At 51.0% G+C, this 70,767-nt stretch overlaps 1 protein-coding gene across 1 annotated transcript; it reads left to right on the top strand.

Moving 5' to 3' along the window:
- Positions 1-26,191: 26,191 nt before the first annotated feature.
- Positions 26,192-66,886, top strand: TBX5 (T-box transcription factor 5). The gene is made up of 8 exons (XM_081288184.1): positions 26,192-26,362; positions 28,135-28,229; positions 30,333-30,452; positions 31,231-31,378; positions 34,695-34,847; positions 42,007-42,098; positions 56,392-56,618; positions 66,003-66,886. The coding sequence occupies exons 1-8, from the start codon at positions 26,216-26,218 to the stop codon at positions 66,575-66,577; spliced, it is 1,557 nt and encodes a 518-aa protein (XP_081144310.1). The 5' UTR covers positions 26,192-26,215; the 3' UTR covers positions 66,578-66,886.
- Positions 66,887-70,767: the final 3,881 nt, after the last annotated feature.

The raw sequence follows: 70,767 nt of genomic DNA, 5'->3' as shown, positions 1-70,767 counted from the left end.
ATGCGGGGCCAAGATTCCTGTGAGGAGTCCTTAAACGTAGACGCTGGGATGGGTACCACATTTCCTCTTATCTGGGGGTTTTGCTTCTGCAGGTGAAGCCTTCAAACTTCAAATGCATTCCTTTGCTACTAGAGCAACCACACAGGAAGCTCTAGGAATCTTGTCTTTTGGGCGGGTGGGGCTAAGTCACACGAAGTCAGCAGATGCCTTGTGAACACCTAGGACGGCTCCTTGTCCAAATGGCCACAACGTGCACGCATCTGCATCCTAAATATCAGCTTCAAGTTCTCCTTCGAGAAGCTGTACACCGAAAACCCATCTCCATCCCGACCCCTTCCCCCAGTCCTCCGGTTTCCTCCTTCCAAGGCAGTTTCAGGTGTGGACCCTTTCAGGTGTATTTTTCTGGATCTGACTCTTATCCATGGTCAATTCCATCTTCTTTGACTTTCCAGATCTCAGACTCCATCTATAGCCACGGCCTAGTGGGTAAGAGCCCGGCTTCCTGGATGCACATACTGGTCTATGACTTTTGACTCTGTGACCTTGAAGTCAAGTGCCCCAAATCTCTGCCTTGCTGTTCTCATCTGTCAAACGGGAATGATCCTTGTATGTGCCTTAGATAGGACCTACCACAGTTAAATGGGTCAAAACATGCAAAAGCATCTAGAGTTCTACTGGGCACAGAGAAAACACTAAAGGAGTCTTAGCTGATATTATTGGAACAGAGAGTCATGCCCCAGCTCTTTTATGCAGCTGGCTCATTCTTCCTGATGCTGTGTAGGTGCTAGTATCTTAGACCCATTGCTAGAAAAATCACTGAAGAGCCAAGTTCCATCAGCAGGTTTATCTGACAGCTTTAAATACTTGGAAAAAGAGAAAAGATGTTGAAATTCTCTAATCTTACCTTCTACCAGATAGATTAGAGGTGGAACTCTATAACATAGAACTGGAATTTCTGTTACCATGTGTGTGTGTGCGCACGCGCTCGCGCTTACTTTCTTGCATGGTGTGTTATGTTAGCACTTGAACAAATGCCTGGACCCCAGGACCTGGCCACTTGTGTGTGGGTAGACCTCAGGAAATCTGCATTAAAGTTGAAAAAGTTTGTGGTCATGCTAAAAAGTTGGATTCCATTTACAAATTTAAGGTTCTGCACCAACTATAATCTATTGGCTTTTGAAATGCATTCTTCTGGATAAATAGGCACTCCCTTTTAGAAGTGTGTCCAAGCATGATTTCCTTAAATTAAATCTTTACCATGTTTAAAATATCCGTGAGGCCACAGGAAGAGGAGATTCCCCTGTGTCCTCTCACGGCCTCCCGGGTATTGGTGCACTCTCTGACTCGAACAATCGGGCATGGTGGAAGGTCTGTGGATCTTAGAGACATGCCACAAATGCTCAGCTCCTGCCTGGAAATGTTTTTAAGAAAAATGTCTTCATAGCTCCTTGCAAAAAAAAGAAAAAAAAATCATTGTACAGTTGGATGGTCAATGATGCTTTTATTTTTTTTTTGGCCATTAGCACATAAAATCTATCCCTCCTCGGTACCAGGAAAGAAGCCAAAAAATTTAGGAGAACAGCGAGATCACAAATATGCCGCGAGTGAGCTCCTCATAGCAACATAAACAAACTTTGTGGGTTTTTTTCTTTCTACTTGGAAAAAAAAATTGTTTAAATATGGAAAAGTACACAGATTAATATGTCAAATACCTACGTACTCACACCCAGAAAAAAAAAAACACATATTAACATGTGGTCACACTTCAGATCTTTTTTTTTTTTTAATAACAGAAACAGAATATGATCAAGTCGGGGGTGTGTTTCCCTCTTTCTGATACCATCCTTTATCTCTATCCCTTTTTAGAGGAAACAGCACTCATGATATTGGTAAATTACCTGCAATTGATTTTCTTTATATTTTATAAACTATCCTTTTCTCCATAAGCAATCAATCCAAAAGTTTCTCTGATGATGGCTTCTTAGATTATGACCTTTTAAAACAACCACTACTAATAATGACACACAGAACATCTAATTTCTTCATATAGGCCAGTTATTATTCTGTGCACAGGAATCTCTTTTGAGCAGAGACTCGAATATAGAATTACCAAGACCTGGAGCATGCACGCGACTGACCTTTCCCAAGAATCTTCAGTTTTTGTGTGTGATCTCGGACACCTTTCACCTTAAGTCAGCCTCAGTTTACCTCCTGGAAATATGTGAACCAGATCATAGGGGTTGAGGTAGAGAGGAAAAGATCCCACGTGGCAAACACACCATAACTAGTAGCCATGCTGTGGGATCCTGAGAATATCACTGTGGCAATATTAGCCAGACCCTCTTATCAAGGATATAAAAAAATGACTCCAGAGTTGAGAAAATGGTCTTTAGGACTGAATCGAACAATTCTTCATTGTTGTCTCATTCCCTAGGCCTGAAAATCAGCAGCAGGAACTTCAGTTAAATTTTTATATCAAATCAAAAGAGGAGGCAAAACAGGTGAAGTCTGGAAATATAGACCTGGGCTCCTGTGGCTCAGCTGAGGATCCTTGACCCCACACAGATCCCCTTAGGCTGCCTGATGTCTCATGCTGGAGGCCTCAAGGCAAAATAATCTTTTGCTTTGTGAGATTGGGCTGTTTGGAAGAAACATAGATGGGGACTGGTTCTTTATAAATTATTGAAAATACAAGATGAACCTGGGTGCCCGTGGCACACACCTATAATCCCAGCTACTTGGGAGGCTGAGGCTGGAGGATCGAAGTTGGAGGCCAGCCGTGACAACTTAGCAAGACCTTATCTTGAAATACAAATAAAAATAAAAAGCACTGGGGGATGTAGCTCAGTGGAACAGCACTTTGTTTAGAATGTGTGACACTCAGGGCTCAATCCCCAGCACTTCAGGGGAAAAAAACAAGATAAGACCAGGAGCTGGGGGTGTAGCTCAGTGGGTAGAGCCCATTGTTAGCGGGCACAAGTCCCTGAGTTCTACCCCCTGGCACCAAAAACCAATCAGTACACAAATTAATCAAATGAAATTAACAAACGAAAGACCTAAAGTAGATATAAAGATGCTATTGTTTATACCTTAAATTTGGCTGGACATCAGTAACGATTTCTGTGTTGCACATGTACCCAAAACATTTCAGAGAATTTCATCTTGACTTTTGAAATTAGTTTACTTTAGGAGAGGAAGGGAACGGACTCTATCAGTGTGTTGATGGGATTTTATCCCTTGCTCTGCCTACTTTGGAATAGAGGAAGGCTTTGTCCCTACATGAACGGATCTAGGGTGGGGTAAGAGGAAAACAGAGGCCACGCAGTCAGACATTTGTTTTGCAAACAGTTGGTGGCTTGCTGGGGTCCGATTAGTTGTTTTCCAAAATCACTTAGTGCCTGACCAAGTTCGGTGTGTTTCCTTTGTCTAGGCTCCTCCACAGCCAAGATATTCAAACCCCAATGAGAGCTGTGTCTAAAATTTCTTTAATCAGTTATCAGCTAAATTCAGCTTCTTTTTAAGTCAAAAATAGCTCTCTGGTAGCTCTAGCTCAGCCAACTGGCTTCTCTTCAAGCCAGATCGTCTGAGGCTGGGCTCCACAGGAAGCGCTGGGGTCCTGCTCCTCGCAGAGACCCCATTGATGTCAGCTGGACCTGGGCCATTTTCATTTGCTAATAAAGCCCCAGAATCCATGGTGAGGACCTGATGAAAGATGCTGGCTCCCGTTGGTGGCGGGGAGACAATGGAACACATGCGGGTGGGGTGGGGGGAGAATGAAACCCAAGTCGCAGTTCCAACCTGCTCCCAAAGCCAAGTCCTAATGGTGTAATGGGTGGTTCACGTCCCCCAAGCCGGTGGTGCAGGAATAATGGGGCTGGAAAGGTGGTAGTGGGTGGGGTGGGGACTGAAGGGGAGGTGGATGACAAAATAGGTGTTTTCTATTTGTATAAATCAGCTACAAGAACAGGCACGATTCAAAGAGCCGGCCATCTGGTGCGGGGAGAGGTTGACGTGTGTCTGTCACTGTTGGTGGTGGTATGTGTCACGCCAGGCAGAACCATGACCGTGTTACTGTCTTCAGTTGATGGTTAAAATAGTTTGAGGAGTTGCATGTGGGTGTCGGGGTGACCAAGAATGGACCGTGGTGGCTTCATACTGCATTGGCCTGGGTCAGCGTATTGCAGAAGTCATGGGTTCTCGAAACTCTGTCTGCGGTGACCTTGCTCCGTGATTTTGGCCACAGCCAAGCACCACCAGTCATGCTGTTTTCTTTATTGTTCACTTTTCCAAACCTAAGCATCCCTTGACCTTCATCGGAAGCCTCAGTGAGTTTGCTCGTTAGTCTTTATATACCTGTCTATATGCACGTTAAGGAATATGTGAAGGCTAACACTGTCTCCTGGAATTTGGTTCCAAATCAAACCATCTTGAGTATGGGTAGCGTTATGGCTAAGGACATAGGGTTAGGTATTCATCAGACTTACTCGAGCCTCACTGCTCACAGTTAGCTGCAGTTTAATTGTATCAAGTTATTTACCTGCTTTGAGCATCAGTGAATGGGGGTGATAATGCTAACCCTTCCTGCCTCCCTTCTTCTCTCTTCCCCCTCCTTTCTTTCCTTCCCTCCTTCCCTTCACCTCCCTCCCTCCCTCCCTCCCTTCCTTCCTTCCTTGTGGGACTAGGGATTGAACCCAGGGCCTCAGGTAAGTGCTCTACCACTGAGCTAACTCCCCAGCTCTGCCGTCATATTTTAATGTGACTAAAAATGTTCCAAAGAGCTCTGGGCCCAAGTGCATGGTGCAAGATGCCCATTAACGTCGACAGGTGTTTCCAAGGGCTGATCAGGCCTGAGAAATGAACACGCATCTAGGAATCTGTCCTCAGCTGCTCTCTTTCTTGGAAAATGTTGTTAACCTCTCCATCCGGCTGCCCCGTGCCCACCCACACCTTCCACCCAGAAACCAACTGGGTTATTTATAAGGCTTGGTGAATCCCAAACACATTCCTATAATATCGCCTCCATTCTCTGTGCGCTTTATTTCCCCCAAAGCTATGGATGCGGTTGGCTGGCCTGTGCGTCTCCTCCTTCGACTCTGGAGACACGGTCGAGGGGACTGGGCCTTGCTGGTCTCTGCACACCTGTTGCCTGACACAGTGCCTGCAGTCCAGGGGTCACTCACCAGGACATGACAGCACCTGGCGATGCTCTCGAGGCTCTCAACTGACTCCGTCAACAGAGACACAGCTCTAACCAGCATAAGGGGAAAAAAAAAATTGAAGGAGAGCATTTTATAGGCTCATGAAACCGAGAAGTGGAAGGGGATGTTGGTTTCAGGCGTGTTGGGATCAAAGGACTCCGAGGAGGCCGCCTCATCCTTTAGCCATTACCATCTCTGCTGGATCCATCATCAGACCCGAGCCCCTCCCCCTCCTCTCCATATATAAAAAAAAATATATATATATTTTTTTTACAAACCGTCAAAGGTAAAGATGTTACTCCTTTTTAAATTTTCTCTAAACACATCAGGAAGCATTTACAAAGACCAAAGATGTTACCTTAGGTCACCGCAGCGCAATGACCCGAGTCAGAACATCCGCTGTGGATGCAGCTCACAGCCCATGGCCATCCACTGCCCAGCCGCAGGCTCGCTGGCCTCCGGCCGCCTCCACCCGGCCATCCGGAATCACGCGCTGTGCTGCATTGGCGTGTTCTTCTTCTCTAATCTGGAAGCCCTTCTTTTCTGTTTCTGGACCTTGATGTGTTTTTTTGAAGAGTCCAGACCAGTTGTTTTGGAAAATGTTCCCTTATTGGAGTCCGTGTGATGTTTCCACGTGCATTTTTGTGGAGGAAATATAGAATCCTTAAAGGTGACAGCTTTGTCACCAGACACCTGAGATGGGACGGCTTGCAGCCCCGGGTCTCCATGCGTCCCATGGGTCCTTGGAGGAGACTTCCCCAGTTTCCAGGGCTCTCAGGCTCATGGTTTCTGGGCTTCGCTGGCCAAGTCTTGATGATTGCTGGGTTTTCAAGGTCATGTCACTTTTGGAGTGACCTCAAGACCGTGGTCCGTTCAGGTCACCTTTAGCAAGATGTGATTCCATAGATCTGCTTAAGGATTTCTGTCGCCCAGCCTTCCTGCAGCAAGACCAGCTGTCTGTCACCTGAATGTTTACACTGTCACCATTCCTAGCCCTCCCCATACCAGCTTACCTGGGGGTGCTTCATGCCCTCTAATCATTCTGGTAATCAAGGTTTTATTCATGAGGTACATTTATCCACACCAAATGTGGTAGAGTTTTTAAAAAATATATTAAATTAAGAATCGAGTCTCTTTTATTCTGTTTTTTTTTCCCCCAGTGGGGCGTGGGGGGACCAAGTATTGAACTCAGGGACACTCGACCACTGAGCCCCATCCCCAGCCCGATTTTGTTCTTTATTTAGAGACAGGGTCTCACTGAGTTGCTTAGGGCCTCGATTGGCTGAGGCTGGCTTCGAACTTGCGATCCTCCTGCCTCAGCCTCCCGAACCACTGGGATGACAGGTGTGTGCCATTGCATCTTGCAAATCTCTTTTATTCTCTGAGCTTTAAGTGTTCCTATTGGTAAACAGATGATAACCATAGTACCTATCTCCTAGGCCTGTGGTGAGGTTTAGATTTGAGTTAAGCTCAGCATCTAGTTGAATGCCTGATACAGTGTCTATGTTCAGCTCTGTCTCTTGAGCTGTGTGTTTGTAGACATGCATCTCCAGTTCTCAATAAAGGCAGATTGTGGTCTTTGCTTTGCAAACAAAGATCTGCAGAGAAAAACTGAGCATGGTGCAGTTGTTGCAGAGTTGTGCAGGCCTCATTGGCTGGTGGTTGGTCAGCACGAGGTTCCTATTTTCACGTGGGTGATGCTGAGGGTTGAACGCAGCGTCTAGGACCTGCCAGTCAAGGGCTCTACCACTGAGCTGCTCCCCCCGCCCCTAGAATATGAGCTTCTTGAGGGCCCAGGTGTTTGTTTGCTTGGGTCAATGCTGTAACTTCAGCACCAAGAATAGTTCCAGAGAACCGGGGATGGGGCTCAGTGGGGAACCATGGCCCAGCATGCCCCAGACTTTCTCTTTAGTTCTGAGCATTGGGAAAAAAAAAAGTCTGGCATACAGTAGACAGTCAATATTTATCCAAATTATGAGCCACTGCTTGGTAGCCCTGGAGGTTGATTTTGGAAAAAGATGGGGTTCCAGCACTAAATGAATTCCAGGTATAGGTCAGATCTCTGTCTGCTGAATGTCTTTCAGCTGGTCCCCAAAACGTGTGGAAAAGATGCTCTCACCATGGACCAGTGGGGCATCGAGTCAGTGCCAAGAGTCGAGTCAAAGGAGGACGTCAAAGGATCTCAGGGCACTGAAGCTGGGCATGTTCTGTCCCATGGGCTCCTTGGTGTGAGTCCCCAGTCCTGATGTGGTTCTACACGGTGCTCAGTAGTTGGACTTCTCCTCCAGGGCAGGGGACGGGGGGCGGGGGACGGGGGGCAGGGGGCGCAGGTTTTCTGAAAAATCACAATTTTGCCTTTTCTGATAAATTGGCAGTGACAGAGACACAAACCATTTGGGATTGGCTTCTCTCCCCCTTAAACGTCCTGAAGACTCTGTGGTGTGTGTGTGTGTGTGTATAATTTTCTTATTCTACACATGGACCACATAAAAGAAGAAGAGCAATTTTACCACATCTGGTGACCTTCTGTCCGGGGTACATTAAGTGTTAGCCGTGAGCATCTTATTTAATCCTCTCAATAATCCTAGGAGGCAGGTACTGTTATGTCTGTTGTGCAGAAGAAGAAACCAGGACCAGAGAGGTTTCATAATTTACCCACAATTTGGTGATTGTCTTGGCTCTGTGCTGAGCCATGGCCTAATCAAGGTCTGCACAAAACTCCATTCTACATGCACTCTCGTGTTGGGGACCCTCTTTGCCACCACTCCTTCCCCAAGCCCCCAGAAGACCAAGAGCCATCAGGCTGCTGCTGTTTCGGTGCTGTGGCTACAGTCAGATGTAGACGAGGCTCGGCAAGGGCCCCGGAGGCACCAGTTGACCACGCGCCCTCCCAGCCACTAACTCTCCCGACTTCTGAGATGCACAGGCTGAGCTGTGCTGGGGACAGGGATGGCCCAGCTGGGCCCAGGTCCACACAGATGGTGATGACTTGGAGCTCGAAGGTCAACACCAAGGTGAAAGGCCTGTGTTCAGATTCCCACCTCTTGGGCTCAGGCCAGTTTTTGAACTCCCTTCCTAATCCAGAGGAGGAGGAGCTGTAGGTCAGCTCTGAGCAGGACTGACCTCCCCGAGGGCACACTGCATCTTGGGCTGTTGGGTTATCTTTTTAGGGGTGCGAGAGGGGAAAATGAGGCTCTGGAATAAATGGGGGGGGAAGAGGATGTTGTCCTGGGGTTGGTGTGGGCTGAGTCTTTGAGCAGAATGTAGGCTGTTCCAGGTAAATGGCCGAGCGCTCCTAGGACATGGGTCAAATCGTGTTTGTCCCTTGTTTCTTCGAACACATGGCAACGTGACTGCTTTAGGAGCCGTGGGGTGACAGGTTACCCTGCTGAATTTCCCAGAGACCCCAGAGACCCGAGTTCTCTGCAGCAGGAACCTCGGGTCCAGTTCAACCAGCCTCAGCTCTGGGGACCACACCACAGTGTGTCCCTGTTTTTCTACTCTTTAAACTCAGGATGGCAGACACAAAGCAGGCCTTCCTGTCTTTTAGCTATCTCCCTGACAGATGAGAGTCATATAATTATCTTCATTTTAGATATAAGGAAACCCAGGCTCAGAGAGCTGATTAACCTGCTAGCTGTCACAGCCAGGACTTGAACCCAGATCTCTGGACTCTTCAAGCCACCCTACTGTTTGTGACTTCGTGCTAGGGACCCTCATTTCCGCCACAGGACTTTAAGCACATTTCTTCTTCCATCCAGCCTGTGTTACAGTGGAGGAGGCTCACGCTCAGAAAGAGTAGGGTCCATCATGAGGGAAAGATCCAGGTGGGAGCGTCCGCCCCTGGTGGTTTTCTTCCACCATCTGTTTCAAAAGCCCTGACAACCGGGCATGGCCACCGTGAGGCCCCTCTGGTCCATGGCTGTGGGTTTCAGTGATCAGGACGCTGGCAAAGTGCCACGTGTCTGGACACGCTCCGTGGGCCAGCCCAGACGGCAAGGATCTTGTCTCCTCCCAAATTCATCTGCTGCAGTCCCGACTCCCCTGAGGATTTCAGAATGTGACCTCATTTGGAAATAAGGACTTTATAGAGGTAATTAAGCTGAAATGAAGTCATTAGGATAGGCTCTAATCCAATATGACTTGTACCCCTATAAAAAGGGAAAATGTGGACATAGACAGGCACCCAGGGAGAAAGCCCTGTCCAGATGGAGGCAGAGACTGGAGCCAGGCACCAAGGAATGCCAAGGAGTCCAGCACCCGCCGGGAGAGGGGAGAGGAGGAGCAGGTGCTCGTCCTAACTCTCAGTAGGAACCAACCCTGCCAACGCCCAGACTCTGGACTTTGGCCCCCATAAGTGTGAGACAATAAATTTCTCTTGTTTAAACCACTCTATTATGACAGCCCTGGGATACAGCTCTTGGCAGGGCAAGAGGGTGCCCCGAGGGTCCTGAGGGTGCCCCTCATTGTAGACAATCACTCCTACGGTGGCGACGTCGGCGGCTTTGGTGACCAGGTGTCCAGGGAGACTTGGGGGTGGCCTGTTTCAAGCTTGCCCCTACTCAGGAAGTCAGAGAGCAAACCTGATTAGGGTCAGAGCTCTCTCTGCTCAGAGGACCACTTGACTTTTATCTGTGCATCTGGAAGCATGTGCCATGTTTTCCAGCACCCAGGGGAAAACAGAAAGCATCTCTCTCTCTCTCTCTCTCTCTCTCTCTCACACACACACACACACACACACACACACGATTGTTTTTAGTTGCAAGTTCAATATCAGATACTGATCTAGATCAACCGTTGCACCAAGTTTATTACAATAGCCAACATTTATACCTCCCTTGCCTGATACTTTTTCATTTATTTTCTCATTTGAACCTTCACAACCATAAGGAGATACAATTATTATCTTCCTTTGGCAGATGAAAAAGCAAAGGCTGTCAGGCCACCTGGTCACCAGAGATAACAAGATAATGACCAGTAGTGCTAAGATTTCCATCCTTGCTGGGCACAGTGGCACACGCCTGTAATCCCAGTGGCTCGGGAGGCTGAGGCAGGAGGATAACGAGTTCAAAAAGGATAACGAGTTCAAAGCCAGACACAGCAAAAGCGAGGCCCTAAGCAACTCAGTGAGACTCTGTCTCCAAATAAAATATAGAATAGGACTGGGGAGGTGGCTCAGTGGTCAAGTGGCCCTGAGTTCAGCTGCTGGTATAAAAAAAAAATGTTTTTCATCCTTAACATTCTAAACCCAATAGAGAGAGAGAGACAGAGACCTTCTCTTCCCAGTATTTTTGGCCAAAGTCCTACAGCAACCTCTGATTGGACAGACTTTGGACACATGCCTACGGTTGGACCAATCAGGGTAGCTGGGGGATGGAATATGCTAATTAGATACCCGCTGAATAATGAGAGGGAGCTGCGGCCAGAGACGGAAATCAGAAGCACCAACCTATTTCCGACGTTTTAATAATTAGCCCTTGAAATTAAATCCAGGGCCTGGAATTTTGCAACCAAAACCTTGAAACTCCTTTCCTTAGCAAAAACCAGAATGTGGAGCTCGTCCCCAGCTTAGGGCCCTCTATGGGTCATCTATGGCTGCAATCATGCCCCCTGACGCACACCCGCAGCCTTACAGCAATAAGTATTTATTTATGCTTAAGAGTCTGTGGGTAGCAGGATGGGTGAGCCAGCCGGGGTTGGGGTGTTTATGGTCAGCTGTGGCTCAGCTGCAGTGGACCAAGGGGCTTTGTTGACTTGGCTGGACTGGGTAGACTCAGCCACAGGCTTCCTCCTCCTCCTCCTCCTCCTTCACAGGCCAGCCCACCGGGGCAAAGTGGAGGGATGGCAGGCAGAGACGCAAGGTGTCCAGTTTGTTACCATCCTATTAGCAAAGCAAGTCACCAAGGCCACTTCCAGCCTCCATCCCCCTCAGCCTTTCAGCCATTCACTTGATGAGCATTTCTTACTGGTCTGGGGCTGGGAGACCACAATCACACCGTCTTGCCCAGAAAGGGGTGTCTCCCGGGTGGACCTAGGCCTGGGAGGCAGTGGTTACAACTTGGGTTGTTAAGTGCTGAGCAGAGATTAGGGCCACAGAGCTGCAGGGGCCCAGGCAGGGCCCTGCCCCATGATAACAAGCTTATGAAGGAGCAGCTGCTCCCCTCCTCTCCTCCCACCCCAAAACCGGGGCCAGGGCTGCCTGGGCCCTTTGGACCAGGCCATGAGTGTTTCTGGCCTCCTCCTCTGTTCTCCCACTACCTCTCTTTTTCCCAGAAACCTTGGCCAGCTACTCCTTGCAGATACTAGGAAGTTGGTAGTAGAGAGACTAGTTTAGAAAAGAAATGTGTTTCGGACAGCCCAGAAAATAGCCCTCTTGGTTTTTTAAATCTCCCCTCCCAGCAGGAACCCGGTTCTTCTTCCTGTCCACCCAGGGAAACCAGGAGGTCAGGGCGTGGGACACGAGCCAGGACCATCAGCTAGAAATGGTTCTTTCTTTTTTGCCTGCGACGGGTGCGCACCCTGGATGCATAAATCCTTTATTTTACTTTTATTATTATTATAGCTCAGGGTCCAGTATGGGCCATAAACGGATTTAAGAGGCTGCTAGAGTATAGAATTTAATACAGTTGGCATCATTAAATAGTGCCACAGCTTGCCACCACTCCTCTCCCGTCCCCTCTCACCTCCCTCCCGACTCCACGACTCCTGGTGGAGAGTCCCTGGGGCAGCCCTCCCCAGGGGAAAGGGCAGAGGGGGAGCCGAGCAGAGCTAAGAGGCCAGGGGGGACGGCTGGAGTCACCTTTCCCAGGATGTCCGTAACCCTTGTGGAGAGGGCACTGGGCAAATGACCAATTAGGGACACTTGGGGAGATGGGACAGTGCTTTCTAGATAAGCAGAGGGTTATCAGCCTATAAAAATACCACTTTCACTTATCTGCTGGTTTCTTTTGCGGGCTCCTGGGAAGATAGAGAAGGGTGCACAAAAACAGAGGCTGAGGACCAGGGAGAGATGCACAGGGACCCCGGGCACTTAGGGCAGGGAGAGGGGAGGCAGCTCTGGAACAAGGGCCAGGAAACCCCAGCTCCACTGCCAGGGGTTTATTTTCCCCTCTAAACTTATCACCATTCAGACTTGCATTCTTGCTTTTATTGCAGGGAGTGGGGAGGATCCTACAGTCCCGTGCGTTTTATTGATTCCTCCTCTCTGTTTTGTACATTCCCCCCATCCTTGGGTCCTCCTGTGACTCCACCATATGTTTGATTTAGCACGATTTATCTAGTGTCGATTATGTAAAAGGCACAGTAAATAAATAAACAACCATGTAACAAAAACGATAGCTAATGCGTCTGGCTTAGCAGATGCTGGGTGCTCCAGGCCTTTACTGGATGGAGTGATTCACTTAATCCTCACAAAAGCCCTTTGGGATAATTACTGTTAGATCCCTTTTATGGATGAGGAAACAAACAAATAACAGAGCAAAAGAATTTCTACTAGTGGCTACCAGTGCTATGAGGAAAATAAAGTAGGGAGATGGGGCCAGCGGTGATTGAGAGTAGACAGCGAAGCTGTCCTCCTGGAGGAGAGCTGGGAGCAGAAGGAATGGTACATGCAAAGGCCCTGAGGTCAGAATAAATGCTGGTGTAAATGAGGGTCAAAGGAGTAGGTGGGTGGAATGGAGAGGCAGGCAGTGGTCAGGGTAGGAGGCGGGTGGGACTGGCAGGAGCCAGCACCTGCAGGGCCTTAATGACTTGGGGGGTTGGGATATTATTTTGACTTTTCAGATGCACTTTGCAGGGTGGTGAGTAGGAATAGGACCTTATCTGTGCCTTTTGTGCTCCATACTAGGTGGCTCGGGTGTCCTTGGAGCCTGGGTGAGAGGGTGAGATGCCAGTGTTGGTGGTGAGGCTGGGGCTCCTGTCCTCCATTAGAGTCTCTGCAATGTTTGTGGCACTGAGGACAGAAGGTGAGGTGCCTGGAGAACTTTAGCAACTCCCTCAGATTGTGAGATCTTTCATCTCTAAAATTAAAGGGTGGACGGGTGATCATCAGGGGCCTGCGTGGCTCCCAGTCTCTGGGGCCGGAGTCTCTCAAAGCTCCCCGCCTCCTGACAGGTGGCTTGGGAGGGGCTGGCCTGAGGCTTAAGGGAGCAGCTGGAGATGGGCTTTTCCTGGCCTGACCCACACCCCTCCTTCCTTCCTCCTCCTGCTGGGAGGCTCCTCCAGGTGGGGCCTGCTGAGTGAAGGGGATCCCGCCATGCTCTCAGGAATGACCCACGATTTGCCCACCCAGTTATTCCTGCCAGGCTGGGAAGGGGCCAGGAATGCCCAGTGGAGCCCTGTGGAGCCATGTGAGAGAGGCAGGCTCCAGGCTGTGATGCCAAAGGCCAGGCACGTGGCTGCGGAGCGTGTCGTGAGCAGGACTGTGACCCTGTGCACGCATCCATGTACGTGGCTGAGGCCCTGTGGCTGTTGGGACAGCACACACAAGCAGTCGCACACACCACGATGCGTGAGTGTGCGTGTGACTTGGTTGTGCCGTGTGTGTCTGACGGCGAAGAGTGTGTCCCACGGTGTGGCTGACAGTGTGTGATGGTGGGCAAGTGATATGTGCACACTCACAGGTCTGAGCCTGGGGGTAGCTGTGCATGGTCATCATTGTGGGTCTCCATGGGTGACTGAGTCTGTGAGCATGGGACTGGCGGGTGTGTGTGGGTACTGAGGGGCCTGGGAGTGTGCATGTGTGTGTGTTCGCGCACGTGTGGCTGAAGCAGTGTTTTTCTATGGCGTTCATGATGACAGCAGTGGCCACATACTTGTGATCGGGCCACGGCGTGTATGTGTGGCCGTGTGTGACTTTGTTACAAGAACGTGCATGTGACTCACATGTGTAGCATGTATGAGCACACGCGTGTGAACGTATTTGAACATTTCCTGGGTGTGTGTGTGTGCCATGCTCTGAAGGGCACAGTGCTTGTTTTGAACAGGAAAACTGCCGTCTGTCTCCCAGGAAGAGGTGGTCAAGGACAGAAGTGCTGCAGCCACTTCCAACCCAGGACAGGTTGGGGGATGGGAGGAGCAGCCGGGGAAGGACTCCTCAGCCTTGGGAAAGGCTCCTCTAGGTGACTCTTGCCCTGGCATCCAGAGAGCAGCAGAGAAGACACCTTCTGCAGAGCTCCCAGGTCCGCACACCTGTGGGACAAGGTCAAAGGCTGCCTGGGGTGAGCACTTGGGGGCAACCAGGCTGATGCATCCGATTTCTTGGAACCAACTCCCAGGAGGGGCATGTGGCCAGGCTTCAGAGTGGAGGGGCGGCCTAGGGGTTGCAGGCAGGTGTGTGCGAACAGGGCAGCGGTGTTGGTTTGAGGCAGGAGGCCGCGACCCTGTCCGCGCCACCCACACCCCCAGCTTGCGTGTCTGCCTGTGGGGATGCCCTTTAGATCCTGCACCCCATACTTACAACCTGCCAGCAGCGAGGGCTTTCCCCAAGCCCCGGGGGACAAGAACAGGGCTGCACTGACAACACTGTCCCCTCCACTCCCAGGCACCTTTCGCCCAGTTCCCAGGAGGTGGCTGTGGAATCTGTGTCCAAATATAGACTCTGGTGGCCCCGCTCCTGCCGACAGCCTCTTGGCCTCCAGAGCTGCGGGACAGCCCAGAGGCCCCAGCCACCAGGGCTCTGCATGGAGCTGCTGGAGGAAATAATAAGCACCCAGGGGCTAATGAACCTGGAGGGGAGCCGAGTGCCAGGTTAGGGGCCCAGGGCACGTGTGGGGTGGAAGGTGCACCTCTGGGACAATGCCTTCTGCACACACACCCAGCATCTGCCGCCAAGACACAGACCCTCGCAAACTCACCCCTGGGGCCCTTATGCCGGGAGCTCACCAGGACTTTCACAAAAGGAAGTTCACAGGAAAAAGTCATGGAGATACATATGGAAATGCCCCCTCTCGTGGAAGCAGGTGCCCCACAACACACACCAACACAAGGGACAGGGGCACATCAAGACCCTCCCCAATGACTCACAGTCATAGGCAAAGAACCATGTCAGACTCAGTGACATGGAATGCCTACAGGAGGGACCCCTCTCAGGGGGCGCATGGAACCTGGGGCCAGGCTGCAGGTAGAGCCCGGGAAGGGCAGGAGTGAGGCAGGGTGGGCTTTGCTCCCGGGGTGCTGGCTCCTGTGTCCTGGGCGTTCAAAGGACTCGGAGCCAGGGACCAGGTATATTGGGCCTGGGGGGAGGGGGCTGTTGGTGGTGAGGAGCTGGGCAGTGAGAGAAACCCGGAGACACCCCCTAAACACTGAGCCTGGCATCTGCCTTCTCGCCTGGGGAGTGGCCTCGGATTTGGGGGATGCGGCAGCCCCAGAGGGACAACTGTCCACTCCCAGGTCAGGAAAGGACACCAATGGAGGAACCGAAGGAGGATGAGACACAGAGAGCCAGGGCACCTCTGCACCTCCCTCTGAGGTGCTGCTCCCCGGATTGGACTCAGAGCCCCCGGTCTTCTAAAGAAGGTCTTCCAAACCTGACTCAGCAGCTCTGCGGCCAGAGCAGCCTCTGCCCAGGACAACCTCAGCAGGAAGAAGGTGCAAAACCGGGAAATCAAGGGCGTGGCTAGGGAGGCTCTAGAACTGGCATGAGCAGTAATGGGTCCCTCTAGGGAGGCCTGGGGTTCTCCCGGGACCCCCTACTGGGGCCTTGAGGTAGCTCAGCTCCAGAAAGCCAGCAGAGCACAGACAGAAGGGCCAGCCAGGAGCAGCCTTTCCACCCCAAGGGCACCAGCTTGGCCAGGCGGCCCACCCCACGGAGCTCCATGTCTCCCAGGGCCACCCGAGCAGGCTGCAGCAGGCTAGAGCTCAGCTCCTGCAGGTGCTTAGGAAGCATCTCTGGTTGCCTTCCAGACTCTGCAAAAGGGCTCCAAAAAGAACCTCAGGAGAACATGAAGAGCTGGTGCATTTCCAGTAGGGGCTGTGTGACCTTGGGCAAGTCTTCCTCCCTTAGCCTAATTATTTACTTTAAAAAAAAAAATGAAGTCAAGCACATTTTCTCCTCTCTGCTCTCCATCTCAGCCACCCATCCTGTCTCCCTCCCTCCTTCCTGGGGACACTGTGTATTGGCTTAGAGGCTGGGAGGAATATAGGCCAGGACTTGGGGACAGAATGCCAAGGTTTGGAAAGGAGAACGTCTTCCATTCTTAAAATCTCATCCTGCTAAATGGCCACCAGCCTGGGCTCTCCACCCCCGGCCCTCTTCTGGGTTCTTCTGCTGCCTCGGTGGCTATGGAGCGAAGTGGTTCAGACCGAGGGGATCAGAACCTTTCACCCAGGACACAAGGAGCAACTAACTGTCTTCCACTTTGGACCAAAGAGAAAAAAAGTGTCCTTTGCCCTCACTCAACCCACAGACCTCTCTCCCTGCTCCCTTTCCTGGCTAGTAGAGGAGCCCTGTCTTGTGGAGGTGCCCCCAGCTCCAGAGTCGGATGGCCTGGGTTCAAATCCCACCAGACTAGGGGTGGCAAGAGCCCCAGAAGTCTCTCCAGTGAAGTTGGGGGCGGGGGTGGAAGCCCCTCCTCACAGAGCTATTTAGAGCTAAATGACTGAGTGAGATCAGTGCTCCAACAGCTCTTGCTGGCCTGCTATAAACCTGAACTCCAACGGCCCTTCCAGGTCTAACAGATTCAGGAGCCTACAGAATCCCATGTCCTTGGGCAAACAAAGCAGGATTCTTCTGGAAACATTAATGGGAAATGCTGGGGAAGAAAGAAGACTGGGGTCCTGGGTTAGGGACAAGGACCAGTGCAGGCTGCCTCCAGGATGGAACAGAGTGGGCTGGGGGCACTACCAAGCCAGCTGGGGGCTTGGGCGACATTAGATGTCTTTTCCAATCAGTTCTGAGAGGCAGGGGGCCACAGCAGAATGGAATGAGGCTGGGGGTACCTGGCAGAGGCGGTGCTCCCATTCCTTGGCCAAAGGACTTTGCCGGCACCATGGCCTGGGGGCCCTGGGCCCTGGGTCCCTTCTCCCTTCTGCCCGGCTCTTCCTTTTCCTTAATCCCTGCCAAGTCCGGGCCAGTCAGAGCTGGGCAGCACCCTGGTTCTCACGGCCTCCGAAGGGGACACAGCAGATTTGGCCTGTATTGTCTTCTGTCCCCTCACAAAAGAAAGCAAGCCACTTTCCCCTCCCTCCCTGGTAGATTCGAGAAGGAATGCAACCAAATATATTATTTTAATGTATTTCTATTACATCCACAATGGAAAGTCTTCTCTCCAAAAGGAAAAGGAGTGGCATTTACTATTTCCCTGAGATCCTGCAAGCCGTGCCGACACCATTCCTAGTTAAATTTCTCCAAGGAGCATTAAGAGTGACTTGGGAGGATATGGGGAGTCCACAGCAAGAGGGTGGTGGTGGTGGTGCAGAGAGCCTCGCCGCGACTCCTGAAGTCCCAGGTCCCTGGCTGAGGGTCCCGGCCTCGGGTTCCCGATAAGGTATCCCAGCTCCCAGCGCCGGTCCCCCAGGTCATCACTCTTAACTCAAGGGCGGCTTTTGCTCAAGATCTGAACCTAAGGGGCGCTAAGCTTGGATTTTCTCTCCTCCGGAAAAAAAGATGAGTTTAAGCCGGTTTTGTGCACCCACCGAAGCTGCAGCTCCGGAAAGGCAAGAGCAGCCGGCGGAAGCGCCCTCAAGCCCCAGGACGCACTGCGGAGTGCGCGATTGTGCTCCGCAGTCCCATTGTTGTGACTCCGGGGTTGCCATGGTGACCAGGAAACCCAGTGCCCTTGCGGAAACAATCACCAGGAACTTGTCCACCGGGAACCTCGGTCACTTGCACCCCGCGGCGAGCCTGTGGGCTTCACCCCAGTGTTTCCCGGGTGGGACTTGGGAGAAATGAGGCCTCTCGGGTTCCCGCTTCCAGATCCTTCTATCCGGGATGCTCTCAAAGGCCAGAAACCCGGCACCAGGAAGCCAGAGAGGACCAGCTGGGGCGTTGGAGGCAGGGGCTGATGGGGAAGAAAAATTAGAGGTCTCGACCGATCAATTCCTTCGGTGACGGATCCTTCCACTTTGGGGTTTGGCCGCCCTCGTCACCCGCACCCCCACCCACCTCCCTTCACCTCCTCGAGGTCATTACTAGAGTTTTCACTCGCAGCTCTAGCCAGGGTGGCCGTCTCCACCTCTCTGGCGGGTCAGCGCCCCTCTGCCCCTCTGGCAGCGCGGCCAGAACCCTCCTGTTTGGCACATTTCTCCCAGAGAAAGAGCAACAAGGGCCACCAAGATGAGCCGTGCAGATTGGGTGGGCTAGGCCAGGGCCAATGAGGCAGTGTTTGGGGTTCTCTTGACCTGAGTAGGCTCAAATCCTAAAACCTAATCAGACTTTTCGGGAATGTTCGAAATCATCGCCTGTGCCTTCGAATCACTGGGTGGAGTTGGGAGATATGAGGCTGAGCTTTCCTAAAGGGGTGATTATTCCATGATTGCTATCTCCTTTGTTTTCTTTGTCCCCTATACGTTGTGGACCTCTTCAGGACGGACTCAGAGAGGGATCCACACCCCTTCACCCCTTAAATACAGTATTTTATGAAAACTTGGGATGGAATTCTCTCCAGTGGGGACATTGTGCTCTTTGGGGCCAGGCTGGCTGGAAAGAGGCCCGTAGGTGGCCAGCATTGGAGCATCAAGCTTCGTCTCTGGTTTTGAATCCAGCCCTTTGAGCAAGCTTAACACGTGTGGATTTAATTTCCCTTTCTTTCTTGCTTTCTTTCTTCCCCTCCCTCCTCCCACCCTGTAAGGGAACAAGAAAAATAGTCTGCCGTGTCGACAGCGCGACACTGTTCCGTTTGCCAAAGAAAATTTGTCTTTCCAGAGCCCCAGAGAACAGTGGGCTCCCAAGTTTCCATCCCACCCTTCAGTTGAGGGAGAAGGTATCCAGACAGACCCCTGCCCCCCGCCGGCACCCCAGAACACGATGTATTAGCCTCAGTCTCCATCTTACAAACTCAGAGCCTTGGAATTCAGTGTGTTTTCTCCCACACTTTTGGGGTTGCTCATGGTGAAGACAAGATACCTCCACCCAGAGGACTTTTAGCGGGTTCTGGCTGCAGAGATGGTTGGGAGTTTTCTGGCTCATTGCAGCCCACAGATGTTCTGGATTCTCTCAGCTTAGATCCTAAGTCTTCTCCCCTGGTGATCCCCCAAATTGAATGGGGCAAGAACAAGGGGATCCATCACTATCAAGCACCACTTACCACTGCCTTCTTGGCTCTTGGGGAGCGTGCAAATCCCCAGCATTTGTGTTCTCTCAGCTGGGTCTCTACAATGAATTCCTGCTTCCATTTTTTTATTTTGTTACACCTTAGCAGGGAGGAGAAACCCTCCCAACTTGGGGAGCAGGGAGGAATATTTCTTAAGCACACAAATATGGAGAACGGCAACAGTATTTCTTGGTGGCAATATTGGATGGGGATATTGCATGTTAATATATAATAATAACTGTCAGTGGTACTCTTCCCACCAATTTCAGGTCAAAACAGAGGAAAGTAAAAGCTGAATGAAATATTGGAAAGGAAGAGATTGTGGTCCTGGAAAAAAACAGAATAGAGCCAGATTTCAGTAGGGGAGAGGGAAATGACCTTCGGAGGAAAGAGAATTTCCCATCCTCAGCCTGACCCTTTCCTTGCAAAATGAGTTGGTCAAAGTTGAGTTTTGTTCTCGTTTCTATTATAATTTTCCCAGTCCCGGACGCACTTCTTTCTACTTTAGAGACCCCTGTGAGGCTGAGACAGGGACACCATGGGGACAGAAAGGGAAGGGACTGTATGCTTAAGTGTATTTTCTTTGGGGAAGAAAAACAATGCGGTAGTTTTGAATGCGACTTTCTTAAAAATGGAGGGGAAAAATGGAAAAGATCTATAGCAATCGCTCTGTGTGTGTGTGTTTTTTTTTTAATTTAAAAATAGGATCATAGGCTTTCCCATCCATGCAGTGTTAAAATCAGGGCAGGACTTTTGCAAAAAGGAGGGCAGACAGCACACTTCTGAAAGGAAGATGGGGCAGGTCTGGGGAGGGCGGTGTGTTGCGGCGGGATGGAGGGAGAGTGCACTGCTCAAGTGGCCAGGGAAAGAAAGGAGGCGAAAAATCTCCTTGAAGTCTTTCCTTGGCTCTCCCTGCGGTGGGGGCTCCGGGGCTGTGATGCTGGCATTGTAGAGAGAGAGACCTTTTCGTACTGATCCAGGTGTTTGTGTCCGAAATAAAAGGGAAGCTCGCTCCCCGCCGGAGGTGGCCTTCCCCTTCCCGGCCCTGCGGGGCCTAGGCCTCGGCTTCTGGCCCATCTCTGCCCAGACGTCGACTGGGAGCTCATCAGAATGGGGCTTGGGCTGAGGCTTTCGGGTCCCATTCTTGGGATCCGGGAGAAAACGTTACACATACCAGGCCTCGGATTGGGGGAAAGTTACTAATTTGGGAAACGAAAGCGAAGCTCCGCGAAGCCACTGCAGCCTGGCCGCGAGGAGGGCCTCGGATCGGGCTCGCTGGAAGCAGCCCAGGTCTGCGGCCCGGTCGGCCCGGGCGCCCGCAGAAGCCACTGCCCACTCTCCCCGAGGGCCTGACCTTGGCCCGGGCCACTGCTCTGCCGACTGCGTCCTCCACATTTCGCAGCCGCTGCCATCCCGGGTAGACCGGGCCTGCAGCCAGCTCATGCTTCCGAAAACCCCAGGGGTTGGGGGCGCGCAAAACCCAGGATAGAGCCCCGAAGCTAAGGACGAGTCGAAATTCAGACGTCCGGCTCCCTCGGGGCCCCTGGGCGGGAACTTACCCTTGCGGAAGGCCTGGAGATCGCTGGCTCGGCCGGGCAGGCCTAAGCTCCTTGCTGGGCGCCGCCAGGGGCGTCTACGCGGTGCGTTTCGCAACCCAACGCAGAGAGTTTCCAATTGCGTGCAAAAGCTTGCGGACATACACGCGTCTTAGCCATGAGGCCCATTGCTCACATTAGAAATAATTGTTATTACACAACAAAATAGGGTGTCTCGTCCCTCCGCGGGACCTGGCGCGATTATTTTTTCTCTGCAGAAATCACCCCTGTCCACCCCACCCCCACCCCACCACCCACTCGCACCCCGCCCCCGCCGGGCCACGCCGGGCCAAATTGCATCCCCAGACCTGGTTAAAGGAGCTTTCGCAGAATGGCCTTTCCCCGCCACATTGCGGGCGAACCCCTTTCTGCCTGGGAACTTCTCTGTCTGGTTCCCCCTTGGTGAGAGCCCAGTCCTGACTGCCATGCAGGTCGGCAATTGGGCGCTCAGGTCTCGCGTACCAAACACGACCAGCTAGAGGGGCGCCTGGACATTCATTTGACAACTGCTCTTCCTCTGGAAAAAAAAAAAAAAGTACATTTTAAATACTAAGAATCCCTTGTCTCCTGCAAGAGTCCTCAGTTCCCCCCGAAACAACTCGATTTCTGTCCAGTGGGTGCCGAGGCGGACTCCCAGCCCACTTTGTTATCCCCTCCTCTCCCCCTCTCTGAGAAAATCGATCTTGGCTCTATTCGTGTCTTATGGTCACCACCCCCATTGCCCCGGAGAGCACGGGATTTGTTTATTTCTTTATTTATTCCCCGGGGCCGAGGCGCCTGGGACTGGTGGCCGCAAAGATCCAGGACTGAGAGATGAAGATGGAGAGAAATTAACCTCCCGCCGCTGCCCCCCAGTCAAACGTGACAGTGCGCGGGCCGGTTGCGTGACTCATGACGTCTCTGAGTCCTATAGGTGCAGCGGCTGGTGAGATAGTCCGTATCGCCTGGTTGCCTCTTTATTTTATTGGGGTATGCCTGGTAATAAACAGTAATATTTAATTTGTCGGAGACCACAAACCAACTACGAGCTAGGAGGTGCCGTGTTCCTCTTGACAGAACCTAGAAGAAGGCCTGACCTTAAAAGATTTCTTTTTTCGGGGTGCTTTCAAAGTTCTTCACCTGAGCCCCTGCCTCAGGGAGGCGTCCCTGCTGCCTTCTGGAAAGAAGAGGTGGGATTTTTGGAGGTGAGTGTGGACCTGGCGACTTGGGATGGGGGGATAGATTTCTCTCCTAATTTCCTCTGCTGGCGGATCTCTGCTTCCCACCCCATTTCTGTCTTGTTGGGTGCCCCCACCCAGCTCTGCTGCTGTTCCCGAGCAAGATAGGAAGGCCACCCTCTTGCATTTTGCCTCGGTGTGTCACCTGGCAAGAATGGATTTCCCCCCGCCAGGTTTAAAAATCCGATTTTGCCCAGTGGCGGGAAGCAAGCATATAGCTAAGCTCCAGGAACGAAGTGAATCTGGCTGGGCTATTACTTGGGGGAGTCCAGATTTTTTCCCTCTTGGGAAGGGCCTACAGATTATTTATGGGAATTAATTTCATCCGCAAATCTCTACGAATTTAAAGGGATTGGAGAGATCTTTCTGGATTTCCCCTTCCTTCCAACAGAGATGTGGAAATTCAGGCTCATTCTGATAGCATTGCTGGTGTCCACCCTTGGCCAGAGGTTGCCTCCTTAGCCTCTGAGCTGACATTCTGGGAGAGTGAAGGTGTTTGCACAAATAAACAAATTGCCTTAGCCAAGGTCTATTTGAAAACAAACCCGGAAGGTGGAGAGTTGCTTTACTCCCAAGTTGCCCCACATCTAGGGTTGGACAGTCCACTTTGGAATTTTGCAGTGGTGACCTGACCTGGGAAATTGGCAGAGCAGTCACAGAGGGCCACACTACTGCTGGTCTCTGGGTCATTTCTGCTCCCTACATCCTTCTCTCCAGATCTGGATTTTCTGGACCTGAGTCCCTAATTAGAGCCCCAAACAAGAACAGGGGCACACTATGGGAAAACAGAGGAACTGCTGACATTTCTTCCAAGCACCCAGACTTGGTGCCCCAATCTGGGTCTGCTCACACGGAGACCTCTTGTGTTGATGCTTCTATTGGCCTCTTCAACTGAACCTCAAAATACTACATTTTAGAGAGGGGCAGGGAGAGGAGCGCACGGAGATGCAGACCCAGCCAGTTTCCAATGACGGCTTGATTATGTTAATAAAACCGGGCACTGCCTTGTGTACATGTCCAGCCAGGGCAGCCTTCTGACCCTGGCAGAAGTGGGGGGGGGTGGAGGCTGGGGACTGATGGCGATTTCTTGGCATCTGTGATCTTGGCCCCCATCCCAGTGCACCTTCACTCTGCCTCACCCACAGTCATTTAGAGTGGGGGTGAGGAGTGGGGGGTGGGGAAGAGATGTCAGGGCAGCCACCCTGGCCCTGTCCAGCTAGGTGGGGGTCACACAGTTCTCCCTCTGAGACCAACTCTGGAGACAGGATGCAGGCTTCAGAGGCCCATCCATGGTGTGTGTGTGTGTGTGTGTGTGTGTGCATGCATGCGCGCACACTCCTGGTGTGTTCAGACTCAGTCCTGTGCACGGCCAGTCGCTGAAATTACTGTACTTCCCGGATAGAAGCGGGGCTGGGTTTACCAGGATTTGTGAAGGCTTTTTTCTTTTCTTTCTTTTCTTGTGCAGCCACTGCTGGTCTAGAGCAACTGAGATGGATGAAGGTTGGGGAGGGGGCAAAGAGGAGGGGACCATTGCCAGGTCTGAGGTTGAGAGTCCAGTTGTGATTTGAATGTTCGGGAAATCTAGTGGAAAAGTGGAAAAGGTGGTGGAGGAGGGTGGAGGGTGGGGGGAGAGGGAGAGAGAGAAGGGGCAGGCAGTGTGCGGTGGGAGCTAGTTGGATAGGCAATTTCAGTACTTTGTAAGCATCAAGGCAATTCAACGTCACTGAACTCAGCAAAGTTGGCTTGTATTTCTGAGAGAGAGAGAGAGAGAGAGAGAGAGAGAGAGAGAGACTGACTCTGACTCTCTGAGACTCTTACCTCAAATTCCGGAACTTTAACCCTGAAAGCGGTGCTCAGAGAAGGACTTGGACAATTCCCTGCGGCTTTCTCTTGTCTCCCAACTTTCCCTCCCTAGGGGTGCAAGGAAGGACTTGGCGCTGAGGTTCTAAGGTTGCTGGCACTCCCAGAGCTGCTGTTTTGTATTTTTCGGAGCCCTTGTGGCGCCTGACAAGTCGGAGCCGTTTAGGAGAGCAATAGCACACCGAGGAGGTGTGTGTTGGAGGTGGGCAGGCGCCGCCGAGACTCCAGCGGTGGGTGCTCCTTTGTAGGCAGCAGTAGACGCTAGGCTGGGCAAGCAGTCCCCAGCGTAAACCTCGGAGTCACCATGCCTGCACCCCCACCTCGCCGCCGGCTTGCCTGCTAGGAGCCAGGAGGGAATGTGGTGAACGCACCGGCTCCGCCGAGCGAGGTAATGGTCCCCGCAGATGGCCCGGGAGACTCGGGAGGGAGCCTGCTGGCGCGGAGTCCGCTTGCAGAGGCGCGAATGGCGGACTGCAGCCTTCCCTGCGTCTTGCAGCGCCCGGCTCGCAGAGGGTTTGCGCGGCTCGAGTTGCCGGGCGAATGCAGCCCGGGAGGCGGCCGCGGCTGGGGGAGAGGCGTTGAGGCTTGCAGGACGCGCGGCCTGGTTCTGTCAAACCGCATCTTGTTCGTCTCCGCCAGCCCCGAGCTCCCCCGGACCCTGGCAAGGGCGCGCGGTGGGATTCTCTCCGGGATCTGCAGTGAATGGGAGCGTGGGGGTGGGGGGCGCCGGCACTGCGTTCTTTTGTTGTAAGCAGGCTGCCGGAGCTCCTAGGACTGCCTCCCCAAAATTCCCAAGGCCGAGGGGAAGGAGGCTGCTTGGAGGTCTGGCCTCAGAAGCTGTCCTTCTCGGTCCCATGTTTAGGTCTGAGCCATTACAGACCAGGGAAATTCAACCGCTTGCCTAAGCTTATGCTGCGGGGACCGTCGTTTGCACTCCTTTCCCAAAATCTTGCCGTGCTTCGAGGCAGGGTGGTGGTGACGGTGGTGGGAATCCCTCCTTGGAAATGTGGAGGAGATTGGAAGCAGACAGACCCATCCCGGCTCAAACGGCCTTGTGGCTGCGATTTTGCGGGTTCCATCCTCTTACGCCTGCGACCCCGGGCCGCTCTCCCCACCGCGGCAGAACGCGAGACCCATTCAACGCCTGGAGCCCAGGATTTATGCGGGACCGATTTTGTCCCCTCCAACCCCGAGCCAGTCCTGCCTGCCGTTTCAGCGAGCCAGGCCAGGCTGCAGCTTGGAGATGCTCCTCTCGGCCTGGACGCTTGAAAAAATACCCAGCGCGGAGAGCCGAGCAAGCCCGGAGAACACGCACCCCCCGCCGGCCGCGGAGCGCTGGCGGCCGGCACCGGGTGCTCCTCTCTCTCCGACCTGCAGAGCCGCCGCTTTCCTTCGGGAGCCTTCCGTATGGCTACGTTTTAGTTTTTAAAATAAGTCTTACTTAGGGTTGGAGCTAAGGGATGACTTTTTTCCTTTTCTTAGAGGACTTTTCATTTTAGGGCCTGTAGCTGATAAAGATGCACACGAATTCTCTTTTGAACCTGGTCTCTCAGTTTTGACATCCTTCCTCGGTTTGGGGGTTTTGTTAGAGGCGGGTTATTGCAAGCATTCTGCTTGCTGCAGATAACTATTCCTCTCTTGAGGTTTAATAAAAAAAAAATTCCGATGGCCTCCTGCAGTTTGACAAAGAAAAGAAATTCTCAAAAGGAGACTGAGTTTTTGTTTTGTTTTGTATTTGGTTGGTACCCAATGGCTTCCAAAAATACCGACCCTTATCTTTATTGGCTCTTTCAGGAGTTCAGACAAATTTGACGGGCAGCTCCCTTATCGTGGAGAGCCTGCGCAGGGGAGATGGGGGCCTCTACTCCTCCGGGTCTGACGCGGGTCTTTCGCAAGAGATTGTGCGTGGTCAGAAAGTAATAGTAATAATAATAATAGGACTTTCTGCCGTTTCCTTCAGCTGGGAACCGAGGGGCTAGTAGCTGGAAACGGGGTCAAACTGCTCCCTCCTGTCGCTGAAGCTGTACTCTCCACTCCCCAACTCTCTCTCTCTCTCAGAGCAGAACCTCTAACGGGCACAGGGCCCTGGGCGCACCATGGCCGACGCAGACGAGGGCTTTGGCCTGGCACACACGCCTTTGGAGCCTGACTCCAAAGACCTGTCCTGCGATTCAAAACCGGAGACTACACTAGGGGTTCCCAGCAAGTCCCCGTCGTCTCCGCAGGCCGCCTTCACCCAGCAGGTAAGCAGACCCTGCACCTGAAGGCCCTTTGCAGACACCAAAGCCGACTGGAGTCCCTCTGGTTTCTGGATTCCTTCTGCCGGCGCAGGGGAGGGGTGCGGAGCCTAAGGCTTATTACGGTCCCTTTTCCTTGTTATTCCCACTCAGTCCCACCGCTCTCTGCCCTGTCTCCCCAAATACCAGTCTATTCCAATGCATTTTATGATGAGATTATCTTTATGGTCTGAGGATTTTTGAAAGCTAGTTAAATTGTTAGAGAAATCTCAATTATCCGGCTATTTGAAGTCAGCAAACAATAGCCCAGAGAATTCCTGGCCTGCTGCATTAGGTGTAGAATTGGCCCTGAGCGCCTTATTAAGAGCCGGGTCAGCGGCTGCTTCAGGCCGGCATGAGCGATGGCTTGACCCTTCTTTAGATCTCCCGTAGCCTTCCCCGCTGCCTAGACCCGCGCATCGCACCATTTGTCTTGCGGTCGGGGCCTGGCGGGCTAGCGCTCCCTCGCAGGCCGAGGGGAGCGCAGGAGGCCGGCCCGAGAGGGCACAGGAAGTCTCGGGCTCGCCTGGCTTGAAGCTGGGCCCCAGCAGAGGGAGGAGTCCTGCCTTGCGCTCCGCGCCCTAACCCTCGGCTCACTGGGTGCACCAGGCGGCCACAGACCGATGACGGTTTTAAAATAGATGTCACAGACCGCAAAGCGGTTGACTTGACCAGAAGAGATCCGTACACAGCCTTCCTTAAATTTCGATGCCCTTCCAGACTTTCTCTTTTGTCTTCCTATTTCAGGAAAACAGGCATAATATTTACACAGCCTGCAAGCACAGTTAGGGAAACTTAGACTCATCATCATCCTTAGTATTTTGGTACTGGGGATTGAACCCAGGGCCTTACACAGGCTTCTAAATTAATTTATTATTATTTTTAAACTTTGGGACAGGGTCTTGCTAAATCGCCCAGGTTGGTCTGGAACTCACCACCCTGAGTTGCTGGGATGATGGAAGTATACCCAGGGCTCGGGGCTCAGAATTTTTTCTTTTCTGGAAAAGCAAATCCACTTTTTAGACAATTATCCATTGTTTCTAAAGAAAGACTTCATATCTATTTTTTTGCGTTGATTTTGTAAAATAACTTTTTGTCGAAAGTGAAAACATCGGTTTTGGCTGTTCCCCATATTCCAAATTGCTGAAAGTGAACAGAGGGCCCGGGAAGGTTATTAAGATAGAATTTGTGTTCTCGACTGTAGCAACATATCATATAATCATAATAAATTTTTTATATTTAAAATTCCTTGTATGTTCTACCATGATAGAGGGTAAACATTTACAGGCACATGAGTTGCATATTCATAAGTTTTGCGAGTGGACATATGGGTGTCTACAAAGAATGTCCTCGGTGTTTTATTTTTTCTAGATTGAGGCCCCCTGTTTCCCAGCTGGAAGTGAATTGAAATTGGCCTGTGGGTCCTCCCCACAGTCCTGGAGACCCCTAATATTGGTGATGACTCTCAAACTTTGTGTTGAGGGCATTAGGGGGGCTGTATGACACTGGAGAATCAAGTAGTCGTTGGTTGCCCCCTCACAGCTGAGCCGGCACAGGGATTCCTGGGCGGAGGCTGTAGGGTGCTCCAGAGCCCAGACAACTCTGCAGCTGACTGAGGCACTTTTCACCCTCTGAGTCCACAGGCACCAAGGCGGTGGGAGAAGCCTTCTTGCAGTTTGGGAAGAAATGTCCACTGCCACCCAAGCTTCTCACTTGCCATCTTTCTCTCATGCCTGCAGGGCATGGAAGGAATCAAGGTGTTTCTCCATGAAAGAGAACTGTGGCTGAAATTTCACGAAGTGGGCACAGAAATGATCATAACGAAGGCTGGAAGGTGAGTTGGCTGAGGGTCTGGAGGGAGCACAGGGGCACAGAGGGAGGAAAGAAGAAGAAGAAAAAATGTGGCCGGGGAGCAGGAGAGAATGGAGAGGGAGAGAGGAGTGGGGTCTAGAGAAAGAATTAGCTGGGGGAGGGGGGATAAAATATTTGACTCAATTCTGGTTAAAGAGGCACATTGAGAATCCTTCCACTGGCCCTCAGAAGGATGGGGATACACCCCAAACCCTCAACTCTGGAAGCTGGGTGTTTCTTCCAGCTCATATTTAGGAAGAATAAAAAGCATGGAAGCCATGCTCTCTGGATGGATTTGTAGTGAGAGAAAGAAGAGGAAGAATGGAGCGAAGAGAGAAAAGGAAAACAGAGCAGGGCTTTGGGTTTCCTAGGTTTCGGACTGGATCCCTCGCCCCCACCCGCATCCCCACCCTCCCTGACCTTGGAGTGGTTCCAGCGTCCCACCCGATGGCCAAACTCTGAATTGTTGGATGTCTTCGCTACCTCTTCCATTGTTTATAGAACGCAGGCGAAGCCTTTGAAACTGAATCGGGGCTCGGTGGAGCTCTATACGCAGACACCGATAAACACGGCCTCTTGGCCAACACTGGCCCCAGAGTTCCCCTTCAAAGCTCGCGGAGTTGGAGCTGGAAAAGCCAGACTCATGGGGGAGGGGACGGCAGAGTCGTGCCGCTAGCTCTTTGCCTCCCTGTGTGAGAGGGCTCCTGCCCAGGCCTGAGGACATCCCCGCCACAAGCATCCCCCTGCTGGATGGGTCCTCCACGCCAGGAAGGGCGGAAGGCCTCGGGTCTGTGCAGAGCCCGTGCGTGGAGCGAGGGAGGCCGGCAGGCCCACGCCGCCGGGGTGTGCGAAGGCGGAGGGTGCAGCCGATTCTGCAGACGCCGCGGTTCTCCTGCTCCAAGCCTCCCACAATAAACTGACAACCGTGACATTTATTATTATTTGAAATTAAACAATGTCGGCTCCTCCGCTCGGCCCAAGGCCGGAGTGAACTGGGAGGCGCGCGATCTGTTTATACCAGGGCACTGAGGTCCTCTTCCCAGTCTGCCGGGGAAGGAAAGCCCGGGCTGGGATCCATTCCCCCCTCGCCCGAGCCGAGGATGTAACTATAAAAGGCCTGCGAAGTCTCCTGCGCCTCCGCCTCCAGCCAGGCGCGCTGCTCGGCCAGATAAACACCGAGGCTTAGGGAGAGGCCTCGGCTCACCCTGCCCGCCAGCGCGGAGCCAGCCCAGGTCCAGCATCTGGTCCTTTCGTCCAAGTTCAGCCGGGAAGAGCCTTGCTTCCCGGGGCGTACAACTCACGAGGCGGGATGGGAGCGTGGAGTGCGCCCTGCGCCCCGAAGTAGCCGGCACCAGGCTGCTGCGCGCATCGGCTTTCCGCTCACCGACCCCAGGTCAGGCCCCAGCTCTTGCTGCAACCAAATCTGGATAGATTTGGAATTTCTTTGCCGAGGGCCAAGGAACGTAGACTGCCCCAGGCGCCTTAGGGAAGTGTGGCGTTAAAGAATGAACTCCCGCTGAAGATCCCGTGGGGGTCACCCACCGAGTTAAACTGGGAACCGCCGCTAATCCCTGCCCCTGAGAGCGGACAACAAAAGCCAGGACCCCGGGCAGATGCACACCCACGGGCTGCGCGTCCCTAGGGCGCACACCTCGGTGTCTATTGACGCTGCAGTCATGCAGAGATGGACCAGAGCACCCGGGCAGATAGAAGGGGGCTAGGTTTGACCCCAGTCCTTTCCTCCAGAGTAGGTGGCTGGCTCTGAGAGGAGCATTTAGTTGGATTTGAAAGGGGTCCCTTTCAAGCCTTCTTTAAAACCATTTCTCTCTAAGCAGCCTCTGGTTGCTGTTTCTCCCAGGTCCCCACAGGTACCCAGGTGCCTCCTCTTTTCCATCCCTTTGCTTTCCTCCTCCCCACACCAGAACTTCAAGGGAAACCCGGGATGGATCTCAGGGAGAGTGGAGTGGAGCCAGTTTTTCCTCCGTTTTACTTGTTTCAAGGAATTGCGTTTTCCATTAAAATCTGGACATGCTTCTCAGAACATTGACATCAATTCCCTCTCCCCACCTCCCCCTCTCTCTCCTAGGCGGATGTTTCCCAGTTATAAAGTCAAGGTGACTGGGCTTAATCCCAAAACGAAGTATATCCTCCTCATGGACATTGTTCCTGCGGATGACCACAGATATAAGTTTGCAGATAATAAATGGTAGGCACCGGACAGGAGGAGGGCAGGGAGGGAATTGGAATCCCCCACCTTGAACAAGTAAACATTTTTTAGCTCCCACTGTGTGCTCCTAGGCTTGCACATGACTATTCTATTGCAGCCGGCTGACCCCCCCCCCCCCCCCGCAGCCATTAGTTCCCATTTGATAGACCGGAAAACTGAGGCTCAGAGGAAATGGGGGCCCTCTATTGCTGCACACATGAGCTCCGGATTTTTTAAAAAAGAGTATTGTTACCAAGCCCTGGATGTATTTCTGGGGGGCATAAAACCATTTACAGTTATTTTTTTTATGAGTTACCTGCTTTGAACATGCCTTTTTTATGAAATTACAAAATCGGCCCGTGGCATTTTAGTTTAAAAAGGCAAGAGAGGAGAGGCCCATTCCTTGGGTCGATTGCTCCCTGGCTGCCAGGAGTGCAGGGGCTTGAAGAGGAGGAGGCCCTCTTTGAAAGCACTTAAGGAGTTTTCAAGATTTCTTTTGCACATTCAGGCTTCCAGAAGCGGCCTGGTTGTGTGCCTTGAGACACCACAGGGTCCCAGGCACGCCTGGCGCTAGGGGAACTTTGAGGTGGACGAAGAAAGAGTCAGGCCAGGGGATTGGCCTGGATGCCTGCACCAGGCACTCAGGGGCACCTGGGAACCTAAAGGAGATGGGAGGGTCAGGATGATTCCAGATGTCCCCGGCCAGTGCTTGGCAGCCCTTGCCTGGTGCAGTACCTCTGCTACCGCAGCCCCCAGGTCACGCCTCTCCTTGGTTTAGGTCTGTGACCGGCAAAGCAGAGCCTGCCATGCCTGGCCGCCTCTATGTGCATCCTGACTCGCCAGCCACAGGGGCGCATTGGATGCGACAGCTCGTCTCGTTCCAGAAACTCAAGCTCACCAACAACCACCTGGACCCCTTTGGGCACGTAAGTACCCTGGCCCTCTCCGTCCTCGGCCTCCCAGCTCGCTCTTCTCAGCTTCACGTGTCCACGATTCTCCATTTCTTTCCTCCATTTTCCCCCCTCCCAGGTCCCTTTTTATCTGGCTTTTGGTCTTTCATTTTCTTCTTTTTTCCTCCCTCTCTCGCCTCCTCTTTCCTTCTCCTGTAGTTCTCACCTCCTCATTCAGATTTCCCCTTGCTTTCTTTTCCTCATTACCACTTCCTCCTCTGTCTCCACCACCCTCCTGCTCAGAGGGCCCACCCTCAGCTGTCCTTCCTGGGGGACGGTCCTGGGTCTGTATTTTCCTGTTGGCTGGAGCCTGGGCTCCCGGTTCTCCTGGCCTGGGGCTACTTCTGTGCCGCCAACCCCCGATCTTCTGCCTTTATTGAGGGTCCAGAGTCTTGGGGCTGCTCATCCCAGGCCTGGACAGTGGGGCCTGCGGGGTCAGCCTGTGCCTTAGGTGCAGGGAGAGGTGGGGGCCTTCAGTTATGCAAACAACATGGACACTGGGGCCCAGCAGGGACCCAGTACAGGAGAGGCCTCATAGGGGAGCATATATTTTCCCTGTCCCCTTCCAGGTTCTGCCTCATTTTTTAAATGTCCTGGGTGAGAGGGAGGTGGTCTGCCCCTTCTCTACAGGTGGCCAGTGAAGCCATCAGAGGAGTCTAGGTTGGTTCCAAGAGGGGGACCTGGTGAATTCCCTGACAGCATATGCTGGATATTGAGTGTGCAGCCGCCCCCTCCCACCTCCTGCCCAGTCAGCAGGTAGCTTTTAGGGGATTCTCAGCAGGGTGTCACCCCCTCTTCCTCCAAAGAAAACAAAGAACAAAACACTGATTCTTTTTTTGGGGGGAATGTCCCTAAATCTCTTTGTATTATTTCTAATGATAGAAATAATTAGATAGAACAGCCTAGGAATTCAGTGAGGAGGTCCCTGTTTGACAATTTCATAATGGGCTCCTTCACCCTGGGGCATTTGATCCTCACTGTAGCCTAGAGAGGAAGACAAAAGGCACCGGGGAGCGGAGGTGACTTGTCCAAGGTCACACAGCTTGCATTTGGGATCAGGGATTTGAGGGTAGCTCTAACTCCATAGAGACTCTTTGTCCCACCAGGTTGTCTCTCCAGAGTACAGCAACTGAGGGACACGTGGTCTCCAGATTAGGGAAAGGAGGGGGTGGGGTGGGAATGGATTTCGCCATGAGGGAGCACAGTAGTGAAAGTTCAGATGAGGAATCTCCTCCTGCCAGGTCTTAGGACTCAGCACAAACCCACCCCAGAGAGATGCAGTGGCCCCCTACAGCAGCCACAGCCCCTGGGGTGGGAAGAGGCTGAACTGCTGGCCAGAGAGGAGAAAGTCCCCTGCCCTTTCTATGTCCCCGGGAGGGCTCCAAGGGGTGCAGAAAGCATCCAGCCAAACAGCAGAGCCTCCTTTCTGTTGAGCCTTGCTTGCTGATGCACCCAGTGCAGAAATCAACTCTGTCTTTCCTGGGTGGGGAGATGGCCCAGGGTAAGGAGTCGCTCTGCTGATTCCAAACAGACATTTTATATTTCAAGGGATTCTGAGGAAGGGGGGACCATTTTGTAAAGGTCCCATGTGCATCTCCTGGCTGGGTAGTCAGGGGGTTTGGTGGGGGGGGGGTGGAATCATGCTGGGAAGTGAGGGCCCCCCCAACCCCAGGCTACCTCCTAACTTTCCCCTCTGATTTTCTGCTGTGCCTTTGTGGTCACTCTGGGGTGGACATCTGGGGAAGGTGCACAGCCCTGCCCCAAGTTTGGGGGTTCAGGGCCCTCTGAGCAGCCCAGGGGAAGCGGGAGAGGTGCTCTATCCCGAACTCTGGACTTTTAATCCAGAGCCTCCCTAATGAAATTAGGAGCCATTAGATCGCCCTGGCGTTGACGTTTCCACACTGTCCCCAGCCGTCAAGGCAATTTGGCTAAGCCGGGAGGATGGCCGCGCCGGGCCGGGGGCTGTGGCTGCCCGCGGGGGCAGCTGCGTCTCTCTGTCGCCACGCTGCCCCGGTCGGCCGGCGTCGCTATCGGCCAGGGAGGCGGCCGGGCCCGGCGGCCGGAGATTAGAGCCCCGGCCGGGTCGCCAGCGCAGGGCCCGAGCGGCCGCCCCTCCCCCTCCGCGCTGCGGGGCCTCCCGGGTTTGTCCGAAAATCCTGCCCCAGGGTCATCGATGCAAATAATCAAAGACATTGAGACAATCCCAGTCGCTCCAGATTGTGGTTCTGGGGAAAAAAGCAGGCCAGATTTGGGGGCCGTTAACAGCGATTCGCCCATTCAATGGGCATGGACCAGGACAGTTTTGGTAAATATTAGTGTTAATGGTCCGGGAGCATCCAAATCCCGGCGTCATCAGGACAACAAACCCGGTTTTATTAGAAGCGATGCTCACCGCTTGTGAATAGTCCTGACTCCAGCAAGAACGTGCATCCAGCGGAGGTCCTCCAAGCAGGGAGACCTTCCCCTGGAAGCACCCTACGGTGGGGGAGGCGGGCAGGAGGGAGAGAGAAAAAGCACATACCCCCGCCCCCCCCCCCCCCCCCAAGCAGATGCACCAGCTCCGAGCCTGGAGATGACGTTGGTTGTGGATGATGAGATAAAGTTGGAGAAGGGGAGTCTCCAGGGCAACCCGCCCAGCGCTTTGATGGGGTGGTTTGCCGGGTGCTTCCTGCCCATATCTGGCTCTCCTGAGAGGCCAGGCTGCACTTCCCACCCCTAAAAGTCTCTTTATTGACATTAGTTTGCCTGTTTCACAAAGGGTCAAGATGTGAGGTCCAAGTCTCAGGAAAAGTCTCATTTTCATTCCAGTTTTGCAAAAGCTTAGTGTCTTTCTTTACATGACTAGAGGGTTTGGCTGGCCTGGGGGGTGGGTGTTTGTTTGTTTGTTGACCCTAGTCATTCCCAAATTGCTGCCCAGCCTTCCCCAGACTCATTTGCTCCCCAAAGCAGACTCACTAGGCTCCCGTTGGGGGGTGTGGGAAGTCCTATGCAGAGAGTTAATTTATTAAGCAAACTTTATTAAGAATTCTGATTTACTGCTGTGTGTGCCTTGGGTAGATTCCTGGAATATTACCTTGGCTTTTTTAGTTGGAAATTGTCATTTTTGAAATGTTTCTTTTTAATGAAATCATTGGCCCCTTTTCAAAACAGAAGGGAAAAAAATGACTATTTTTCCGAGAGAGCCTATAGCGCAGGAGGCTAATGGGGGGGGGGAGGGGAGGGAGCAGGGATTTATCTGGAAACAAAGGGAGTTTTGATTTTCTTACAATCTCATTCTCTTTATTATTTTTAGATTATTCTAAATTCCATGCACAAATACCAGCCCAGATTACACATCGTGAAAGCAGATGAAAATAATGGATTCGGTTCAAAAAATACAGCGTTCTGCACCCACGTCTTCCCGGAGACGGCATTTATTGCGGTGACTTCCTATCAGAATCACAAGGTGAGCCCCACCCCCAGCAGGCAGCACCTGGGACTGTCTGCTGGCTTCGTGAATATGCAGTCTGGTCCTGGCTGCAACTTTGTGCTCTGAGGCAGGCTCTCTCCAGTGTGCGGTGTTCACCTGCACAACTTCTACCCCAAGGTGCGGGGCAGGGCAGAACTGCAGCCTAAGGGTGGGGTGGTTCCTACTGCTGGATGCAGCTGTCATGCACACACACACCTGTTTGACTGAGCTTGTCATGACTTAGATGGCCACTCACTCAAATGCCACCAGAAGGCATCATTTTAGCATGGAGGGGAAGGTGGCTGGCACTACCCTCCGTGGAAGAACCTCTTCTGTTAGAGTCAGTGTCCTCCCTTTAGAGGCAGTTCAAGTGAGGGTGGCCAGGTTGGACGGTGAGGGGGGCAGTCCCTGTGGGATGAGTGAGGGCAGGTCACTCATCTTACCTGGATGGATGTGGGGATGGCTGTGACCCTCCCCCTCGCATAGCCCCTGTCCTGGAAACCTCAAAGGCTGTGGAGCCTAGCAAGAGAGGCCAGGGGAGGGTTAGCACTCTAAAGCCTCCAGTTACCCCATCGAGGTCATTCCAGAGCAGGATGGGTGGCAGATAATCCCCCCACCGAGGCCAGGGCTGTTAGAACAGGCTTTGGGTAATCTCCAAATTCAGGTTGTCAGTGACCAGGCCAAGCTGTGATGGATGGCTCCTTCCTGATCTTAGGGGAGAGCCTCCTTTCCCTTGAAAAAAGCAACAGCTTTTTTAAATAAAGGAGAAGGAAGATTTTTCTGAGTCCTCTCCTCCTGTTGACCCTCCAGCCAAGGGTGAAAAACAGTGAAGTCCAAATTCCTGAGAGCAGCAGAACTATTTCAGATCAGTTAGAATCTGGCTTCTTGAAAACTGTCTCCTCTAAGGCTGTGGCAAACCAGTGTGGTCACAGGAGAAATAGCAATCAAGAAGCTGAAGCCTCACCTACATATATAGATGCTCAGGGGCTCCCAGATCTGACACAGAGTCCAGGAGTATATCAGATCTTTTTTTTTTTTTTTTTTTTTTCCAATTCTCTCTCTCTCTGAAGAAAGGCCAGGTTCATAGGAGAAGGAGTGCACACTTGAAAGTGATCTTCTAAAAACCACATCAGACCTCGGGCCCTTGGGGGAAAGATTCTGGATTCTTAATAGTTATGATCTTAGGTCTCATCACGGTCTCCCTCTCCTCTTCTCTGTTTGCAGCATTATTTATATCATAACATCACTGCAATATTTGAAGTACACATTTATTTATGTATTTGGGGGGCAGAGCTGGGGATTGAATTCAGGGCCTTAGATAAAGCTAAGCACCCATTCTTCCACTAAGCTACTCCCCAGCCCCTTGAAGCATACATACATACAACTTCACACTTGACATACGTGCATGCCAGTAAAACTTTCGGTGGAACTCATGAAAATATCCAATACCTCCCAAATTTCTTTTCAAAATTTTCTTCTCTGCCCTGTATATATTTAGTGATCTGTGCACGTGAATGGATGCCTGAGGAGGGGGGTGCATAAGTGTGGATTTTGTACATTCGTCTGTAAATGCTCACAGGTCTAAAATGTGCATCTTCAGCTGTACATTGAGATGCGTGTGCATTTGATGATCACAATCAGGGTTTGCATACAGGAATTCTTTTGTTGTTGTTGTTTATCTGGATCAGAGAGCCCAGCTGAACTGCACATAGAGGTCTTTCTAGCCAGTCTGACATATTCTTTGGCAGGCAGATAAAGGATTTCCTAGGAGACATCCAGGCTCACTGGGTTTTCCCTCCCTTCTAACTCTTAGAGTCTCAAAGGCATCTATTTGCTGTGTGAGGAGCAAGTCCACGGCTGTACACATTTCCAGTAGAGTCCAAGACCCTGCAAACATTTCCCCTATGGATATACGACGTGTGATTTAAATAAGCGGCCGGGGTTGCATATGATTTGTGGACTTGTTCTCATTACTTTATTGTCCCACCTGGAACGGGTATTGAGAATTCTGACTCCATGGGTGGAATCCAGCTGGGCTCTTACGCCGTGTAGGTTGCCAGGGAGACTCTGGGGGCTTCGGACTGTTTGGATTCACATCCATTTGACTCTGGACAATGGACTTGATCCATTTTTCCTATCTGTAAAATAAGAACATCAACCCTGTAGGATCATCAGGGCGATGACCCGAGATAGACCTGGAGAGGTGCAGGGCAGGGCTTGGCATCCAGTTAGCTCCAAATGCCTGTCCTGGTAATCCAGCCATTGGTGGAAGACTTCACTGATCTGTTAGGAGGGGCAACTCTGTTCCAAACGAACATTCTGGAACACTCAGCCTACTCAGTGTCACTCCCTGGCTATTTTAGAATCGGAAAGACGGGAGATTTTAAATAAGTTCTTATTACCGTGGTTGAAAAAGAACTACCAGTGTTCCTTTTTGTGGTTTCCTGGGTTCATTCCCTGATCATGTCGTTAATTCAAGGACCCTTCATCTTGTATTTTGCTTTGGACAAAGGATCAGGGCAAGAAAAGCAATCCATGCCATTCGATTGCCAGGACACTTTGGGAAAATACAAGTCCCTTTTTGTTTGGTCTGAGAGCTCCGTGCTTTGCTTTGGGGATGGTCTTTCTGGACGTGGGCGCAGGTACCAGGTGGGGGTAGGCATGCGACAAGAGTTCATTTCTTGGGCTGCAGTCACATGCCTGAGCCCACAAGGGCTCCTAATGACGAGACATATTTCCTCAGCCCAGCTGTGATCCCAAGCTGGATTTGGGAATTATTTCCCCAGATGGTTGACAGCTTGAGAAAGATATTTAAACACTCGAATCTTCCCCGGCGACGTTCACCCTGTGAAACATGTTTTTGTAAGGTTTTCACTGCAGTTTTCGGCAGCCATGCCCAGAAATATTTAGGTGTTAAAAAAGGTCACGTGGTCATTTCATTTCCCTGCTCTTGCGACCATGGCTGTGTATGCCAGCGGCTCTATCCCCCAATATTAACTCACTTTTCCATCAAAAAGCATTTTCCTCCTGCTTAAATCATTGTGTACGCAGCCTGTATTTATGAGGTATGAGCTTTCTGGTTGGGACCAGGAAATGAACCCCTAATAGAGAGACATAATTAAGATTTTTGGCTCTCATGAGTTTTTTTTTCTCCCCTATTTTTTTTTCAAAAGCAAGAATTCACAACAATTATTCTCATTAATTTTTACAACCTCTGTCTCACCAGTTGGAGCTGGTATTTATATTTGCCCTCCCCCCACGGCCAGCCCTCCCCCGGATATCCGGTTTTATGCTGATTTTGGAGGGAGCACCTCTGTATGGCAAATTCGAGGGAGTTTCAGGGGAGACTTTTGGCAGAACTGGAGCATCCAGGTGGATGGGCTTGGGTACCCCTGAGCCAGCACACATAGCCTCTTGACAAGGGGACTTTACAGACACGGTTGTCGTTCAAGTGGACGGGGACACGTGGAGACAGGTATTCTCATTTGCAGACAAGCTCATCTGTCAGTGTTTCTCAAAGGCATTTCTTAGGTCCTAAGGGTACCTACACTCCGTCTCCAAAAGTCTCTATTTAGCAAATTGTGCTATTTCTCGTAAGATGTGGTGATAAAGCATAAGAATCAGGGAGTAAGTGACCTTGTTTGGGGTGTAAGGAATGGATTGGAGCAAAAGTCTTTTGCAGATAAAATAAAACTCCCTCATTTTTTTTCCTTTGTGCAACTTTTGGCTCTGAATTCTTGGTGGGGCAGTAACTATGGGTTGGCCACACTATGCAGCCCCGAGTCCCCATCCTCCCTGTCCTCAGCGTTTGCAGAGATCAACTTCTGTGGCTGGGGTGGGTTGGCCTGGGGGAAAGGATTCCCTCCTCCTCCTTTTTCTTCTCTTCTCTCCCTCCCCACCCACGCACCCACATCTCTCTCTCTCTCTCTCTTCCTTTGGACTAGGGATTGACCCAGGGGCACGTACCCACTGAGCTACATCCCCAGCCCTTGTTACTTTTAGATTTGGAGACAGGGTCTCACTCAGTTACTTAGGGCCTCGCTAACTTGCTGAGGCTGGCCTCAAACTTGCCATCCTCCCACCTCAGCCTCATACGCCACTGAGATCTTCCTGTTTAAATGATCTAATTTCATTTTTATGAGTTTTTAAAAAATGATTTATTATTCATTGAGTTGCAATTCATTGTGATGAAATCTGAGTGGGAAGGAAAGCCCCCTAGGTGATGGAATCTTAGACTCCTAAAATGAGCTGTCCAAGAGTGTACATGTTGAAGACTTTTTTGTGAAAGGATTTTTGTAGAGTTTTTCTTTTTCTTTCTTTTTCTTTTTTTAACTCACAGTGAAGAGTTAAGACAAAATCAGAAATCTGCAGGAATGAGCCCAGTTTAAAAAAAAAAAAAATGAAGCCAGGTGCAGTGGCACACGCCTATAATCCCAGAAACTCAGGAGGCTGAGCAGGAGGATCACAAGTTCAAGACCAGCCTGGGCATCTTAGTGAGACCCTGTGTCAAAATTTAAAAATCAATCAAAAGACCAGGGTGTAGCTTAGTGGCAAAGCGGGATTCAATTCCCAGAAAAAAAAAACAACAAATAAATAAAGAAGGTGGAAGGGAATGTATATACACATGTGTGTAAACACATGGATGTGTGTCTATACATGGATTTCAAAAATATTTTTTTTTCTTTTTGGGTACCTCTGATGGAACTCAGGGGCACCCGACCACTGAGCCCCATCCCCAGCCATATTTTGTATTTTATTCAGAGACAGGGTCTCACTGAGTTGCTTAGCGCCTCGCTAATTTGCCGATGCTGGTTTTGAACTCATGATCCTCCTGCCTCCGCCTCCTGAGCCACTGGGATAACAGGTGTGCGCCAGCATTCCCGGCATCCAAAATATTTTTAAATGGATGTAAAAGAGCACTTTGTGGTTCCAGAAAGTACAGATTTTCCACGCACCTCCCCCCCCATGTGCTTGGCCTTCCCCACGGTCAACACCCCCACAAGAGTGGTCCGCCTGTTACGTGGAGGACCCCACATTGACACATCATTATCACCCCAAACCTGCTGTGACCTCAGCATTCCTATCTGTCATGGGGTGCTATGGGTCTGGACAAACCATATAGTGACAGGTACCCACCATGGCCGGGTTCCACAGAAGATCTTTACTGCCCTAAAAATTCTCCGCGTTCTGCCTCGTCATCCCCCCGCCTCAACCCCTGACAATTGCTGACCTTTTGAAATTTTTTTCACCATAGTTTTCTTTTTTTCTGGATGTCAGATTATTAGAGTCAGATATTAAAAATGTGAGATTTTTTTTTTTTGTTATGCATTCAGGTATCATACATAGAGCAAGTCAGTGAGTCAGTTTGTTTGGTTGTTTGTGTGCAGTGCTGGGGGTGCAACCCAGAGCCTTCTGCAATGCTGGACCAAAGCTCTACCACTGAGCTACACCGCAGCCCTCAGACAGTGATTTCAGGTTCATTATAGAGTCTTGGAGCTAGAAGGGAACTATGTAGGCTGTTTCTTCTAGAGGCAGGATGTATCAGAACAGCTCAGGGGATCGATTTAGAAGTGTGCATTCATTAATGATTCCTGGCCCAGAGTTTTTTGAAGTCCATGGACTGCTGGGGTAAGGGGAGGCGTTTTGCAGGGGCACTTGAGTAGGATCCAAGTCAGGGGGAGAAAGTTCCCTTCCCAGTTATCTTTCTAGACTTCTCTTGGAGGAAGACAGACAGCCCTTCCTTCAGTACAAGTTGGTGTGTGGTGTTCCAAACGTCTTCCGAAGCGCCTAATCTCTTCCTGCCACCAGGGGAAGGCAGGGTTTGGATGTAGAACTTTCTGTGAGTCCTAGTACAGAGATCTTGATACAGTGGCTTTCTCCTTATTGAATAGCAAGGGATTCTAGTTTGTCAGAGACAGGGTCTCACTGAGTTGCTTAGTGCCTTGGTAAGTTGCCGAGGCTGGCTTTGAACTCACCATCCTCCTGCCTCAGCCTCCTGAGCCGCTGGGATAACAGGTGTGCGCCAGGATATCCTATTTCTGGGTAAAATAGATTTCAATAAAAAGGGGTTCAATTTAAATATAAATATCAAGCAAACCAGTATACAGGTGATCTATGATATGACAGTGATCGTGACGGGGTCTCCCCCCCAGGACTGAAGCTAGAGTCTTGATGTCCTGGTGCCTATACTGTGACTGTCTATGAGAATTCTGGGCTGGGGTGTAGTTCTTGGTTAGCGCTTACCTAGCATGTGCAAGGCCCTGGGTTCGATTCTCAGCTCTGAAAAACCAAATCGAAAAAGAAAGAAAAATCAATTCGCACATAACTTTTAGGAACTACTTCTAGCAAACGCCATATGTATGCACTCTGTCACCTGGATGGGCTACTGCACATTCACACTCCCCTAATACGCGTTGATGGTTTAAATTAAAGTTCCAGGCCAAGACGTTCAGAAAGACCCTCTTTCTGTTGCTCAGCTCCCTATCCTGCAGATCACTAGGACAGACAGAGCTCGGGAAGCCACCTCGGCCCAGAGCTGTGTGGTCGCTGTCATAGGTGTAATCTGCACACGTGTCCGTGTTTATTTTATTGGCCACTGTTTCCCACCTGGGCCAGTGAAGTCTGTGAAACCATGAAATGACTTGATTGTTGGAAACTCACCATCAAGACAAGTTTTCTCCAAACGGGGGATTGCCACACTGCCGGATATACAACCCCCCGTGCCAACATGCAAGACTTCCCAGGGCGGGGCTTCGGGGGCCAGGGGAGGGGGACCAAATGTTGAGGCCTTCACTGTGCTGGAAATACAAAGTGCCCAGATTAGACACATGCACGCATGCACGCACACACACACTCACACACACTCACACTCACACACACTCACACTCTTGACTCTGGCTGTAAGGATGGCAGAATGTGACTCCAATTAATGTGCAAACTGAATCCAGCCCAACAGCCCCTCTCCCCCAAAAGCAGTCTGAGAACATGTTTCAAAAGCCTCCAATGAAGTGGTGGGTCCTGGTGATATGACTGGCTTAATTTGCTTCTTTGGGTTGCCCGAGGCCACGTTTCCATGGCACTGTTAGGAGCTCCGGTTCCCGAGGTAGTCTTGTGGCAATAAAGTGTAAAACGGCCCCGTTCTCCCTCCTTCCCTCAGATCACGCAATTAAAGATCGAGAACAATCCCTTCGCCAAAGGATTCCGAGGGAGTGACGACATGGAGCTGCACAGAATGTCCAGGATGCAGAGGTAGGAAAGCGGATCCCTGTGCCCCACCTGTGCCTGGCGGAGCCGGGGGGCCACTCAGCTCTTGTGCCATGGCCACCCTGCCCACGAGCACCAGGTGCCCAGAGATGGGGAGGAAAGACTCGTTCCCCTTTCTGATAACTGTCCCATGCGAGACCGAGGCCATCAGCAACCTGAGGGTGATGCTCCCAGGCGGGAGAAGAACCAGGGGAGCTGGGCTTTGAGTATCACTTCCCTCTGCAATCTCTCTCCCGAGCGAGTCCCTTTCCCTTTTTCTTCCCATAAGTCACAGCCGAGGAAGGCTTTTCTCTTTGGCTTGGGCTCGCGGTAAATGAGAGAGAAGTTAATGACTTGATTTCCTGGGGGTGAAGTACAAAATTTGACACCATGTGGTGTCCAGGGCGCTGGGGGATTGGAAGCTGGTGCTAAAAATTGCTTGGTATTTTTACATATCCTGTGGTCGCAGCCGCTGATATGACAAATAGAAGAGTCTGGAGCGAATGCACAGAGTGGGGATGGGGTCTGATTTGAAAGGATGGAACAGGCATGGTGGATGTCGTCAATGTTCTCTGTGCTCGGGAGAGGCTTCCAGACGAACTTGCCATATGGCAAGAGAATCAGAAATCACATCTTGAGCTGTTTTGACCAAGAGGGTTTTTTTTTTTTTTTTTTTTTTTTTGGTTTTTTTCTTCCTTCCCCTCTTGTGGTGGGTTTAGTATTTCAAAATAAAATGAAGTCATTTGGGAATTTTTTCCTTCTCCTTTTTGAAAGATGTGACAGGAAGAGTCAGGCAGGGAGACAGACATATGCCTTCAGAGACTGAGGGAAGAAAAACGAGGAAGCCCGTGGCTTTAGCTTTGGATTTAAAACTGCCTTCTGGGGAATTATTTTTAGGCAGCAGGCTTACCAGATCCGATTGTGCAGGCTTCTAAAAACTCAAGGACATTACCTTCAGCTGTGCCCGGGGACAGCACACGCCTGTATGTCCCTGTCTTCCTGGCTGGCTTCCTTCCCAACGGTAGACTCCTAAGGTGCCTTTGGTGGCTACGATAGCCAACTTCCCAAGTCATCTACATTTTGAAATCGGTGTTTAATTTAGTCCCAGGATCAGTGGAAACAGTGTGGACAGGAATCCCATCTTAGCGGAGAGAGGTCCAATTATCTGTGCCTTAGAGTGCCACGGGTCACGCTGCTCCTCCAGTGTTCAGAATTCAGGGGACACCGAAGCAGCTCTGTCCTGCCCAGGTCCTCCCAGGGCTACGTGTGAAGGTCCTGGCCGCACAGGTAGGGGCCGCCCTGCCCCACCGCCCTGACCAAGCTGGCTGTGGTGGGGGGACTTCCCTCCTTCCCACGAGGTCAAGAGCAGGGTAGCAGGTTGAAGGTGTCGCGGGCACCTCTCCAGGTGAACTAGTCACCATGTCCTGCGGATGCTCCTTCTTTCTGGGGAAGGGGTGGACCCCGGGGCCTCGTGCATGCTAGGCTCACACTGTGCCACCGAACTCCACCGGGCCCCGATTCTACCTTCTTATGGGGTCTCGGCATCCCTCCCTCTCTCCTGGCAGGCCGCACATTCCAGCCAGCACTCTCCCGGCTGCCTTGGACCTGCCTGTGGTCCTGTCCCCGCTGGGGGCTTCTCCAAGCAGCCACCAGATGGATCTCTGTAAAGCACAAGTCACGCAAAGGGATATCCACCTCTTACTGCCCCTCAGTGTAAGGCTCAGGCTTCTCCTGGATGCCCCCCTCATTTCCCTAGGCCTGGCCCTGGCTTTGGCTCCTGCCCTCTGTCTTGGTCACTGCAGGGGATGCTCCCACCCTGAAGTCTTCTTTCTGTTTAGCCTCCAGGTCTCTCTGACCTCTCCCACTGGCCACCTCCCAACTCTCCCTGGGTCTCCCGTGGCTCTTCCTTTCTCTGGGAAATCTCCTATGGCCGCGGATTGTGTGGTCAGCATTTTTTTCTTTTTCCTGTGGGGCCGGGGACGGAACCCAGGCCTCGTGCACTCCAGGCAAGCGCCGCACCCCTGAGCTGCACCCGGTCTGGTGCGTGTGTCTCTTCCCGACTCCACGTGGCTTCCCTGTGTCAGATCGGGTCCCTGCAGTTTGGAAGGTGCTGGGACAGATATCAGACACAAAAGGAGGACCAGGTGCAGTGTTCGAGATCTGGAGCAGCAGGCTTTGAACCACAGCTGTTTGGCTATTCAGGCAGGGACTCTAGGTTGGTCAGCTTGGCTGTCCTGGCCACTCCCCAGATGGACCAGGCCTTCTCCCTGGGTGGGGACTATGCACATGGACCAGAGAGAAGGGGTGACATGTTGGATTTAGTCTCTCCAAGAGCCCCATGTGTCTCTGTGGCCTTGTTAGGAGCAGCGTGGCAGAACCCAAGGGCTGTGCTGACCCCTGACCAGTCCATTAGGTCATCTTCTACTAGTTCTTTGGTGACATTCTTGGGGCAGGCGAGGGAGGGAAGCAGATTGACTCCAATGGAAGCCTTCAAAGTCCGACGGACATGGGTCCAACCTGGTCGTGATTATTAGCAGGTGACGCCGGGCAAGTGATGTCACCTGGCAGAGCCCCAGAGCCCTCTTCTGTGAAATGGGTCTGAATAGATGGAGCTTCCACTTCCCAGGGTTCTCACGGGACCCACGTGGGAAAGTCTCTAGAAAGCACGATGGACACACTCAGGAAAACCAACCTGATTGTGGGGGAAGCTCCCAGTCGGTTTTGTCCTTGTTCAGGATTTATTTTGGGCGCGAGTCCCAACCCCCAGGTTGCTGTAGGTAGTGACAAGTGGGCACTGTGGCTCTCCGGAGTCAGCCCTGATAACAGCCAGGCAGGCTCCGCAGACGCACTGTTAATCTTGTAATCCTGTTTCCCGTCCCCCACACACCCGGTGACAGCTGGCTCGGGCAGAGAAGCAGGAGGGATGAAGTTTCCTCTCTTCCAACAATTGGAAGTGGGGCGAGAGGTGGGGTCTGGGAGGCCGAGCGCGCTTATTCCACAGAACTCGCTCTTGGCCTCGATCGCCAGCCTCTGGGCACCCGCCCCACTCTTTCTCCTCACCCGACTCTCTGTGTTTGGAAAACGCAGATGATGTCTTAGTTATTTTCCAACATTCATTTACGGTTTCTGGTTACAGAGGCCCGATCCCCGCTTATTATAAAAACGGGAGGGCCGTGGACGGGCGCAGAGAAGAAAATAAAACCATTTGAACGTCCCGTCTCCAGCTACTGATGATAAAATGCACACCAGGGTTCTTTAGAAAGGCTCCTCTGTCCCGAAAACCAGTGTTTCCCAGATTGCAGCCCCCAGATGGGCGACAGAAGAGATGGTAGATGGTGCTCAGATCTCCAGCACGTGGCATTGTGATTTCATAGATGTGCTGCTTAGGATGAGTCTGAGGAGTCCAAGAGGCGGGGTTGAGGCCATGGGAGGCCTCTGGGGAGGCCCAGCCTCATGGAGAGACCAGGCTTTGAGAGGGGGCTGCGGCATGGAGGCATGGGCAGGGGTCTAGAAGAGTCTAGGGACCTCGGGTAGGACCCAGATTCCAGAGACCTCAGGAAATCAGCTGGGGAGACTGTGATAGAGCAGCCTGGCTTCTGGTAACTGTAAGCAAATACCTGAGGTATTCTCTCTTAAAAAAAAGAAAGTTTACTTTGGTTCATGGTTTTAGAGATTTCAGCCCATGATCCATCGGCACCCGTGCTCGGGGCCTGTAGAAGGTGGGGCTGCTCACCTCATGGTCCATGGGAAGCCCAGAGAGAGGAAAGGGCTGGGGGCCCTTGTCCCCTTCAAGAACACTCTTCCAGCGACCAAACTTCTGCCTGTTAGGCCCCTCCTTTTAAAGGTCCCACCTCTTCTTAATAGGGCCTCAGGCTGGGGACCAAGCCTTTAATAATATGGGTCTTTGAGGGACTCTTATCCAGATCATTGAGTGACCCAGCAAGCCAGCTGCGAGGCCCTGGCCTCAAGCCTATCCTGTCCTGCTCTCCAAGCGTGACACCAGATCAAGGCCAGACAAAGCAGGGCCTCGGGGTCCCCCAGCTTCCTCCAGTGCATCTGCAGCCTACTAAAGGGATAGAGGTTCAGGCTGACGCTGCCCAGGTACCATAAAGTGGCAGTCTGTGGGCCCCATGGTGCCCCTTACATATGCGCTGAGCACGGCCGTGTGAGGGGCCAGCAGTCACAGGAGACCAGGGGCTCCAGATCTGTGGATCAGCTGGGCAGGGCTCGCGGGCTGGGCGTTGGCGGACACAGAGCTGGAGGGGGGACAAGGCCAAGGCCAGCCCCCGTGGTCTCCTGTTGGGGCTCACATTCCCTGCTGGCCCTCTGTGGGAACCTCAGCCGGCTGGTCACTAGAGCCGGTGCACGTGGCTTCTCCAGCACGTGGACCCAGGGTGCGCAGACTTCTTCCATGATGGCGGAAGCCGAATGTCCTTTGCTGGCCTCACTTCCAAAGCCACTTGGCATCACTCCAGGTACATTCTGTTAATGGAGGATGGCTCACTCAGGTGGCCCGTATTCAAGGAGGAGGGACAAGGGACAAGGATTCTTCCTCTGTCTAGAGGGGACTGTCCAAAGAATGAGCCGGGCCAGCAGCACAGGGCCGAGGCGGCCCAGAGGGACTCCCAATTGCTGTCAGGTGTTGAGAACCTGAAGCAGGCCATACAACTGGTGGAGATGCAGGGCCTGGACTCGAGCTTGGCTTCTTCAGGGTGGACAGGGTCCCCTTTTCATGATGCCAGGGACCACTTAGATCCTCACAATGACAAACCAAACCCAGAGTGCTGCCCCTTGGTCCTTCTCGCTGCCTTCACAAGGAGTCCAAGCAGCACGGCTTAGCGTCCCTTATCCGAAGTGCCAAGGGCCAGCAGTGCTCCAGGTTTGGGGTTTTGATGGATTTTGGAATATCCGATTATGCATAATAAGCCATTTTGGGGATGAGGCCAAGTCTCAATGTGATCTTCATTTGTGTTCCATGCACGTCTCGTCCACAGAGCCTGGTGCTGAGTTTGGGCAGTATTTGGGTGCACCGGTGGCTTTATTGTGTTAGGGCTGGGGATGAAACCCGGGCCCTTGCACATGCAAGGCCACTGGGCCACACCCCCTGCCCCTGCACCTTGTTTTGACTGCAGCCTGTCACACGAGGTCAGGGTGGAATTTTCCATTTGTGGAATCATGTCAGCATGTTGGATTTTGAGGCAGAGGTGGGGGTAGTAAGTAGTGCATGCCTATAATCCTGGGGCCTTGAGAGGCTGAGGTAGGAGGATCGCATGTTAAGGCCAGCCTCAGCCACTCAGTGAGACCCTGTCTCAAAATTTAAAAAAATAAAAAAGGAAAAGGGCTGAACTGGGGATGTAGCTCAGTGGTAGAGCAACCCTGAGTTCAACCCCCAGAACCAAAAAAATTCTAGATTTTGGAGCATTTGGGGGGTTTGGGATTAGAATGCTCATCCTGTATTTTTGCAGCATTCCAGGAAGTGGGGAATGAGATTGAGGCGATGTCACCTTTGGGGAACTTGGATGGCCTCAGATTTTCATGGAAGGATAAAGCTACCTGAACCTCCTTATTCTTTTCCTGAGCTGCCAATGCATTGGGGGGAGCAGTCCTCAAAGCGGGGTACCTGAGGGCTCCCCCTTATCTTGTTGGATTTCGAGCCAGCCAATCAGAGAGTCATGGGGGAGTCTGGCGTCCAGAACCTCTCAGCTAAACCAGTGCCCTGTTGCTTAGTCCAGCCTCTAGACAAGGCCACCTTGGAAACAGACCTTTCTCACCGCCCCCACCCCCACCCCCCCGGTTCCTGTAGGGAAGCTTCCTGGTCTGGATATGAGACCCCTTTTGAAAATCCAGTTAAAGCAAGAGACCCTCTAAAAAGTTCATAAGATATAAATAGAAAAAAAATTCAAACAATTTCCAGGGATTCATGGGCCCGGGATCCCTCAAAGGTAAAAGTCCCTCCCTAGGACCCTCCCTCCTTGATCCTTTTCTTCCTCATCTAAATCTTCAGGTTCTGACCACAAATGATCAGTTTTCCAATCCAGGGCTCTGCACTCTAGTGTTGTCAGTCTTGTGCTGATGAGCAGTTCCAGATGCCCCCACCCCCCCATGCAAAGCTATCTCCAGGGCTGAGTTCTGGAGACTCCATTCACACCCGTGGTGGCTGCAATTGTGCTGAGCCGCCTGGCTCAGGGAGGTGTGCAGTTATGCAAGGCAAGAGAAGCCAAGCCCCAAGCAAGGGACTTTGGACAGCTGGGGTTTGTCCGAGGGATTCCACCATGTTGAGGGTCCGGGGCAAGGATGCTCAGAATAGCCACCACCGCAATAGGGTCCCCCCACCACCTCCCCACCCACCCCTGCCCAGGGACCCTGCTATGAACGGCTCGCTCACGCCCATAGCCACATCTTCCACCTTTATTGAGATATCATTAACAAAATGGTATTTATTTAAGGTATACGACTTAATATTTTGATAAACAGACACATTGTGAAAAAAGTCACCACAATCAAGCTAATTATCTCCTCATCACTCACCTAGTTAGCAGTGTGTGTGTGTGTGTGTGTGTGTGTGTGTGTGTGGTGGGAACACTTAGGCCCTACCCCTCTAGTAAATTTCAAGCATATGACAGTGTGGTTAACTATATTCACACACTGTACTGGAGACCTCTGGAATGTATTCCTTCTGCACAGTCGGAACTTGGTGTCTCTAGACCACCTTCTCCCCATTTCCCTCTTCCCCCAGCCCCTGGAAACTACCATCCTTCTCTCTGCGGCTTGGAGTTGGGCTATTTTACATTTCCACATGGGAGTGAGATCCCACAATGTGGATCTTTCTGGTTTGTTTGCTCATGCTGTCTCAGTGAGGGGATTTCTTTCTCTTTTAAGGCTATATAGTATTCCACCCTGTCTGCATACCCCGTTTTCCTTCTCTACTCATCTGATGATGGGCGTCGAGGTTGTTTCCCCTTCTTGGCTATGGTGAACAGTGTTGCAATGAATGTGGGAGGTGGAGAAGTCACTTTAACATGCTGATTTCATTTCCTCTGGATGTAGACCCAGTACAGAGATTACTGGTCACATGGTTACTCTATTTTTAAATTTTTGAGGAATCTCCATGATGTTTTTTATAATGGCCATGCCAAGCTCACATTCCCACCAGCAGTGCACAAGGGTTCCCTTTTCCTACATCCTTGCCAACACTCGTTATCTTCCTTTGTTTTGACAGTAGCTACCCGAACAGGTGTGAGGTGACATCTCCTTGAGGGTTTGATCTGCATTTTCCTGATGAACAGTGAAGCTGAGTATTTTTTTTTCACATACGTTGACTATTTGTATGTCTTCTTTGGAGAAGGTCCTTGCCCATTTTAAATTTCTTCTTCTATAATAATAATAATTATTATTATTATTATTTGCAGTGCTGGGGATTGATCCCAGGGCCTCGAGCATGCTAAACATTTCTCAAACTTTTGGTGACATCACGCTTACCTGGGGAGCTCGTTAGAAAGCAGATTTCTGCAATCTCCCCTTAGAGGTGCCGTGTCGGTGGCTCTGGGGACAGGTTGGAAGCTGCCCTTCAACAAGTGCTTTCTGAGGTTTTATTCTGAAACATTTAAGACACCTAGAAAATGTGGAAAAATTAGACACACTGCTTGGATTCTACAATTAACATTTTGCTACAGATTTATCTGTCACATATGGATGTCTCCCTCCATCCATTCACCCCTTCATCCCTCTGTCCATCTGTCCGCCCATCCTTTTGATTTTTATTGATGCATTTCAAGCTGAGTTGCAAACATGATTACATTTCCTCCCTAAACACTTCAGCATGTGCCTCATTAGCAGTTTGTGTGTGTGTGTGTGTGTGTGTGTGTGTGTAGTGGGACCTGGCTTTTATTCACGATTCATTATTTTAGGTTAAGTTGACACAAAGAGACACACACAGAAATCTTAAGTTCACTCGTCACTTTGTGACAAATGTCCATCCTTGTGAAACCCAAGGTGCAACCAGAATATAGACCCCTCCCTTCTCCCCACAATGTTCCCTTCCTGTTCACTCCGGGCTGCTCCTCCTCACCCAGGGCACATTCTGACCTTTCTTCACTATGGGGTAGTTTTGTCTGTTACCGAATTTCATATGCACAGAGTCATACAGAGTGCGTACTTTTTTTCCTCCTGGGGAATTTCAAAATGTAGTGTCCAGGCTGCATCCCAGAACAATGACCTCAGACCCTTTGGGGGGCAAATTTGGGTGTCCATGTTTTTAATTCCTTATGTGAATGCCTTGTGCAGCCAAATTTGAGACATAATCTCCTGGAGAGATTTCCCCACTTCGTCCTTCCCTATTCTCCCCTCTGCATCCTGACCCCCGCCCCCCGGGCCTCCTCAGCCAACACCCTCACGTTAACATTTTATTTTTCAAGAGATCCATTCCATTGTAGGGTCCTTTCTTTTGAGGGGTGATGGATTTCTGCAGGAATCCCCAGAACATTTGACATCAGTCCAAAGTGTTGTTTGGGTGCTGTTTCCAAGGTCATCTTTTGAAGCAGACATTCTCAGCATGACCAAGGGGCCCCCACATGATCCCCCCCCCGCTCCCCAAAACAAAGAAAGGCTTCAGACAATCCTTTTGGATACAAGAAGGAGTTTGGGAAAGGTCACTTAGGCCAGCCTCTTCCAACCATCTAGCTTCCAGAAGGTGCCTGTCCACCACTGTCCACCACCATTGGCCCATCCTTCCAAAACTATATAAATAACAAAAAAGGAATAAAATGAAGACACAGTTAAATTTGGTAGAACTGTTAAAAAGAGACTCTATAAAGTACTGAGCGGCTCTGTAGGGAGCTAGAGAGCCGGCAAGGGATGAACTCTTACTCTCAACTCATCAAAAATTCAGCTAAAAAAAAAAAAATAGCTCCAATTGACCTTTTCTGTCTACAGTTTCCCATCCAGCTTTAAACCCAGGGGCTCACCCGGTTGTGTGAGATGATGCTTGTTTCCTCCATTCTGCAAATGGAGACGCTGAGACCAAGGGAGATGTCATGGACCATCCAAACAGCTTGGTCCAGGATCCCCTGCCCCCGCCCAGGATCTCAGAGCTGCCTCGGTTGTGTTTGCAAAAATCATTTTTGAAATTGCAGACGCCCTTTGAATAGTTGATGCGAAAATGAACCCCTGACAAGCTGACCGTGTTTGCTCTTTGAGGGTCTTTCTAGAACATTTGAAGTCCTCCAAAGGTAAGAGGCGCTCACTGCCTGAACATAGTGCAATGGGATTTCCCAGCGGGTGTGGATAAAGCCAATGTGTCCTTCCTTCCGTGCTAATCCTCCGGGCCCACTGCCCCCAGCCCCATTTTACAGACAGAAGACTAAGGCTTAGAGAAAAAGAATCTATCCAGCCAGTGGCCACATCTGACCAGTGTGACCTTGAAGCTCCCGCCCTGATGGATGTTATTTAGAGATCTAACTACAGGGTCCCAAAGTTGTCACAAGCTGTGGCAGAGGGGGTGCTTTGGCGTTTCTTGGCAACCCTCACAAAATATGTGCCTGGTGGAATCAACACTGGGGAAATCCATCCGCCCTCTCTGTGCCGCCTGGTTCTGGGAGGGGGCGGCCAGAGGGTCCCCTGCTCCGCGCAGCCTGCTGGACGTGGGGTGCAGAACTGTGTGGTGAAGTAATGGGAGGCGCTTTGCAGGCGCGAAAGAAGGAGCTGATTTTTAATTGCACAGGGTTAAATCCAGCCCCGGGGTGCGCTCTCCCGGGTTCCTGCGGTGTCCAAGCGTCCACGCGTGTGCAACGGGACTCGTGTCACCTGCAGCCCATTGGAAGCGGTTAATAAATCAGGGAGGCTCTCAGGGGCTGCAGGACCCGCCCCCCTTTGCCCCCCTTTAATTGGAGCCCCCGATGAGAGCGCAGGGTGGAGGAGGCTCCCGAGAACAGGGCTTGCACAGTCCTCGGGCTCGCGCTGCCAGCAGTTTTGGGAAAAGCAAAACAAAACAGAAACCCCCAACTCGCTAGCACCCCGCCACCTGCTCCCGTGAAAAGGCCTTTCAGGCGGCGGCGGGACCGCGCTCCGGGGTGTTCGTTAGCGCGCAGGCCCCGGGAACCTGCTGGCCCAAGATTTCAATCTTCCCTTGTAACGTTTTACAACCCAGACCCGGCGACAATGGCGTGATTCAGGGCACCCGCTCACGTGGAGCAGAATGTGAAGGGGCGGGGGTGAGAGGCTGGTCTTCTGTGTGGATACCCAGGGAGAGTCCAGGGAGGGACTGGGGACCCGGATCAGCGCTGGTCCGTGGGATGTGGGTGCAGATGGTTGACACACAGAGGGCCTGGGATTTGACACGGGTGAACCCAAGTTTCCACTCACATAGAAGGAACCAGCGGGTGTAGCCGGTCTCCAGCTCCCTTATCACGGAGGGCTTCATGCAGCAGGGTGGTTGTGTTTGGCACACAATTGGTGTGTGCAAGCAGGGTTACTTTATTATCAAGTGTAAGTGAGTTGGCAGGAGCTTTGGAACAAGACTGATCTGGGTGATGTTCTGCTTTCCCTTGCCTCAGCTGTGTGATTGCTGAACCTCTCTGAGCTTGCATTTCCTTCTCTCTCAAGTAAGCTTAACCATATGCATGGAATGAGGTTCTTTCCAGGATCAGATGAGGGAAAGCACTTAAGTCCAACAGTCGAAGCTTCTGAAGGAGGAGGAAGGAGACAGTGGTGACAATGATGTGAAACTGTCCCTGGGGCTGCCTGTGTCCCCAGACCCACCAAGACTTTTTGACTCCCCATTTAATTCTCCGTGTGCTTGCTTCTGCGCGGACGCTCTGAAGCTGTAGAGGTGCATCCCAAGGTCTTGAGAGGTTTCCACTGTTCTGGTACTAATGTGGTCCCTTGGACTTGTCCATCGATGGACCCAGCCAAAATCCCTTCACTCCTGTCCCTTGGGATATTTCCTTCCCTTTGCTTCTATCATCAACTCCAGGCTGCCATTTTGACATCTGCCAGGTGAACTTGGAACAACTGCACTGTGGGCATTTGAGAAAGATGCTCTTGATTGACAGGCGGGATGATGTTTCAAGCTCCTTAGAGGGGAGCAAGCTGCTAGGGGCAAGTGGTTGCTGTGCGACCTCCTCTCTCACTTCTGGGAGTGCTCATAATCAAAAGCAGGGTTTGGCCGTTCAGCGAGGGGATTTGCCATTTGGCAGCATTGGACTGGAGAATTCCACGGAATCCATTGATACATTCTCTTGTAAATTCCCTCAGCCAGCATAGTTCCCCCCCCACCCCCGGGGTTATTTTCTTTAATTAAAAAAAATAACCATCCTCATTAAAAATATAAAACCCAAAGAGATTTCCCTCCTTCCTCCTGGAGCCCTGACAGCCCAGCGCTTGACCTCAGCTCACCCAAATAGAATTGCCCGCGAGATTTGACAACTTTTGTAGTGTTTTATTATGAGGGTAATTTTTCTTCTTCTTCTTCTTCTTCTTCTTTTTTCCATTACGTAGCTGAAACCACAAAGCCAGGGCTAGAAAGCTAATTTCATTCCTTTTAGCCTCTTGGTCCCCCTGGCTGGATTCTGATGAGTGGCCGCTCAGGATGGCTCCAACTTTGGGTCTGTGATGGCACAAGCCCCCCCCCCTCCCCCCCGGGAAGCTCAGCTGGGAGACCCCTGGGTGTCGTCTGAGGAGCCTGTTGTCTCATGGAAACTTGGAAGGCTCACCCGTGTTCCCGCCTGGATGCTCTGAGCTTTCCCATGACAAACAAAGGCATGGGCACAGGGCGGGCATGGTGACAACCCCCAGGGGCAGGAGCAGGGAGCCTGGAGCCCTGAGCTAAGCTTTAAATACTGAAAGAAGTAATTAGGAGACCATAGAGAAATTCTTAGGGGCGACTGGATTGGAATGCTGGTTGTGTCTGCCATTAGCTCTGTGACCTTGGACAAAGTGTCTCATCTTCCTGGGCCTCGGTTTTTGACTCTATGATACGGGGACAGAAATGAGACCAGCTCCTCGGGATTGCAGCATGAAATGGGCTGCACACCACCCTAGGGAATGTTTCCCGTGTAGGTCTTTGCACATGAGGCCATGTCAAGTGTACTCCTCAATTTTAATTAAAGGAAGCATTTGTTATAATTGCATTAGAGGAACTGTAAGTACCATAAGCCCATAATTTAATTTCACAGATATCAATTGCTTATAGTAAGTCTAAACTTTGAATGTAAGTTGATTTAATGATTTTTTTTTATTTGGTACTGGAGATGGAACCCAGGGCTGCCACTAAGCTATGCCCCAGTCCTTTTTATTTTTCATTTTAAGAAAGAGTCCTGCCAAGTTGCTGAGGCTGGCCTCAAACTTGTGATCCTCCTGTCTCAGCCTCTTGAGTCACTGGGATGACAGGCATGTGCCACTGTGCCCAGCAAAAAATTAATTTAAAAAAATGTTTTAGTTGAACAATGTCTGGTTTGAGGTCATGGCAAACATCGTGATTGACTGAGGATTGGGATTTCCTGAGGTGAATTCCTGGGGCAGACTTCTTAACCTGCTCAGTGCCATGGGCCTTGGGGATGGCTTCTTAGGATGATGCAGTTAAGTGCACAGAATAAAACACACAGGTTGCAAAGGAAGCCAATTATGTTGAAATACAGCTATCAAAATATTTTTGAGTGTTTTGAGTGTTGATATAGGAATATATGCACATTATAAATGCTCTGCCTAGATGCTGGTAGACCGCAGTCCCTATGAGTGTGAGAACGTGGGGGGTAAGGATGTTTTCTTTTTACACACTTGGATGATTCTTTTCATCGTCTTTTTTTTCCCCTGTTGGTATTGGGGATTGTATCCAGGGGTGCTTAACCACTGAGCCATATCCCCAGCCCTTTTTTTTATATTTTATTTAGAGACAGGGTCTCGCTGAGTTGCTTAGATCCTCAGTAAGCTGCTGAGGCTGGTTTTGAACTCACAATCCTCCTGCCTCAGCCTCCTGAGCTGCTGGGATTACGGGCGTGTTCCCTATTTTCTTTTAACTTAATTTTTAAAAACTTATTTGACACACACTTGTATGACGGTATAGGACACAGTATGATATATTTCAAAACAACTAGAAAAGAAGCGAAGGAAGAATATGTGTCTCCTTTGTCTGCCCCCTCCTCCCACCTCTCTTACAACCCACCTCCCCCAGTTCATCCCCCACCTGCTTCGTTCCCGACAGGGCTCCTGGTATTGCTTAGCACCCCCTCTTCCTTCCCAGAGGTGATGTTTATTGAAGTTTTCTAGGGACATGCCTGATTGGAAGGCTGGTGGTGGGGGAAGATGGAGGACCGGGTTTGAGTACCTTGCAGGATGCTGTACATATAATGTCACTAGGTTTTTATTACATTCAGCTTCCTGTGGACGCTGCTGCTGAGCGGGGTTGTGTCTCGAGGGGTGCCCCCATGAGTGACTCAGAAGACACCTGGATCTGACTCCATCTCATCCTGGACCCTGTGCTGTTTCTCATCGTCCTCTCTCTCTCTCTCTCTCTCTCTCTCTCTCTCTCTCTCTCTCTCTCTTTTCTCTCTCCCTCTCCTCTTTCCACCTAAAACAAGGGCGATTGTGATGAAGGTGACCACTTGCTCAGCTCCTCCTGTATGCCGTGGACATTTCTGAATCTTTTTCACTCTCAGCTCATTTCTTCCTTCAGCCACCCTTTGAACCAGGGATGCTTATCTTCCCTACTTTGCAGATGCCACGGAGAGCATTGGTACACCAGAGGGGACAGAGGGACAGTAGCTCAAAAGGAAATCCTAAGATGCAAGTGGGACTGTGTCCAGATTAGAGTAACCTAAGGTCACACCTGGCCATCCTAGGTGGTCTGCTACCATTCTTAACTCACTCAGGGCAAAGAAAAACCTCAGTCCCATTTTAAAGGTGGACACCCCAAGGTGGAGTGTAGGCCACTGCTCAGTTCATCTGGCTCTTGAATTAGGGAGTTCAAAGATGGTAGACTAGGTGAAAATATTTCAAAAGGCTTTGTGTGCTTATTGATGGTAAAGAGGGGTTCTTAACCTGGGGGTGCCCATTGGCCTTTTTGATATCTAGAGAACTTCTCCCAAATTTACCTGCCTAATGTATAAGACATGAAAATTAGTGCCCAGGTGTGGCTTTTCAGAATACAATGCACACGAACATAATTCGGCTGCTTTGCTCATGAGAGACCCTTTTGCTTATTTTCCTAATGACTTTTCAGGTGGATTCTTTTACTCTGTGGCTTAGCTGGCAGAGGCCTCTGTATCAATGCACCGATAAACATTATTTCCCGTCTTCTCTCTTTCAGTAAAGAATACCCTGTGGTTCCCAGGAGCACCGTGAGGCAGAAAGTGGCCTCCAACCACAGTCCCTTCAGCAGTGAACCTCGAGCTCTCTCCACCTCGTCCAACTTAGGGTCCCAGTACCAGTGTGAGAATGGGATCTCCGGCCCCTCCCAGGACCTTCTGCCCCCACCCAACCCGTACCCGCTGCCCCAGGAGCACAGCCAAATTTACCATTGCACCAAGAGGAAAGGTGAGCACAAAGCTCCCCCCACCTTCGCCCCCCCCACCGCCGCTTCCTTCCTTTGGGGGGTTGGGTGGGGGTGGGGGCATGCACGCTAACACTGATTGATTAGAAAGGCGCAAGCAACACACAAATACATGGAGATGGTCAGAAATTCAGATCATGCAAGTAAAACTAAAGGCTCCCTGGACCTGAGTTTCTCCGTTCTAGCCCTTTCCTTGAAGAAGACGTATTTGGAATGTCCAGATCTATTTTATCCACTTACTCAAGCTTACATGCATCACACACACACAGAGAGATAAATAGTCTTCAAAGGACACTTCCCACACAGGTGACATTAGAGTACATGTCTTTTGCAACATCCATTTTTTTAAAAAAAACAAAAACCTTTAGGGTGTGTATGTGTATGTGTTTGGTGCTGGGGTGTGATCCAGGGCCTCAAGCATGATAAGGACCTTCTCTGCCACTAAGCTGTGTCCCGGCCCCGTAGGTTGTACTTCAGATACCCTTTTGCGGTCCCAGACCCGCCCATTCTTGCCAATTGCTGAAGAGATGTGGTCTGCAGGGGCGAGCGGGGTTCCTGTGGCCCTCCCCCCGGGTGGGCAGAGAGGTTGCTTCCGGTGTTCCTTGGATGGGCTCCCAGCTGTGCTCCCGGGGGAACCTTCTAGAAGTTCTGGAGGCCTCCTCTGTGTCTCCCAGGTGGACTCTCTCTCTCTCTCTCTCTCTCTCACACACAGCCACAAGTGACTTCAGCTGGTGTCTGAAGCCCTCTGTGTTTTTCTTTGTCGTATGAGAAGTAATGGCTTACAAGGGCTCACCTACCAGCACCAACAAAGAAAATCTCTTGGGAGCCAGAATCAAAGTGGCCGACCTAGGTAGCATGGCCGCATTGGGCTTCCGTACACATTGGCTCGGTGTGAGCTACAGACAGGTGCAGGCAGCCAAGCCAGAGAGACACGGGTTCGAATCTCCCTTCTGCTTCTGGCTTCTTGTGTGACTTCAGGAAGGTGTCTGAACTTCCCTGAGCCTGAGTTTCCCACTTCGTGAAGGGGGAATATGCCTCCCAGAGCACCCTGTAGATAGATGGTAACCGTGATGAACTAAGGGCAGATAATCACCCCAAAAATTGAGTCCCAGGAGGAAGCCAAGAGATGGTGGCCCGCTGAGGTGACAGGGTGAGGGAAGGATACACGGGACAGTGTACCCTAGGGCTTGCAACCTGTGGTCTTCAGAACCAATTGGGGTGAACCCACATTTGGTATCTGGAAGTTTGTGTGCATATGGACCTACTTAACTGCATCTCTCTTAAAAAAAAAAAAAATGAGACCATCTGCTGGAGCTCGTGGAAGGCCTTGTCGGATCGGCTTCGTATGAAGACTTCGTACAATCCTGCGTGTCTTGTGTGGGCTCACCGTCAGCCCAGGGAGTAGCAGACCTTCTGCTCTTCGTCCTTATTAAGGCCTGTTGTAACCCCAGAGCCTCAGTAGCCAACTTTGGAAGTCCAGCCACCAGGGCCTGAGTTTTTTGAAAAAAAAAAAAGCTCACCCATGAGCCCCGATAGAAATGGGTGCTTTGGCAGATGTCTGTCCCTGCAGCTGGGATTCTGTGAGGAAAGCACCAGGCTCTCTGACATTCACCGTCTTGCATTTGGAAGGAGGGGAGAACAACCATTGATCCTCGAGTGGGGGCCTGGAGAGCTGACCTGGGGGAGGCCTGACTTCCCGATTTGCCTGAGTCCACCCACATCCTTGCATCTTGAAGGCCTGAACAGTACCACCCCAGCAGCCCCTGGCCCAACTCCCAGCACATCGGCCACTGGACGCCCTGGAAACATACCTGCAGACGCCTCTGCCTCTCAAGGCCCGGGACAGGGCTTAGGAATGTCCCCCTCAACTTGGGACCTGCACGGAGGTCCTGTCTGTGTTTTCCTGAAGGGCGTCCTCTCTTGATCCCAGGACAAGCCTTTGAACACCAGGAACACAAGCCTTTGCCGGGATTAGCTGGGAAGCGGAGGCTCAGGTTGGGAAGGTGGGAAGATGTGCCCGCCAGTTCCTGAAGGCAGAATTCGAACCCAGACCTGGACTGAAATCTGGAGCCTGTGTGCTTCACCCCGGCTCCCTCCTGTCTCTCTTCCCACTCCTCGTCGCAACACTCTCCAGATTTCCTCTTCCTCCCGAAGCCTGCTTTGGGACTGAGTCCCATGGTACGGATTCAAGCTCACCAGGTTTGAATTAGGGAGTTCTGTCGATTAAATGAATGCCAGTCCAGAGGAAGGGGAGGAAGAAGTTAAAAAGAACCAATACCCATTTTAGATTCAATATTTACAGCAGTGTCCTTATGAAGGCATCCCGGGGAGTAGAGCGAGAGCCTTTGAAAGCAAGGACCGTAGCCCTCTTTGATTATGGGAGCATTTGGTTTTCCTGGGGTATTTGCAGGCGCCTCAGATTAAAAACTTCGAGTGGCCAGTTGGTTCATTGCAGAAATCTTCGAAGTAGCTGACTCTTTGAAGCTGTGTGACTGAGGGCAAGTGGCTTCCCCTTTCTGGGCCTGCGTGCAAGATGAGGATCGCGGAGGCACCCACTGTACGGGAGCCCTGTCCCAGAGTTCACGCCGGTACATGTGGCTTAAACGTTATGCAGGTCATTATTGAATTAAAACTGCTGTCGGGTGCCCTCAAGGAGATGCCCTGGGTGCTAACGGATGTCAGATTGGAGCGTCATACGGGGAGGGCGATCGGAGAGTGAGCCCCACCTGGCTGGGAGCAGGTGAGAGGGTGAGAGGGTGTCCCCAGGTACTCCCCTTGGGCAGGAAGCCTGCCCTCTCTGGGGAGTGACCAAAAATCTGCGACTCTGGAGAAAAGTGGTGATAAATGTCAAAGAGGAAGGGCAGGGACCGGCTCTGTGCCAGTGTCACCGGTCATTTGAATCAGGGGTTTCAGCTGCTCCCCTTGCCCGTGGGTGGGTGAGTGGCCCTCGAGAGCCGTGACTAGGGTTTTCTTTGCGTTCGGAAGCAGTCACTTTTCATTGACAAGAATTGATACCAGGGACCTGCGGTGGGCTCAGAGGCATGAGATGGTGGCCCAGAGCAGGGTGTGGGAGAAGCTGGAGGTGTGGGTGGGATCAGGCCTCGGTGACTGGCTGCAGATAACGCGGTGAAGGATTGTCGCCTTTGCCCCGATTTGGAGATTTGGAATCTGGAGCTCAGAGAACTTGCCTCAGTCACCCAGCTAGTGAGGGGCCCAGCCTACGATGCCCACCTAGGCCTGTGGACTTGGAATGCGCCCTGTGTGCACCCTGGAGGGGACCGTCACCTTTCTAGGAACCTCTGCCCTCTCACCTACCGCTCTCCCGAAGAGGGAGCTCCCGGTGACAGGGAACATTCCAGATGAACTCTGTCTGTCCTGCCTGGGAGACAACAAATAGCAATTCATCATTGGCTTCCACATGGGCCCGTGATAAGGAATCAGCCAAGGTTTCCTTCCAGTTTGGGATTCCCGTTAAGTGATAGCTCCATGGGTGGCTCCCCGCCCCCTCTGGCCGCTATCTGACTTCCCCCCATTGTCTGTCTCCTCTCCAACCAGCCCAGGAGCCGGGCCCAGGGAGATGTCAAAGGGCCCGCCAGGCCAGAGGCCATCCTCGTGTGTGGACCCTGCTGTCTCCAAACTATCTCTCCCTGTGGGTTGAGTCAAAAAAAAAAAAAAAAAAAAAAAAAAAAAGAAAGAAAGAAAAAGAAAAGAAAAGCCGGGAAGGTCCTTTATCAATGCCACTCAGACAAATCCAGGACCCGGGCCTGGGAGAGCCCTTGTCCTTCCCCCCTCCCACCCTGATCCTCGGCCCCCTCCCATTAGCAACCCAACATGACCCTAATGAAGATCTTGGCACAGCAAATGACAGAAGAGGGTATTCCAAGGGTAGCCAGGGATTGAGAGAGGGAGGGGAGCCGGCTATTGGAGAGGTTTTGCAGGGTCCCTTTTCCCAGTGGTGTGTGTTTTAGAAAGCATTTCCACAGCCATTCCTTCACTGGACCCTCGGAGCCAGAGGGGCCAAACAGAGGATGAGAGCCAGGGTTAGATTCTAGGGTCATGTGGTTGATGAGTGGTAGATCTGGGGCAGAAATTCATCAGACAAATATTTATTGAGCACTTGCTATGGACTGGGCACGGCGCTGGGTACTTTCAATAAGCCGAGGGCCAGGAGAAAGGGCCCCTGCTCTCAGGAAACTTGTATTCTCACTGGGGGAGAGTTACTAAGCCAACAGATGAATTGAATGATTTCAGATGGTGACCAGGTGACATTTGAACTTGAGTCTTTGGATCATTAGTTGAGGATTTTCCTGTAGTTCCATTCTAGTCCTTTCCATTTTAACCCAAATGCTAAGAGCGTGGGAAAACACACACACACACACACACACACACACACACACACAATTCCTTCTTCCATCCATCCATCCACCTGTCCATCCATCCATCCGACCATCCACCCATCCATCTACCTGTCCATCTATCTGTCCATCCATCTATCCATCCATCCGTCCATTCCTGTCCACCCATCCATTCACCTGTCCATCCATCCATCCATTCATTCCTCTGACCACCCATCCATCTACCTGTCCATCCATCCACCTGTCCATCCACCCATCCACCCATCTACCCATCCATTCACCTGTCCATCCATCCATTCATCCATCCATCCGTCCATCCATCTATCCATCCATCCATTCCTCTATCCACCCATCCATCTACCTGTCCATCCATTCATTCCTCTGTCCACTCATCCATCCACCTGTCCATCCATCCATCCATCTATTCATTCCTCTGTCCACTCATCCATCCACCTGTCCATCCATCCACCTGTCCATCCATCCATCTGTCCATCCATCCATCCGTTCACCCACCGCCTGCCCGTCAGTCAGGGTTCAAGGTTGCTGCTCTTCACGTTGGCAGAGCATGCTGAGTTGCATGAAGACAGAAAACCCCCACGTGTCAGGAAGAGCACTGTTTTGTGAGCCAGAAGTCTTGACTTACAGATGCCCCAAGGGCCAAAGGTCTTTCAAGTGAATGAGCCCCATCAGGAAGGGGAATGCCCCAGTTGGACACTGTGACCAGATTCGATCCACGGGATTAGTGATTTAAAAAGCAGCTTTGTGAGTCTTCAGCTCTGGAATCTGCCCAGATACCTCCAGGTAGTCGCTGACCTTCAGAGAACCATCTGTCCAGCCTTCTGAGAGGGAAAAGAGGAAAAAGGCGAAAGTGATTATTTGAACACACAAGAGATTTCAATGCTCTCTGCTGACTTCTTGTGCAAGGAAGACAGAAACTACATTAGCCCAAGTATTTTTTTTATATTTTTCTTAATTGTAGATGGACACGCAATATCTTTATTTTGTTTATTAATTTTTATGTGGTGCTGGGGATGGAACCCAGTGCCTCACACATGCTAGGCATGTGCTCTACCACTGAGCCACAACCCCAGCACAGCCCAAGTATTATCTCAATTAAACCTCACAAGAAGCTCAGGTATTATCCCATTTACAGTCAAGAACTAAAATTGGAATGGTCCAGTGGTTCAACCATGACCACATAGCCATGGTTCTGTGCCTTAAAATCTGTGTTCCGGATTCATCACTGAAGCTACTCTACCAAAACCATCTAGAAAAATCCAAAGAACTGGGTTTTTCACCATGTAATGCTGTACTGGATGGTCAGAACCAGAAAGAACTTCCCTGTTATCCAAGAGAGTCAGTTGGGGCCAGGAGAGTTGCGATATAACTGACCACACAATATATATTTTCTGGAGCTGAGCAGTAGCTTCACCTCGTCAGGAGAGTCGGTGCTTGGTGACAGCCGAGTCCCCAACCCTGGAAGCCCAACAGGATTTGGCCAATAGAAGGAGAGGCACCAAATCATAACCCAAATAAACACAAGAGACTCTGCCCATTTATCATCACTGACCTGAAATCTGGACCCTGGCTTTGGAATTTCTGTAAATTCTGATGAGGATGGAGAGGAATGGGGGGCGTGCCCGGGACCTGCTTTCATCAAGAAGCCAACCCAGTGTTCCTTAGGGCCCTGCATCGGATCACGGGGATATTAAAGACTGGAATGTATGATTTTACGATTTTCCAAAATGTGTTCCGGCCTTTTGCTTATGATCCCCATCCCCCCGCCCCATTTTTTTTTCTTTTGACTTGTTACAAATCTGGAAAAGGATCAGAAACTCGAGATGGTTAGTTAGGCTTGTTTTTTCTTTTTTTTTTTTTTTTCTCTTGCCAAGGGTACCCTGCAGCTGCACTTTCTATTATTGAAATGGGGAACGCCCCGGCTTAGTGAGAAAAACCAAAGGTTACGGGCCCAGCAGCAATGGAAAAACATGCAGAATTTATGGATCTGGTGGGTGGAGGAGGAAGGAGAGCAAGGGGGGAGAGAAGGCAGGCGGGAGCAAGGACCCCAACAAGCTGGGTACCTCGGTGGCTTCGAGACTCCAAAAGAACACCAGGTTGAAAGGCGATGGATGTCATCTGGATGTCTTCAGACATCTGGGTGGTTGGCACCATACCGTCAGAGCACCTGGAAGAGTGACCGCATTTTTCTTTCTTTTTTTCTTTTCATTTTGTGCAATTTGTTGGGCACCCTATGGGTCCCAGATGTGTTCCAGAAAGACATTAGCTGAAAAAATAAACCTGCTTGTCATTCAGCGGGTACAGACGACCCTATCTGTGGGTCTCACGTGGGGGGTCGTTGCAAATGGAGGTGTACGGTGGAACCCAAGGCCGAGCTTCTCAACCCGGGGTTGGGGGCTGTTTTATGTACCCGTCCAAAGCCCAGGGAGTTTCTGTCCAGTGAGTGACATTTGGAGTCTCAGAGGGCCAGGCCTCCCCACTCAGCTCCTCCAGGAGGATGAGTGAGGCCAGGCGGGCATGTGCCCGGGGACCAGGATGGCATCTCCCCTCTCCAGAACCTGGCAGCCGACCTGGCACTTGGTAGGAGCTCAGTAAACATCTGTCGCATGCTTAGGTGACCTGGAGGCAAGGTGTGCAGGCAGAGGAAGTCGGACCTGGCCTCTGCTCCTTCCTGGCTGGCTGACCTTGGAAAGGTCCCTTCTCTGAGCGTCAGTGTCTGCCTCTGAGAAACAGGAATGATGCTGATGTGTTGAGGGGTGACTGTGAGATTAGAGTAGCTCTACCTCGAGGTTGATGGGCACATCACCCAGTGACCAGAGCTGCCCTTGATGATGCCCACCAGGGAAACCCGTGCTCCTTCTTATTCGTTCCTGACCACCCAGTGAGGTGAGGGTCAAGTGTCATTCCTGAGGGTGGCCGCCCTGCTGGGCTCAGGCAGGCACCAAGTACAAGAGTCACAGGCAAGTCCGAGGCCCCTTCTCCTGGAGGCTGGAAGTGGTCCTTGAACCTCCTGAGGTCGTGTGCAGAACTCTGTGTCCCTTTCACTGTCACATTTCAGTGTATTTTTCTCAGAGACAGCCTGGTCTCGCATATTTTAAAATTGGTGCACTATAATGACACACAACCGTGGGACAGTTGTGGATTTGTTGTGTATGCACACAATATATAATAATAATCAATGACCCTCCCTGCCTCCTTCCTCTGTCCTGTGGTCTCTATTTGCAGGAGACACCCCCCACCACCACCACCACCTTTTCTTCCCTCTCACTTCCACACAGGAGAGAAAACACATGGTCCTTAACTTTCCAGGTTGGCTTGTTGGTCTGACATAATGCTCTCAAGTGCCATTCTTCTTTGTGGCTAAATCAAATTCCATCGTGTGTGGAGAGCACAGTTTCTCATCCAGTCATCTGTGGGCGGACACCCAGGCTGGTTCTGCAACTTTGCCATTGTGAACGGTGCTGCTTGGTGGTTGGCAGGCCTGTGTGGTGACAGTAGGCTGGCTTCTGTTCTTTAGGATGACACCCAGGAGCAGCACAGCTAGCCCAGTGCTTGTGTTAGTTCCCAAAGGGGCCAATGGCCTGGAGTGGTTGGGGGAGACCCTCTTTCAGAGACAGAACTATCCCCGCCATCTAACACCAGGGACGGACTGGTGCATAGAGAAGGGAAGTGAGCTGTTTTGTAAAGACACAGCAGCACTTTAACTTGTACCAACTCAACAAATACTAACTGGGGACCTCCTTACATAGGGTGTCTGGAAAGGGAATTCATCAGGTACCCATCCTTTTATCCATTAGTCCATCCATCCCCTCATCCAACCATCCATTGAGCCATCTGCCCGTCCATACATCCATCCATCTGTCCATCCATACATCTTTCCATTCATCCATCCACCCACTTACCCATCTATCCATCTACCCATTCATCTGTCCAGTGACCCCTCAGTCTGTCCATCCATCCATCCATCCATCCACCCACCCATCCATCCACCTACCCATTTATCCACCCACCTATCCATCCATTCATCCATTCCTCATCCATCCATCCATCTGTCCATCCATCCATCTACCCATTCATCTGTCCATTGATTCCTCAGTCTGCCCATCCATCCATCCATCCATCCATCCATCCATCCATCCATGTGTCCATCCATATATCCATCTATTCATCCTCCCATCCATCCATCCATTCATCCTTCTGTCTATCCATACGTCCATACATCCTTTTATCCATGACCTACCTATTCATCTATCCATCTATCTATCCACCTGTCCATTGACCCATCCATCCATCTATCCATCCATCCATCCACTGCACAAATATTGACTGCATGTCTTCTTCATGGAGCAGGGACCGGGGACTTGGTAGTCAGTTTACTTTGGGTCTAGCACCATTTATCAGCCATATGAGACCCTGAGCAAGTTTTTTAACCTCCGTTTCTTTTCCATCATCTAAAGAGTAAGATTAACAGTGCAAGCACCTTACGGGTTGTTGGGAGGATTAAATGGGTCACCTCCTAGAGGATGCTTAGGCAGAACAGGCACCGAATGTGTTCTTGTTGTTACATTGATACTGTCGATGGCATTATTCCTGAGCGGGTATCCATCTGGGTGCATGGTGATGGAGAGGTCAGCCAATGTCCCATCTTTGTGGAGTTGACAGGCTGGGGAGCAGAGAAGAGGATAGTGACACTGTACCAAACATCTCCTCACGCCAATGCCTAACCCACATTTTCCCAAGGGTCCCCTCTGCCCCCTGCGTAGGAAGAGCTGCTTGTACCTTTCCATCTTCCAGATGCAGACACGGAGCTGAGAAGGGCCAGGCTGCTCACTTAGAGCATCACAGCTGAGCGCTGGACCAGCCAGCTCCCTCTTCTCTTCAGAACGGAGGTTGGGGCTGACCTTCTCCAGTCCTGTCGCCAAGAGGCCCTCTCTGCTCCTGGCTGTCGGGCCACTGGCCCCTGTCTCACAGGTCCCTGTCCCCCTGTCTCCGCAGATGAGGAATGCTCCACTGCAGACCACCCCTACAAGAAGCCCTACATGGAGACACCCCCCAGCGAAGAGGACCCCTTCTACCGCCCCAGCTACCCACAGCAGCAGGGCCTGAGCGCCTCCTACAGGACAGAGTCGGCCCAGCGACAGGCCTGCATGTACGCCAGCTCCGCGCCACCCAGCGAGCCTGTGCCCAGCCTGGAGGACATCAGCTGCAACACGTGGCCCAGCATGCCTTCCTACAGCAGCTGCACGGTCACCACGGTGCAGCCCATGGACAGAATCCCCTACCAGCATTTCTCGGCTCACTTCACCTCGGGGCCCCTGGTCCCCAGGCTGGCCGGCATGGCCAACCACGGCTCCCCGCAGCTCGGAGAGGGGATGTTTCAGCACCAGACCTCCGTGGCCCACCAGCCTGTGGTCAGGCAGTGTGGGCCTCAGACTGGCCTCCAGTCCCCTGGCAGCCTGCAGCCCCCCGAGTTCCTGTACTCTCACGGGGTGCCCAGGACCCTGTCCCCCCAGCACTACCACTCCGTGCACGGGGTCGGCATGGTGCCAGAGTGGAGCGAGAACAGCTGAAGCCGGGTGGCCCTGCCGCAGGCATTTGCTGAGAGAGAGGAGAGGGGCGAGGGAGAGAGATGGGCGCAAGGAGGACCCCCCCCACGAGTTTTCCACTCTGCATCCTCGCACTCGAGGCCCCCGGGTGCTGATCCGATCAATAGCTTGCAAACCAACCATCATCCAAAAAAAAAAAAAAAAAAAAAAAAAAATCCGACTCTGTCATTTTGATTCCAAACTTCAAAAACCAACAGAAGACCGAGTCACTTGCCTGCAGGCTCCCCGCTCCTCACCAGCCGCCTCGGCCCCCTCGTGTCTCCCGATGCCTTCTTTTAGGCTCCAGAACATCCTGCTCAGTGAGTGTCTCATCCTGGTGGATCTTGAGAACCTCGCGCTGTCTCGGTATTAATGTCGACTTTGTTATATAATAAATAATAATATATTTTTTTTTCTTCTGATTTTCTTAACGGGACCCAGTCCCTTATTGGAGGGAGATTCCAAATAGACACTTGCGGGATTCCCTGGGCAAAAACCAGCCCTAAAACTTAACATTGGCCTTCCTCTTCTGTCTGAGAGAAGCACCTACCTCTGCCGCGTGATGTCTCCCAGAAGGTCCCCACGTCCCTGGCTGGTTTCTCATTGGTCTCTGCCTCTGCCAGCTCGTTGGTGCCCAATTTTGCCTTTGACTTGCACAGATGGACTTGGGATCAGGCCGATCTCCGTCCCACCAACCCCCAGCTCCGGGTCTCTCCAGCCATCTGTCGCTAAAAAAGTGGCCTATGGTTTCCCCGCCGGAAATCTTGCTTTGAAAAAAAAAAAAAAAAACTTAAAAAAGCCCTGGTTGACCTGCGGGCAGGACTCTGATAAGCAGAGAGCAAGCTCTGTGCCGACAAGAAAAAAAAAAAAAAAACACATAAATATTCTTTGCGATTAAAACAAACAAAGTCAGCCCCAGGCGTCCTGCCCACCCACGGGATGCAAAGCAGAATCTTCAGGTCCTCAAGAGGCCACATCTGCTCACCGTTGAGCTCCAAAGAATCCGCACCAGCACCAAAGGCCGACACTCAATTGTGTGTATCGACAGCAGAAAACAGTATTAAAAAAAATGTGTGTGTAAGTAAGACGTTATTGTAGGGGTCCCCAGATGTAATATTTTACTGGTACTATTTATTTATAAATAGGAATTCTAATTAAGTAATAACAGGAAATCCAGCATGGGAGCTGACCAAGAGCTTTTAATTTTATTGATACTCAAAAACCAAGTTTGTGTTTTTTTAAAATTTTTCCCCCTTTTTTCTTCTGAATGATGTTTGCTTTCTTGCTTTTGAAAAAAAGAAGAAAAAAAAAACCTTTTTTTTTTTTTAACTGACCCTAATAAAGAGAACAGGGTAATATGTGAGACTGAGTATGTCCCAGGTCGTGAGAGCTTGGGTATGTTTGTACGTGAGTGTCTCCGCGATTTCATCTTTCTATGTGGCTGAGGGAGGGAGGGGAGAATAAGTACTTGTTCCTTATATTTGTGTGCCAATTAAGCCTAATAAATGCTATGTGCTTAAGGAAGTACAAGGGACTTGGAGCACTCTCTTCTTTCTGCTACTGGGTAGAGGGGACAATAGGAATGTCACCTTTCCTAGGCCAGGAGCTCATGAGAAGAGTGAATTAATTATAAAGAAATGACAATCAAGCTTCTCTCACATGCAAGGGAGAACTAGGTCAATGGCTTTTCTGTCCCCAAGGGACAGAATGAGTACAGTTGTACTGGGTAGGTTCTGACCCGACTCTAAATAGGTATTTAATTCTGATGGGTTTAATTTTTTAAAAAAAGTTTGCCTTGGAAGAAATGTCCTTCCAAACTAGTTTTACCAACTCTACAGTCAGTCAGTCTTATTTGATTTCTGAAGAAAACCATCTGAAGACAGGATGATTATTTCTTATTCAGAGTGCTTGGGACCAGATTTGGGAATTTTTAGTTTTAGTTTTCAATTTTGAAGTATCTGCCCATATACAATGAGCTACCTTGGGGGAAGCAAGTCCAGCCTAAGCATGGCATTCATTTATGTTTTATTTATGACTTACCCGCAACTAATTGTACACAGTAGTTTTAGGGCACTTGCATGTCGTCGGTGGGGTTAGTGTAGAATTTTCCATTTGTAGTGGTAGGTCTGTATTCAGAAAGATTCCGATTCGGGAGCTTTCGGATTTCAGACTTTTGGACGAAGGATGCTCCGTCTGCCCAGAAGAGAACCACCCACCACACTCCTCAGAGTCTTGCCACTGTTAAAAAAAAAAAAAATCATGAAAAACACATCCACAGCAGGTTTCATAAATCACACAAGGAACACCGTATCCACGACCTTTCCAGGTTTACCTCTCTGGATTCCACATCATAGTTCTAGTGGATCTTCTCACTGTGTGGGTAGGATTGAGGGTGGAGTACCCCCAGATCTGTGAAGTTTCATCCTTGTGTTGATGTCAAGAGGCGCACAGATATCATTATGTTCCTTTAATATATTTAGGGGGTGCTCGCTCTAGCCTGGGCACATGGTGGGTACTGGGAACATAAAGATGAACAGGGTGATAGGGGCCCTGTCCTCCGGGGCTTGTGGTTTAGTGAGAGAAACTGCCCTTGAGCATTGGTCTCTACTATCAATGAATTGTAGTGTCTGAATGAACTGCTGGATGCTGTATGCCCAGGGCCATCCAAGGGAAGACGAGGGCCCTAACACAGTCTGGGTGAGGTGACTTTTGTGCTGAGCCCTAGTGAGGAGTAGCAATGATCCAGATAAGAATTTGGGAGGAGAAGCATTTCAGGCAGAGGAAATCATTTATGCAAAGGCCTGAGGCAGAAATTGTGGTGGAATACGGAGATGTAGGTTAATATGTGGGTAGAAATCACCGAGTCCACATTGGCTCATTTGTTCAACAAACATATATTAAGGTCCTGTCATATGGTAGAGACTCTGCCTTTTCGAGGATCTGCTAATTGTGTTAGGTTCTTTTCTAGTTAGTCCCCAGAGCTGCCAAGGACAGGTTCTGGTTATGAAATGTTAGGCTTCTTTGAAGCTAGAAATATTATAGCATCCATTCTAGCTTCTTGGTCCACTTGAGTGTAAGACTTAAAATTATGAAACAGGAACTTTCTAAGCCAGATTGTTGATATTCTTGAGTTCAGAGAGGTTAGGAGTCTTCTGCAGATCACACAGCAGAGCTCAGCTTGGAACCTAAATTTATGCAAGACTTGACTTCCTCCTTTATTAAGAGGAGGTATTCTACCTGACTCAAAGGGCTATTGTGAATTAAAGTGAGATAACATCTGTGAAAATGCTCAGGAAGTTATTTAACACAGTAAATGTTCAATAAGTGTTTGAAAAAAAAGAGTCTTTAATACACAAAAAGCATTTTTTTATTCATGGACTTCATAAATATATATTTTTATAAACAGTGATGCCTATTGCTAATGAGAAAATAGGAAATCTCAGAAACTGCTGGTTGGAATGAAAATAAGATAAACATGCTGGGTGCGGTGGTGCATGCCTGTAATCCTGCGGTTCAGGAGACTGGGGCAGGAGGATCACGAGTTCAAAGTCAGCCTCAGCAACTTAGTAAGGCCCTAAGCAACTCAGTGAGACCCTGTCTCCAAACAAAGGATAAAAAGGGCTGGGGTGTGGCTCAGTGGTTAAGTGCCTCTGGGTTCAATCCCCAGTACAAAAAAAAAAAAAAAAAAATGAGATAAACATTTTGAGAGGAGGGCTTGGGAAAATATACCAAAAGTTTCAACAAGTTTGCTAATGATAGAATCTGATTATTCTGGTTTGAGGAATGGATCCTAAGATGTGTACAAATACCTTCTGGAAATATCAACATAAATTCTTTAATCTGTGCAAAATTGGAGGGAGTCCTAATCTCCACTAATATGGGGCCAGTAGGTTAGTAGGTGACCATCTAATGGAATGTTGCATAGCAGTAAAAACACACTTGCAAAGAAAGTGTGCATCGAGATGCTCGGTGAGGGGAAGAAGCAGCTCCGATCTGCGCAGCGGCCCAGTGATGCAGCCTGGTGATGCCACATCACTGACTCCTGCCTAGGAGAGAGACCCCAGAAGCAGCAGGAGAGGGTTGTGGGTGGCTTAAGTTCTCTTTCTGCTTTGGGTGGTTTCCTCTTTCTTTCCTTCCTCCCTCCCTCCCTCCCTTCCTCTCTCTCTCTCTTTCTT

Source organism: Spermophilus citellus (genome assembly GCF_964194105.1).
Source record: "Spermophilus citellus genome assembly, chromosome: 3".
Classification (NCBI taxonomy): Eukaryota; Metazoa; Chordata; class Mammalia; order Rodentia; family Sciuridae; genus Spermophilus; species Spermophilus citellus.
The sequence above is the reverse complement of the archived record's forward strand: the minus strand, read 5'-3'. Positions and strand labels throughout refer to the sequence as shown.

Bases quoted from the DNA above. Each gene is read 5' to 3' on its own strand.
- TBX5 (XM_081288184.1), top strand. From the start codon at position 26,216: ATGGCCGACGCAGACGAGGGCTTTGGCCTGGCACACACGCCTTTGGAG. The intron at 26,363-28,134 runs GTAAGCAGACCC...TCATGCCTGCAG, and splicing joins AGGCCGCCTTCACCCAGCAG to GGCATGGAAGGAATCAAGGT. The intron at 56,619-66,002 runs GTGAGCACAAAG...CTGTCTCCGCAG, and splicing joins CCATTGCACCAAGAGGAAAG to ATGAGGAATGCTCCACTGCA.